Source organism: Glycine max, chromosome 9, assembly GCF_000004515.6.
Source record: "Glycine max cultivar Williams 82 chromosome 9, Glycine_max_v4.0, whole genome shotgun sequence".
NCBI classification, from domain to species: Eukaryota; Viridiplantae; Streptophyta; class Magnoliopsida; order Fabales; family Fabaceae; genus Glycine; species Glycine max.
Genome location: NC_038245.2, coordinates 6,891,463 through 6,956,625, shown reverse-complemented (window position 1 = coordinate 6,956,625; position 65,163 = coordinate 6,891,463). Strand labels below are relative to the sequence as shown.

Below are 65,163 nucleotides of genomic sequence, written 5' to 3'. Positions count from 1 at the left end.
AAAATTAACTGAAATATCTTATCTAACATAATATTTATTTGCATGATGAATAAGATTAAGGTCATTTAATAAATAATTAAACAAATATTGCGACTTTGGTTTATCCATATTTGATGCAAATAGCATCTTCGAATAAGAAAGGCCTCTTATGGGCCATCGCCTTAGGTTAATTAATTACGTGATAATAATATTATCGTTTAATTAATTATTTGATTGATAAGTATTGACAATAGGAGTTGTCTTAAAAAAGAAAAGACAGTAGAAATATTCATTTGCAAGCATTTCTTCTATAGTTCCATGTCAAATCTTCTCATATGGGAGATTATTAAATCACATGTTTTCTTCAGCTGAAACACGGATTGTGAAAGTCTTCTATAAACACAATCCTTAAGCATCATATTTATACACACCCAATAAAATAAGGACACATTATTAAAATGAAAAAAGAAAAAGTTCTTTCAACTGATCCCTTCTTTCTCGTTCTCTCACTTGACCATTATCTCTTTTGACCTCCTTGAACACTGAACCCACCATGAATGGATCGCAACTTCGCATGGGAAAGAGGGTGAGAAAGAATAGATCAATGAGTTGGGCTGTTGGAACCAGAAACAATTCTCATTATTTTTTTATATCTATATCAATAGAGAAGTGAGATATCTCTTTTGATAATCACCTTTTGGTTTTCATTTTTATAAAAATTATTTTCATTCTTCAAAACTTATATTTTTGTTTTGTTCATGTAATCACCCATATTATATAAATGGTTCATGGTAGTAGCACTTACTTTATATAAATTTTTACTTTCTTCAAAACACAATAATTATATATATTTTCATTTTTTTAATAAACGAAGTCAGAACAAATACTCTACATTATAATTTGGAGCAAGTTTGGACGCAATGTAGTGGAATGACGACGACAAAGGAAGACGGTGGTGCAAAGATGGACAACGCAAAGTCCTATTAGAGGAGCACCGATGAGGACCACGAAGAAAAGTGTATAAATATTGTTTTTACAGTTTTTGATGGTTTTCAAGCAAAAAAATTTTGTGCTAATGCTATTAAGCAAAAGTAATTAGTAGAATAAAGGGGAATAGATTGGATTCTTTCCACTTCTTTTTCACTCTTTACTTAAATGGTAAGACAAATAGTTTTTAATTTGTATTAATATTATTTTTATATAATTATTTTCTTCCTTTTTCTTATTTTCTTTATACTTTTCTTTTGATAATGTACAAAGATCTCTCTACATCAATATACACAACCATCTCTATTAAATCAAATATAAATCTATCTATTTTTTTTTATTTTAAAATTTATTTTCATTTTGTTATTTCTTGATTTTAAAACTCATTTTGATTTTAAAATTGATTATTTTTTAATGTATTCATGAACAATCATGGTAACATATTTGTCAATTTTAAAACTTCTACTAAATCAAATTTGCAAATAACTAATTCTTCTTAATCTCTAACTTCATTTTAATTTTTTTAAACCTACCAACTAATAATAAATACTTGTCATTTTTTAATTTAAAACTCATTTTATAGATATATTTGTGAATTTTAAAATTATCCATTTTTTTTTGTTTTGTGTTTTTGTATAGAACTCTTCCTTGTTAAACTGCTAAGTTAACAAAATTAACAATTAATTTAAATTTAGATATTTGTTAGTTTTAAAATAGGTTTTGATGTTATATCTATCTACCTAAAAAAATTTCATATTAGTGTTTGATTACTAACATTTATTAGGGATTATTTTAATTTTTTTGTTGGTTTACATAGTTTGTAGTTTTTTTTAAGGTAGTTTGTCATTTTTTAATAAGTTGGTTTCCTTTTGTAGATCAAAGAAAAATAAAAAGAAGATCATGGATGTGTGTGTCATGTCATATAGATTTTGATAATGCTAGAATGAAGACCAAGACCCATTATATTATAAATGTGAAAATAATTGATGCAAACGTTTTGCAATTAGTAAGAAAATAAATATAGAAGATTAATAGGATAAAAGAATTGGTTGTTGATTTTAATTACTTATCTTATTTAAATTGCTACATTAATACATATTATCTTATTACATTTTAATTTGAATTATTATGTTATCTTTTCAATTTGGAGTAATACATCTAAGCATATAAGAAAAATCATGTCTCTAAATGATAAACAAATATAATATTGATCAATAGTAAATAAATATTTTACAACATATCCAACAAACTTATAAAAAAAATGATCGTTAAAATGTGAATTGAACATGAGAAATTATATAAAGTACCTCACAATCTAATATTCTTCTTAAAAAATATTAATCATGTCTAAATTCATCCAAAAGTTTTATGTGTCCTAAACTAATTTAGTAATTTATGTTATTTTGTTAAAAGTATGTGAAAAAATGAGGTTTTTAAATATAAAAAAGAAAAAGAAGTACCAAAAATTAATAATGAAATAAAGAAAAAAAATTAACAATAGAGAAACAATTTTTGAAAAATAATGTGAGATATTTGTGATAGAATTTATTGAGTTAGAAAAAATATATACACATAATTATATTATTTATTTATAATTTTTATTATAAATGATGATAAATATATAATAGAAACATAAAAATATATTCCTTTTATTCCTATTTATAAAATCCAAGTTCACATTACAATTTAGTAATTAATTTTTAATAATTTATTTTATTAAGTTATACTATTATGTAGTCACAATGTATAATAAGAAAAATCGTTACAATATATTAAATTTAACATAACAAAAATACAATAGCATAATAAAAATGTTTTAAATTAGAAAAAATAATTTACCTTAAACCAATATTCACATCCATTAGAATATGAGATATATTAATTTTAGCATAATAAAAATTACAAAGAATATTAAATTTCAATATTCACATCCATTAGAATATGAGATATATTAATTTTGGCATAATAAAAATTACAAAGAATATTAAATTTCAATATTCACATCCATTAGAATATGAGATATATTAATTTTAGCCTAATAAAAATTACAAAGAATATTAAATTTAGCATAATAGAAATGTGGACATATAAACGTGACATGTGTTTTCGCTAGTTTTAATAATGTGTTCTTATTTTATGGGATGTGCCTAAATATCATGAGTTAGTACAAGACTTTCTTGGTCAAGAAAATAATTCATATTTTTTTAGTTTTATAAATAATTATAAAGATATCTTCTTTCATTTTATTTCTTATTTTAATAGATATATAAAATGGTGAAAATATTTTTATTCTAAGGTTTATAATATTTTTTAAAAGGTGAAAACATTGTTAATTTTATCAAATCAAATTCTTTGAAAATACTTTTTTTTAAAAAAATAGATAATATTTTTTATAGTTATTTATAAACCCCATATACCTCATGAGCAAAGAAAATTATACGTTTTTTTGGAGAATAAGCTGGGGAAACCCCCAAGAAATTATACATTAAGATTAAATAAAAAATTATATTAACTATATCTCTTGAAAGTAACATGTTAAGAATTTATTTTTTAAAAATATGGTACCAGATAAAACAAGAAAAATCGTACAAGATAGAGATACAAGTTATAAAATAATTTTTTATCTTGTATATCGTTTGACGAATAATAAATAATATAAGTAAAATAATATAACATTTACTAAAATACTTAATATTAATTATCTTAATACAATTTTTTTTATCAAATTTTATATGTTTTACCAAAATAAAAAGAGAGATGCTAGAATTAAAAAAAATTGATATTTCCTTCTTAAAATGATTACACTGTTACTATTTTTTCAGTTAAAGAGATAGAAATACGGGTGCATTATTTTAATACTTTGTACCTGAAAAAAAAAATGTCTCATGTTTTTTAATACAAAAATTAGAGATTTTATCAAGTGTTTATCTACTTGATTTGTGTTGTTTTTTAATCTTTTTTAAATCAAGGGCGGAATAAAAATATTTATTCTATCTAGTATTATAATTTTTGACGAATCAAAGGGACCCTAAGTATATTTTATAGAAATTTAGCTGCATGAAATATTTATTATATATATATATATATATATATATATATATATATATATATATATATATTAATTTAAGACAATATTTTTCCATATAATTAAAATTTTTCTATTTTAATTCAATCTTAATTATCTTGCTCAATTGCATAAAACTTCCCTATAATTTTTTTATAACAATGATTTTTTTATAGCATTTTTTTTCAAGAATTTAATATTATTTTATTATAAATAATTTTAATACATAATTATATAAAAAATTATTATAAAATGTGAACTTATTAATCGATTAATAACATAATTATATAATTATATAATTTTGCAAGATTTTTTCCTTCTAATTTTCGGTAATTTAATTCTACTGAATCTTTCTCAAGCTTAATTATATAATAAAAGATTATTCTCTTGAACTTTATTTGTCTATATTTCATTCATCCAACACAAGTTAACAATTTATAAATTTAAAACTAAATAATAAATTCTATCCTTTATTTATTCAGTTTAAATGTATATTAAGTTGAAAAAATAGATGCAAATTTAATCAATATAAGATCATTTATAAAAATAAAAAAAATAAAAATGGTATTCACTCAATCTTAATAATTGTTCGCTGAATCTTATTTCCTTTTAGTCTTTTTATGTTTTTTCTTCTTCAAAATAAATTTTTTTGACAGAATAAAATATATACTATTGTCCCTGCAAATAATAGGCCTTAATTATATATGTATATAAAAAAGAAGCAATAATATTAAGATTCGAGAACGAGAATATGCAAGTGTGAGTGGGACGATGGGGTGAGAAACAGGAGTACGCAACATCCAATCCAACGATCCAAACAAAACTGCAAAACAATATACAATTGAATAGCAGTGGCGTTTCGACGCGCACGAAGCTTCTTCTACTTCTTCCACTGCGCCACATTCATTCATTCAATTTTATTGTTTTTACCCTAATTACTATCGCCAACCCCCTTTTTTTTTTTCTTCTTCTTCCTTTTTTCAATTTCGATTGCATGGACCATTTCCCATTCTAACACCTACAATTTTTCTTTAATATTTTCTCGTCCCTGAGGCAGAGAAAAAAAGAAAAAACTACCGAAGAAGTTGATGAATTAATTTAATCTTAATTCTTAAATATTTTTTCTCTTTCTCTTTCCAACCTCAACCCCACCCTTAAGCCTCTCTCTCTCTCTCTCTCTCTCTCGCTCTCTCTCTCTCTATTCTATTGCTTCCTTTTTTCCGCTATTTTCTGGTAAGTTTTTTTTTTTTTTTTTGTGGGTTTTCCGATTTCAGCTGTGTGTTTGTTCAATTCAACTTCTACCCTTCTCTGTTTTGTTTTCTTTTTTTCATAATTTTTATTTATTTTATTTACGATCGTGTTGCTTGAATTCGATTAAATGTTTTTTTTTAAAAAAAAATTGTTTATTTTAGGTATATTGGTCCACTTGTGCATCGGGTTTTCACCCTGTTTGTGCTTTTCGGTTTGTGGAACAGAGTAGAACATGAAACAGAAGATAGTTATGGTGTAGCTTTGAAGAAGCTATGAGTATGAAATCTGTAGCACGCGTTATTAGTGCTAAAATGGATTTTTTTTATAAATTTTGTAATACTTAAGCTTTTTTGTTGATGACAAGTTATATGTGGAATCTTTTAGGAGTTTATTTTATTTTTTTGATGAAATGATGCGGTTGTAGGTTCATCGTTTGGTTTGCTTTATTGCTATCGATTATAATTTGCTGATGACACTTCTGAAGAGCTCAATATCACATATTTTTAGTTGTGGATTGCCATGTTTAATAAATAAATTTGAAGTTCTACTTGAAAAAGGCTTGTTTTCTAAGCATATGATGTGTATAGTCAGTTTTTGGTGACTTGTTAGTATATTTGTTCATAGCTGTCACTATTTTATGCTGGCTTGCATTATAATCAAGCATTAACATATTTGAGATATATTGTAGCTTTAGTTTGAGTGATACTTTGTTTGAATTGATCTTGCTTCTTAGAGAGTATTACTTATTGAAATCATTGTTATGTTTGTGAAGGAACAAATGGCTGGAGTGACAAAGGAGGAAGAGAGGGGTAGTCCTAGTTGGGGTGCTTCATTTTTTACGCAGACAACAGAGGATGTGGCTAGAGCTGTTGCCACTGCTATGAATTCTCAGAGGCCATCTGTGGTATATTCATTGAAAAATGATCATGGTGGCAGCCAACTTCAAAGGCTGCAGTATCAAGTTACGAAAATGATAAAAGGATTTTCTAGCCCTCCAGAAGTTAAATATACAAATTACAATCCGGAAATCTTGACAACTCAGAAGCGTCAATGGGCTGCAAACTTTCAGTTGCAGTACACGGTAAAACTAAAATCTGCTTATTGAATACATGAGAAGTGAGAAGTAGATGTTTGTTATACACTAAACAATAAAGAAATTTAAGTTGGTTGATACTGTTGGATTTTTGGTCCTTGGATTTTAATGCTTTTTTTTCTTTGTTCTTCCTTTAGCGGTTTGGCCCTAGCATCAGTTACTTGAAAATTCAGTTGTTTCCCCTTTCACCTTAGATCATAGCTACACGTGTTTGTTCTTGTTACATGTCATTATCAGTGTTTTTAGTTTTGTGCCTTTTATTTTGAAAGCACAAAAACTCATACTAATTCCTTGGAATTGGATTCTTCTCGGACACTGATACACTCTCATATTTGATTTCACAGGACCATAAGTCTTGGAAGGAGCCAACAAAGCTGTTTGAAAGCATGGTGGTTGCTGGACTTCATCCTAATTGTGATATTCAGGCACTGCAAAGGCAATGTTTTTTAAGAAAGTCTGAAGGCCCTGGTAAATTGAGAAGTGCACTTGGTTATCAGAATCAGTCCCGTGTGGAAGTGGAACCCAATCTAGAACCTCAGGTTTTGATTGAATTACTATGTACTATAGTGATAATTATTGTTACTGCCTCTCGTCCTAGTACTGTTTTTTTTTTAAAACAGTATTATTGCTATGTCCACTACAACTTTCATTGGTTTCCGTTCTGAATCTTAGTTATGTGTTAACATCTATCGGTTTCATGAAAACTTTACATTTAATTTTTTTTCCAGGTTTTATTTGTTTACCCTCCAGAAAAACAGCTGCCTCTTAAAGGCAAGGATCTTCTCTCTTTCTGCTTCCCTGGAGGCTTGGAGGTTAGGTGTATGCACAATGAACTTCTAATTTTCTCCCTATCCATTTGATGTCATTACTATCTCTATCATCATCACCATCACTATCAATAGTATGCACAATGAACTTCTAATTTGCCCCCATCCATTTGATGTCATTACTATTAATATCATCATCACCATCACCATTAGGGAATTATCTTGACAATTAAAAGGAAAAAGTTGTAGCTTTTTGAGAGATATTTGTCCCCCAATTTTGATATTATGGAAAAGGCACTGGTATTTTCTTTTTGTTTTTATGGACCTCTAGCATTAGCGTATTGTTTTGACAAACAAAAAAGGCCAGGGAAAGTTGTAGCTTTTTGAGAGATATTTCCCCCCTCAAATTGATATTATGTAAAAGAGCTTTTAATTCATATGAAGGTTTCAAACTTTATCTTCCTGGGTGTGTCTGTCTTTTGTGCTATTTTCTTTTGTTATTAAGGAGTTTGAATTTATTGATGTTGTTATTTTGAAATCAAAGAACATAATTAATGCCATCTGAAGAGGCAAGGATGGGGTGGGATAGGATAAATAAGGCTTGACACTTGACTCTCATGAAAGCCTTAAAGACTAAGGGCCGCTTGGATAAACAGCTTAATTAAGGTCTTAATGAATAAGTACTTATTCTGTAAGAAGCATTTATGTATAAGTTGTTTCTATAATCAAAGGGGGAAGTATGGTCAAACTGTTTGGTATAAGTTGTAAGTTGTTGATCATAGCTGTCCTGGAGAGTTCATTGAAAAAATCTGAAAACAGCTTATGAACATATCATAAGCTATTTGCATAAGCTCTCCCAAACTGTTACACAACTACTTGTGTCATAAGCCCAAATGAGCTGTAAATAAGCTCTTCCAAATGGGGCCAAAGAGAACATAATTGTTACCAAATAAACACTTACATTGATTAGGTACTCACAGTAACAGTAAACAAAAAGCATCTTGATGAATCAGAGTGATTAATATTACTTTGAATTAAAAAATTTTCGTTAATTATTTGAATACTCAATATGTACAGTGAGTCGTAGATTTATTTGTTTTCATGCCAATAACTTATGTGGAGCTTACACTTAGGTTTTTCTTTTTCCTGGATCTGACTTTTAGGTTAATGCTGTTGAGAGAACCCCTTCCATGAGTGAGTTGAACGAAATTCTATTTGGGCAGGTATTTATGATATATTTTGCTTCCATTAATATTATGCATTATGCAAATTGTCTTTGTTAATATGAAATTATTTTTCCTTCCCCTTTTAATTACTTGACCATTAGTAACAGACAGTCTTAAATGATATATACCTTTGTTAATCTGGTTACTTTGCATCTACAACTTCATTGTATACAGACCCAGTGTATTAGATTACCAATTTATATGATGAAGTTGGAGGGTGTCAAAAGTTTCTAAACACTGATGCTTAGCTGTGTTTGTATATTGATTTATGCAGGAACACCTTAAACAAAGGGATCCGTCTTTTGTATTTAGGCTACAGGTAACTTAAGTGATTGAATTGTTACATTGATTCAACTTTCTTATATTTTCTTATTAATATTCTCTTTCTTCCTTACTTCTATCTTTTCTTATATTTTCTTATATATTCTAAGGATGAAAATTGGATCACAGGAAACTTTTAGAAATGTATTTTGGAACTATATATTTCATAACAGAAATATACTATTCATCTATCTTTTCATTTTTATTTTCCATTCAACGTATCTTCCTAAATTATTCTTAGCAATTAGCAAATGTTATTTGAAAATTACTGAAAAGGAGTTACTGTTTAGGATTATTTAACCACTCAATTGTATAACAATATTCAGAATTGTTAATGAGTAACCACTTCTGGACTTAATTAACCGCTTTAGTATTAACTTGTTCCTAAGGTGCAAATATTTTAATCAAGAATTCCTTTTTACCATTTGAAGAGGTTTATAGCTGGACCAGCATTAGTTTGGATTCTTTTGCAGATGTTTTTGGAGCTTAATTTAATTCAGTCTACATTTGTAAGTTTTGAGGTTTACCTCTTGTGGTGCATAAAAGGCTTATATACTCTCATTTAAGCTAAGAATCTGCTTCTAGTTGCCTGTGCTAAGCATATATTTATACCATCCTAAAATTAACTTCAAATTTCCCTTTGAGTTCTGAAGGGAAACATTTTTTGTCAGCCTTGTGATTTTCTATATCTCTTCAAACTTGCTTTTCTTTCCAAAATCACCTATGAAGTAAACAGTGTCTTAAGGACCTGTTGACTGGTCATTTGTTTAGTTGATCCTTAAGTTTGAATACTTAATAGCTTCACCTATAACTGTAAGTCTACCTTATTGTTTTAAGTTTTTTATATTGTTCTCATTCCTGTACTCACAATGCTACTTTCTTTTGGGCTTTTTTTAATGCCACAGGGTGCGGATAATTCAACACTTTATGGGTGCTGTCTCTTAGTTGAAGAGTTAGTGCAAAAACCCTCTGGATTTCTCTCCCTGATTTCTGATAAGCAGTTGACTTATTCTCCTTTGAAACGCCAACGGCATATATTAACCACACAGAGATGTTACTGCATTCTCTCAAGGCTCCCATTTTTTGAATTGCACTTTGGTGTATTAAATAGGTAGGTATTCATAACAATCCTGAGTTCCCTCCCCTATGAGGGGTGAGATGTTGATGATATTTGCTATATCTTGTCATTTGTTGTATTAATTTTTGGAAGGATGGTTCTGTTAGTATTAACAAGTGATCTGTTGTGTCTTGTATGCACCAAAAGTGTGTCAAGTAACTGCTACTCATCTGCTGCAGGTTTATAGAATTAATGTGTAGTACTTTCTGAAACATATATGTGCTAGACTGCTAGTATTTTGTATGTTTTGTGAAGTTGACTTGCAAGTGTGATTGCAATATTAAACATTTTTTTAAGTCAGAATCCCACTATATATTTTATTTCCTTTTATAGATAGGATTTAAATCCCATTATTAGGAGATTTGATTAGCTGCATATTTTGTATTTATGACCAGGAATCATTGACCCTTATAGGAATTGACAGTGGGTACAATGATGAGCATTAGTTCAGGAGTTTCCTTTTTTAGATTACCTTGTATTCTATTTAAGAGCACATGCTCTTATATCAATATGAATCAGAAAATTATCCTCTGACAACATGCAATAAGACAACATGCAATAAGCAAAGTTTAATAGCAAGGAATTCATGTACTCGGGCTAAACATCCACACCCCAATGTAGGTTTCTGGAGGATAAAAAGCCAGTTTTATTGATGTCCAAATATTAAGTGAAGCAAATAATATATTGGCTGAAAGTAACTGGAAATGGTTCAATTTTTGCGGGAGCTAAGATGTAGTTTGTTGTAGCATAAATTTGGCTTGTACATAGAGGAGTAAACTTTACTATTGTACATAGGTGAACAAACTTTTATACTTGTCTGTTGTACATAGGAAATATTTAGTGGTTCATTTGTCCCTTGGCTTTAGATTTCAATGCTTGTGATTATTTTTCTTACCTCTTGCAGGGCCTTCTCAAATAAAATTAGTAGTTATATTTGGAAGATAAAGTGAAATATTTTCCACCATTTAGATTCTTAGTGTCATAAAAAAGGATACTTGAAAAAAATTGGTAGAGACCATTAAGAATGCTATTGTTTTTGATAGAGCCCAATGGAATTGATTGATCCATGTAACCAACTCCACCTCATGGGATAAGGCTTGTTTGTTGTTGCTTACATGATGGCATGTTGTTTGTTATCTGGTATTTGGTAAAATTATTTGAATTCTGCATATTATATGCTCGCATTTATTCTTATGTGTGATACTTGGAATGCTAGAATTGTTTGCCATCTAGCCTGACAATGCATTTATTCTTATTGTGCTGATATCATTGTAGCATCTTCATGCAAGAACGGCTAGAGCGGTTGACGGGAAGTGTTGGAGATTTAAATTTAGAATATGTTGAAGGTAGCTGCGAGGAAGAAAATTTGGAGGAAAAATCAGAGTGCATGTTGGTGAATGATAGATTAGAAGATAGACATGATGACAATCCAAGGATTTCTCAATCAAGCCTAAGAAATTCCTCACCTGAAAACATTGAGGATGATAGTAATTATCCTGAGAAACACATTGTTAATGGGGATCTGCATACATTTAAGGAGAGAGTCAATGATGACAATGCCGTGCCTAGTGATCCTGAAACTGATAGAAAAACTGTCAAAGAATCTGGTCCTACAAATGCTGAAGATAGTGATTTGTATGGGGATGCTTTTGTAACAAACAAACAGTCTGAAGATAGGCGTTTACCAAATGCTATTCTACCACTCCTGCGCTATAGCCAGTATGAAAGCTCTGAATCTTCCTGCAGGTACAAGACATTGATTGTCCAGTACATTTAGTCTGCATTTATGCTAACAAACATTATGTAATGGAGCTTCATGTGCTTTCTCATGGATGTGTTTTCTTTTGTGGTCAGATCTGAAAGTACTAATAATAAGAAGTTTTGTATGAGTGTCGTTTGAAGCACTTTAATTCTTTATAGGTTCAAATAAAAGTCCAGTGCATTTATTCCTTGACTTCATTTAACAGCAGATATGTTGGTGGATTTTTATTTACGCAAGGTGGGAGTCATAAAGTTGTATTTATTAGTATTACTTTATGTTCCCTGGTATATTCTTGTTCATGCCACATGAAATAAGTTGATGTGGAATAATGTAGAGACATAGAATGAGTCACAGTAGCGACCCATTGTGTTTCTAACTTCATATCTGCTGTGGTTTCTTTTTCTTTTTGAGGTTGCATTCTGCACATAGAATTCCTATTTTTCTTTCACATTACTTCTTTCTTTCTAATAAATTATCTTTACTTATCCAAACAAATCCAGATGTATTTACACAATTATCTTTTAGAGTGACTGTACTTTATGGTTTATTATATAATATATTATATTTCTGTCCACTTCTTCCAAGTGGTTATATAAAACATATTGTCTGTTTTATGCCGTTTTCAAGGTTAACCCTGTGAAGGATATTTTAGGCATTTTTTATTGTTCATTATTATAAATGACGTATCTTATACAACTGCTTCATGCAGTTTTCAGGGTTCTCCTTGTGATGACAGAAATTTTAGGAGTGATGCTGATGATACTGAGACAGAAGATGCTTCATTCTCTGGCCAAGAGGATTTAAATGACCTAAATGATATTCTTGAATGGGCGAAGGTTTGTAATTTAAATTCACCTTGTACTGTTATTGTCTGGATTGTGTGTTGACATTTACAGCTGATGTTATTTTTATCAATTTCCAGGCAAATAACTGTGGACCATTACAGATTATAAGTGAGTATTATTGCTTAGCTTGCCCTGCAAGGGACTCAGCACTTAGGTTTCATCCTTTGGAACACCTGCATCCCTTGGAATATCACAGACCAGATGAGACAATTCTACATCTTGCCGGTTCAACTGTTGACTTGAAATCTTGCAGTACAGGTCTGGAATTTGCAGAGGTATGTTACATTAATTATAATGATTGGATTAGATTGCTTTTTCTCCCCTTAAGATTTAGGATATGTGTCTTCTGGATTGTATCATGTTTGTTTGTTCCTGTCAGGCACATAATTCTCTTTTGGCTGAGGAGGAGGCAACTGCATTATCTATATGGGCTGTAGCATGCATGTGTGGTACCTTGAGACTTGAAAATGTAATTTCTGTTTTAACTTGTGATTTTCTAGAATCTATGTTCTTATACCTAATATCTCAACATTTGTGGACATTTATCGCTCTATTTGCTTCTAGATTTAATGAGATCTGGTATTAATTGTTTTATTTGGTCACTTCAATTGTAGATAAACTTTTGGGGGGGGGGGGCACTATGAATGTTGGAATGACTTAATGTGTCAACTATTCACAAGAACCATGTAAAGAATATCAGGAAAATCATTTTGGAAGAACTGATTTGTCCTATGTGTCATTTTCATTAAATAGTCAGCAACTTTAAAAAGCAGGGATTATAGATGTTACAGATATTACGACTAATTTGTAGGAAAGGAAATCAATTCCTAACATTGGGATCTATACATGGTAATAAAATAACAGTTGTAAACAGTTAAAGACGTGATTAAATAATAAGTATAACAGCCTAGATGGCATTAACATAATGCTTATCCGTTTGAGCCCTGCATGTTTGTTTGAATGGTTGTATGTCTATTCTGCAGGTGTTAACATTCTTTGCAGGAGCTCTACTGGAGAAGCAGATTGTTTTTGTCTGTTCTAATTTGGTATGTCTTGTGCCTCAAATTATGTTAGTAATGATATTGTGAATATTATTAATTTTCTCTACTCAATTTTTATATTGATGTTAAAATTATTTGAGTCATTGGTTGGACTCTTGTACATGCTTTTTTTCCTTCAGATTTATTGTTATTCCTTCATTACTGTCCCCTGCTCTATTAGGAACAATAGTAATTATATTTGTATTTTAGCATCTTTCCCTTGCTCTATTAGGAATGGCAGTTCTTGAATTTGAATTTTGATGTTCCCATTTTGGCCTTGCTGACGTGCTCATACATATTTAATCAGCCATTTTTCTACTTATTTGTATTTTGTAATGTACAGCACCAGAAGTTGTGTTAATTGTTTTAGATCTTGCGAATGTGCATATTGTCTTTTTACAGATTGATTACATTCATGATGAAATATGGATAGCTTTGCTGTGCTTTTGACCTGATCATTGATTTGCTGATTTGGAGAGTTTATTTGTATTTTGTAATGTACAGCACCAGAAGTTGTGTTAATTGTTTTAGATCTTGCGAATGTGCATATTGTCTTTTTACAGATTGATTACATTCATGATGAAATATGGATAGCTTTGCTGTGCTTTTGACCTGATCATTGATTTGCTGATTTGGAGAGTTTAATTGTCATAAATTAGCATCTCACTTGTATTGTTGATATTTAATCATAGTCCTTAATGGAAACATTTTGCTTCTTTCATGATCAGGGAATCCTATCTGCTTCAGTTTTATCAGTTATTCCACTAATCCGGCCCTACCAATGGCAAAGCTTGCTTATGCCAGTTTGGTTTCTCTCTTTTCAGATTAAAAATCAATATTAATTTTCTTAATTTTTAACATCACTTCTCCACCTTAGTATTTGATAAGAGCATACTCTTCCAGGTTTTACCAAATGGCATGCTCGAGTTTCTGGATGCACCTGTCCCCTACATAGTGAGTATTCTAGTCCTGCTTTACTATCAAGAGTAATATCTGCTTTATGTCAGAAAATGATTATTTATTTGTTTGGAATTTGAATTTACCTGTTCTTTTAAATCCATGTTCAGGGCTTGCTCTTGTACACGCCCCATTATTATTACTTATAATGATATTGAATATAGTGTGTTGGAGCTTGTAAAGCCCATTTAATATTATCTTTCACAAATTGGAACATTAATATTAGAGTGGTCACTGTAGTGTTTAGTTCTAAATTTGGTTTCTACTGTTTTTTATCTTAGCCTTTTCTACTGAGTATATGATCTATGAGACCTGACTTGCTACAAAATTGATACTCTAGGTTGGTATCAAGAACAAGACCAATGAAGTTCAGTCAAAGTTAACTAATAATGTTATCCTGATTGACGTCAGCAGAAACCAGGTGTGTGTTTTTTTTCCTTTTCTTTTTCTGTTCTCCAATGCCATAAATCGTAGTCTCCACCCCCCCTTCCCCAACAGTATTTTATTCATTGAGGAATAGGTTGCATGACTACGTGTCTCCTCTTATCTTACAAAATTCATGGTTTTTTTTTTTGGTCAGCAAAATTAATATATATTGATATATGAGGGAGTACCAGAGGTACCATAGATACAAGAGTATGTAAGTAAGGCTGGTAAATCCTCATATCAGGATGAATACAGACTGATAGGAGCTTACTAGCCTACTACAAAGTGGCAAAAATTACAAAACCACAGCTGGTGTCACCCTAGTTTACAGAAAACCAGCTGGTAGATTGCTAGACCAATAGTTGAAATGCATTGTAAAGTTTTCCTCCATTGTTCTGAACCATGTCCATGCCAAAAACAGTGCATCTTCCAGCAACTTACTGCCATTGAATGGAGCATTCATGAAAATAACCTTATTTCTATGCTGCCAAATGGACCAATTTAGAGCTACCCACCAAAATAACCTTTTACAAAATTCATGGTTGAAAAGGAAGGAAACATTACTACACTTTGTTGACTTCATACTGCTTGATTATTATCATTTGCTTGCAACATACATTCACGGTTTCATATTCCGTGTTCCTTAAAAATTATCTGTTATCAAATTGGCAGCTATTTCTTTATATGGTAAGAAAGTGCTCAAATTGCTCATATATAATTAAGGTTTATAACTTGCTGAATTTTGTGAATATTAATGTGGACTAGCAGCTTATTGTCTTTTAGTTGTGTGGTAGATTGATGTGATTTGGCCTTGGGAACTTCAATTTTACTAATTTGATACCTAAACTTGTTGGAATTGTGATTGTTGCTTTTCCTATGATTGAGATGTATTAACAGATGCATATTTTAACTTTGGCAATGTATTTTGGCATCAATCTCTAATATGTTTCTTGTCATTGGTCATGTGATTGTTTCTTTCCTATTTTAACATATTGGAATTGTGTTTGTTCCGTATCTACTGATTTTTAACATTTAAAGGCCTAATATAACCACCGCCAGATTTAAATTTTACTAATTTACACCTGAAATTTGGACATCAATGCAATTAATTTAAAGCATTTCAGCAGCTTACTAAACTTGCAAATCTTATGATCCCATTAAAGCTTCTTCAGTTCAAGTCTTTTTGAAGTCAGTCCCCATACCAAATCAGGAACTTAGATTTTTTTATCTTCGAGTTTATGATTTTTTTGCTCTTGCACTCGATATGACCACAGTTCAACAAATTGTTTTATCTGACTAGATATTGTTTCTTAAGTTAAAAAGATAAAAGTAGTATCTATGGATGATATATTGTGGGTTTATGTGAGTGCAGACTTCCTTCAATATTGCCCTGAAAATGATTGGGGCTTAGCTTCTCAATTTTTGCTTTTTATAGTCATATTCTAAGTTCTAACTTCTATTATAATTTATTTTCAAGTTACAGAGATACACATGAACTCTTATCAAAATACTTTTTTTCCACAATAGGTGAAGTCATCAACAGTACCTCAACTGCCAAGGCAGAAAGAGTTAATCTCTTCTTTACGTCCTTATCATGAAACTCTTGTGGGAGAAAGTTACTTGGGTAGGAGAAGGCCAGTGTATGAATGCACGGAAGTGCAGGTGCGCTGCCCTTATGCATCATTTCATCATTATACATTACTCTCCCCTATGCATCTCTCCTTTTGCCTAATAGCTCATCATCATATTGTGGTTTAAAAAAATTCAAGTAGTTTGTGATAGGTTTGTAGAATATTTCCATGTCATATTGTCAACAACCATGTCACCATAATGTTATATCCTCATCATGTGTTGTTTTTCTCACAGACAGAAGCTGCTAAGGGGTTCCTATCGGAGTTAAGGTCTTATTTGGATTCTCTTTGCTATAACATTCGTTCTCATACAATAACCAATGTACAATCCAATGATGATAAGGTCTGTGTTTTTGTCATAACAGGAAACTGCATTACATTTTCATTTGTTATCTATTACATTTTTTCCATTTATCGCAAATGTATTTAATTGTAATTGATTCTCAACATAAAGAATCTACTACTTGGACTTCATTGAAAAGGAAAATATTGTAGTTAATCCCTTTATGTAGTGGTTAGTATTTAATTGATTCTCAACTTTTAACACTGTTTTCTTCGTCTCTATGCAAATTCTTATGCATTGAAATGAAGATGGTCATATTCTTAAGTTCAATAAGCAGAATTGTAATAATAATTGAACCAAGATTATGTAATTGAATCATTGTAATTCTTATGCATATTGTTGTTTGCAAAATATTCTAGTTAATAATTTAAATGTTATTGCATGTACCTTCAGGTATCCTTGCTTTTGAAGGAGAGTTTCATTGACTCGTTTCCTTATCGTGATCAGCCTTTCATGAAGGTTTGGCTCGTAAACTTTACTTCATGATTTATGCTAATTATGTTATTTACTTTCTGGTTTTAAATGACTGAACTGATTTACAAATGTATCTGATTTCCAAGTAGTCAAGTCCAATTCCAAAATCTATATCTATGTGAATATAATTCGAACTTAGTCATTGCCATCTTGGGATCACAACTAGGGCACTGTGTAAGCAGTTTCTTGCTGCAGTTTTTCTAGCTAAATTGACAAGACGAAGATAACTTGTAAAAATTGTGTTAAGGTGGTTTACACAAATGTACAACTAGCTAAGTCAACTTATTGGTTGCTGGTCTTGCAGATGCATGACTGCTTGAGAATCGTTGTCTTGTTTGTTATCTGAGACATGACCAATTTATTTTCAACTATTGAACCTGTTTGTGGGATATATATATATATATATATATATATATATATATATATATATATATATATATAACCAGTGACAAGCTTCCATCCATTGGCATCAGGCCAAGCAGGATTAAAATCTTGAGATTCATGTTGAACCTTACCGAGTGTCCTGTACACTTGGAAAATAGAAACGTATGGGTGGGTAGCTACTTGCTCAGCTGGATTTCCATGTAGTTCTTGCTTGGGTAATTGACTTTTTCTAACGTGTAAACGGATGTGATTGTTGATTTCTCTACTGCATATCTGTGTAGGAAACCAAATGAATTTGTATAATTAGCAGTAGTTTATACCTATACTCGGATTAAATGTAGTACAGTACTTATTTGTCAGCGTGATTAAATAATTTAGGCATGCTTATCTGTGTAATTTATTGACACATTTCTATCTTTGCATTGCCTTCATGTTCTTAGGTATTTATTCTCATATTACTAATGCGGATTTCTCCTTTGTTGTCTTGTGCTAAACAGCTTTTCGTGGATACACAGCTCTTCTCTGTTCATACAGATATTGTTCTCTCTTTCTTCCAAAAGGAATAACGCTATTTGGGAATATTACTGCCTTGCAAAGCTTGAACGCAAGTTCAGTGCTGTATTCTTAAATTATGTATGAGCTAAAATTTTCTCCCTACACGTGACGCCTAATGTTACCAGCTTAGGCTTGCCGCAACACCTGTATATAATTAGTTAGATAGTATATTTAATCTTAATAAGTGCTGTTAAGGTTTCATTCTATGTAAATGACATTTTTTCATACACCAAAGGTAAAAGTTATGCTTTATGCTCACAAGATACTGTGAACGCTAACACCTGAACCCTCCGTTACGTATCACTTGATTTCGATATGACCTAGTATGTTTAAATGGTCTTTAAATATGATGCAGAACTTGCTAGCAGAAAAGCCAAGTACGTTTTGTAAATCCTCGTAAACATATGGAAGGAATCATGGATATTCATTCATTATGAAGACCAACTGTACGCTTGAATATTTGTAATAATGTTCCTCCAATTACAAGCATTTCTCCTCCTTCCTCTAATTACAAGCATTTCAATTAAATTTCATATTGAGGTCTAGCTCAACTGGTTTGAATAGAATGTGAGTTATTGAAAAAAATTTGGTATTGGTTTTTATTTGTATGGATAAAAAAATAAAAAATAAAAACAAATTTCATGTCGACTGTTTCTGTTGGGTTAGCAGTAACCTTATTGTACTTTGGAGCACTTACTAAACATTCATTACTTTAAACATTTTACTAATACTTATTATTCTTAATACTTCATATCACTAATATTTATGTTTTTTTAGATTTGAATATGTTTTTTTATGATATTTCTTTTTAAATTTACTATTTTTTTTTGTTTTACTAATATTCAAATTTTTATTTTTATATTTATCGTTAGTCTGAATCCATTAAGTGATGATGTGATAAATTAATACTATCACGTTATTAATTAAGTGATGATGTGACAGACTAACAGAATAAGACGTCATCATTTAATAGACTTAGGATAACATCAGACAAGTAAAGTTTAAAAATATCAAGTAGTAAAAAAAAGAAATTAGGTAGTAAATTAAAAAGGAACTATATTAGGTATATGTTAAATATATTCAAAGTATTTTTTATATTAAAAGTATTCATAAAGGTTGAGGGTCAGCCAAATACAGTAAGACTTGATTGAGTGCAACTTAAAAACTCTCCTGATTCAAAAGGCAGTAGTAAAAGCAAAGGTTTCGTGTTTGGTGATCCATGGCCACTAACAAATGGGTGGTAGCTAGCAGACATGGACCTCTGGGTCCCTAGTCCTTACTACAGAGAAGGAAACAAACATTTCGGGTGCTTCATTCATGGTGTCTCTCATGGGGATCAAGCTTTATTAGATTTAACTACCTCATCGCTGTTTAGGTACTTTGCTCAGTTAACTGATATGACTTGACTGTTTCCTAACGAAAAAACAAACATTGTTGTATGCACTCTCCACTAGAGATCTCTGACCTTGTCGTATTCATACATAGATTGTGAGGATGTGAAACCCCGTTTGCTGTATCATATGATATCTCTCAAGTTGTTCTTTGACGCGAAAAAGATTAAATATGAAGCTAAGTACTTAAATGCTGCTGGCAATAGCATTGTTGAAAATACACGTAAAGGCAAGTCCACATGGTAATGCCAACCTCTCTTCATAAGATTTTCTTTTCCTCATTATTATTATATTTTTGAATTATCATGTTATCAGTAAAGAATATTCACTAATTTTATTGATGATTAATTTTTGTTAAAAAACCTGACATCTTTGATAGAGTCTTGAAGTCTTTCTTCCGATCACATTTTTTTCATCCAAAAGGTTGATTATTATATTTTAGAAACAAATATATAAGGAACAATAAAGGGATTATTCGTTTCCAAATCTTTAAAGTGGGTCATATTCGATCTCATATCAGCCTTTTTCAATACTTCGATCAGCTTATATTTTATGTAACAAAATTCTTCATTGAGAAAATGGTCATGTAGGGGGGGTCATTTATATTTGTTGACATCGTCAAGTTTTCAACGTAGTAGAGTGGTGGAGTCTTAATGATCTTCAATTTTCAATTGCAAATATCGTCCCACTTGAGGAAAATTGATGGTCCACTTGGCATTGCTATTCCAAGTTGGGGAAATGATTTCTATTCAACAAGCGTGAGCTGAGTGTACGACTGTGTGGTCCAAGTCCAAGATCTGACACTCTCTGCTCCATGATTCAAATCCAGAATGATGTGAGAAATTAATATTGTGTATCAAAAAAGTAGTAGATGAAGCAACCAAATTGTAAATTTATAAATATGTGAATAAGAGGAAAGAATGTGAACAAAAACTGAATTACGTCACACTTTTCTTATGAATAATATGCATGCTTGTAAGTTACTTATATAATTCTAAACCTCATGACAAATAAATTCTAAATGCCTTGTTTGTTGAAAAGATAAAGTTACAACAGATATTAAAAATATTTAGAATTATTTGCTTAACGGATAACCCTCCACAGGCGACGGGATGAGTACATAGCGGCTAATGGGTGACTACTACTCATATCCACTTCACCTCGCCGTCATCCTATACATGAAACATGAATCTAAAAATAAATAAAAGAAACCTTAAAAATTTAAATTACCTGTGAACTATTAGGAATGAAAGAAATGAACGATAATTTTTGAATTCATTCAATTCATTCATTCATTAAAGTATTACAAAATTGATGTATTTATACAAAGATAGAAAATAACTAACTTGAGTAACCAACATTAACTTACTCAAATAACTTCTAGTAACTATAACTTGAGTAACCAACTAATTTACACAAATAACTTATAATAATTAACTAAAACAATTTTATGCCTAATACCCCCCACAAGCTGGAATGTGTTGAAAACACTTCTAGCTTGGAGAATACAATACATCAACATTAAAGAAGAAAGAGAAAAGAAAAAAAATATGAAAACATGAAATATAGCGAAACATGTCGGAAATACTTCGGTCAAAACAAAAACTTTGAGAAATCTTCGACCAACTTCGATTACTTCTAAGAGGCCAAAGCAAGCATCAAAGCTTGTTGGCAAAAACTTTGATGACGAAGGACAAGAAATTGTAACCAACACGCTCGAAGAAGTACCACAATGCGGTGGCATAAACGAGCACCGCAACCGCTCCACGCCAATTCATCCACAACACCACATCAACAACTAAGCCTTTGCCGAGAACACGATGAAAGGATGAGAAACTAAGGCAATGCCAAGATTGTCAGAAGAATGAAGAATGAAGGGGTTAGAATCATCAATGACAGCCATGGCCATGAGAGAAAAAAAAAAAGAGCCAACCAGACATCCGAAAAGTCCCCATAAAAAATGATTCATAAGGGGATGACTTATCCAGTTATATAAGAACTTAATCATCAATGATATCCATGGCCATGAGAGAAAAAAAAGAATCAACCAGGCATCCGAAAGGTCCCCTTTAAAAAAAAAAATGATTCGTAAGGGGGTGGCTTACCCAGTTATATAAGAATTTAATCATCAATGACATCCATGGCCATGAGAGAAAAAAAAAGAACCAACCAGGCATCCGAAAGGTTTCCTTAAAAAAACGATGCATAAGGGGGTGACCTACCCAGTTATATAAGAACTTAATCATCAATGACATCCATGACCATGAGAGAAAAAAAAAAAAAAGAATCAACCAGGCATCCGAAAGGTCCCCTTAAAAAACAATTTATAAGGGGGTGGTCTACCCAGTTATATAAGAACTGAATCATTCTCGTGAACCATCCGATGTGGGACTCGCAACACGTCCCCTCGAGTCAGGGCTCAACGCCGCAAAACGAGGGCTTGCAGCACTATCCACACCACCGTGCAGAACCATAAATAGCTTCAATATGAAGCAAGAGACACGGAAGCAAAAACTTCTGATATCATATTAGGAATGAAAGAAATGAACGATAATTTTTGAATTCATTCAATTCATTCATTCATTAAAGTATTACAAAATTGATGTATTTATACAAAGATAGAAAATAACTAACTTGAGTAACCAACACTAACTTACTCAAATAACTTCTAGTAACTATAACTTGAGTAACCAACTAATTTACACAAATTTTACACAACTTCTAATAACTAACTAAAAAAATTTTATGCCTAATATGAACACTTATTTTTTCAAAAGGGAAAACCCAAATTTGCCATTTTCCAACAAATGCTAAAGCAAAGATACCAGCATTTACACTTCTGGGTGTTACAATAATGGAAACATTTGGTGTGTCCCTTATTGCATGAGACCTTTTATTTCTTAAATATGCCAGTGTTTAAAATAACACGATAGTGTTTTGGAGCTTTGTGAATTGATAAGCATTTGAGATGACATACATAGAGACCATAGGTGCTGATGTGCTTTGATAAAGTGAAACAAATAATTGAAGGAGTACTGATATATATACCCCTCTATCTATATAAATGCTCTTAACATGTTTGAAATCGGAAATTGTTGTCTCAGTCACTTCTTTTTATTTGATGTAGGAGTAAAACTAGACAGAAACAAGAGATACTTCGGATGTACACACCATACTCGAATGATTTGTTAAAGTAACACGTAATGTCACACTAATATAATCATATGTAAATACTTTGTTTGTTTGGGATGTTGATACTTTTTTTCTTTATATTCTTGATGTTTAAAAATCATATTTTAGTTTTTATATATTTTTATTCATAATATTTAAATTTGTTATTTTACTTTAAAATAATTGATAATGTACTCTAATAAAATAACTGTTTTGCAATCAGATTTATAGAGTTAGACGTATTCTCGTATTAGTTATTTGTAACATTTTTTATTTTTGACTTTTCAAAGACTCTTATATTATTACACTTCACGCGGTGACACTTCACTCCGGTTAGAACCCTCTATAGGTAATTATTTTCAAGACCTTGACAATCTATTTCGGCTGCCGGACTAATGATTGTTTCCACAAACCAACATAAAATTTTTCAAAGTGCTTTGTTTTGGCTCACAAGCTTTATGGAAAACTTTTCCAAAGGTCATCTATCTATAACTATTCCAAATCAAGTACGCTTAAATATGAAGTTTTTAAGTGATGGATGACTGAAAAATACATCTTATTTATATTGATAATACTAATTAATTCTTTTAGGTCATCCTTAGATGTACATACCATGCCCAAACAACATCTAAATCTCTTTCATTTTGGTGTGATTTGATTGAGTATTACATTGTTGTTGATATCTACTTAATTCTTATTTTCATTTATCTAAAATTAAAGATTAGGTTTTTGAAGCAATGCAATATTTGTGTTTGATATTTTTTTATATTCTAAGATGATATATTTTCGGTAGCAATTATACACATATTTTTGCTTTTACTTCATTTTAGTTTAAAGTAATTTGCAAAATAAATAATAAAAATATTTTTTTGTTACTTTCTTAGTAAACTTTAAAATATAAAAATTAGGATTTTTTTTTTGTAATTGTCACAAAAATATATCAACTGAAAATTAAGACAAAAAAATGCATCCTAATTTTTTACCTTTACTTTTTTTTAATCAACAAATTGACCTACGTGATATGATTCACTAGGTTTCCGCAAAGAGAAAAAAAAAATTCACTTGAACAGGGCATGATGAGTTTACTTTGTAGAAATACATTGTTTATGAATCAAATCTTAGTTAGACTTCAGTTTATCTTGTTTTTATATACATTTTGACATAAAGAAAATGAAAGTGTTTAAAGCAAAAATGGATTACAACTTACGGTTACAGGAATAAATCGTATCAGCTAAATGAACCTTTTCTGAATATCGAAAAAAAAAATGAAACTTTTCTTTCCGATATGATTGAATCCTCTAGCTTCGTTATCTATTTCCACTTAAAGCCTTAATTTTTTCATTTTAATCTTTTAGACTTAAATATATTTTTAGTCTCACCTTTATTCTTAAATTTAAACTTTATTTTCTCATTTATTTAATTTTTAAAATAAATATTCTTTTAAAAAAATATTTTTTAAATCCTCTTCTATCACAAAAATCATCACAAATTATACATTCAAATGATATTTAAATGGTTAAAAGAACATCAAAAGGACTAAAAAAATATTTATTTAACTTGAGAGGAGTGACCAAATAAACAAACTTAAAATTAGGGGAAAAAAAATAACAATAACTCAAATTTGAGGAATTATATATACATATTTAAGTTTTTTTTAGCATAGCACCTATTATATAACATTTTTTTCTTTCTCTTTTTGCCTTTTCTATCTTTCTTCTCTACGAGGTGTATACACACTTGAAGTTGTAAAAAAGATTATTTACTAAACTTTGTCTTACAAATACTCTAGCAAACGAAAGTTTAGAGCATTTCTAAAATATCCTCGTAATAGTCCTTCTATTGTTATATAAAATAAAAATTAATTAAACAAATATCTTAAAAATACTTGATATTTTTTCTAATAATTAAAAAAAATATTTTGAAAGGATCTAAAATCATTCACTACTCTACAATATCACAAATTCCGTGCATGATGTCAGTAAAGGTTTGAGAAATGGACAAAAAAGAAAGTTAGAAGACTGAAAGAAAATAAGAGTTGAAAGGGTTGAAGTTACATGAAGATGTGGGGGAGTAAGAAAAAAAGTAATAAATAAAAGACAGATAGAAAGCATAGGGGTGTTGTGTTTTTTGTTTGAAATGAGGTGGTATGGTGGTGTACGGAGAGGGTAGATGGTGTTTGGACCAATTGGACCAGCCAGGGGTTGGGGGGTATCTGCTGAAGAACACACACTACACTTGTATAGTACTGTACGTTTCTGCAGAACTTACACTGCAAGAATAGCTCGGAGAATTTAATACAACCAAACAATATAAATATCATACCAACTATTCTTCTCATTTTTTACTTATATGCCCTCTTCCCTTTTGACTACAATTTGCTTGTTTATTTAGTAGTACACAAGTACCTTAATTGCTTTTCTGTATTGTCATTATCATTATTTACTAAATTTGATTCTAGTATTTTAATTGTATAGATTTTGTCTATTTATTAATTTAACATATAGTATGCAGTAAATTTTTTGACATGACAATATAGTAGAATATCACTTACATGACAGTATAATAGAATGCTTCATAAGTATTTTCGTTACATATTAAATTTAAGTTATTGAATTGGCCAAAATTGTATAATTACAAATAATAAGGATCAAATTTGAAAGAAGAAAAAATCATATTCTCGAAAAAAATTAAAAGTGTACCAATAATTTTCCCTATAATGATAGATAACTGAGTTTTTTAAAGCATCTTAAAAAATAAAGTCATCAAAACAAGTTAGAATTCACAGGCCAATTCAACTTTACCACGAGTTTAGGCTGGATTGGATTAGTAAAATTTAGTCCATTTCAATTATTCATAAAATATGTTCCGATCTGCTTATGACACCTAAAATAAAAAAAAAAAATCAAATTATGTTTGGTGTGCTTTTGTCATGTTTCATAAAAGCCTCACTTCTTTGCTCAGAATTCCAAATCAAATGGAATAAAGAGGTATTCTTTATTTTATTTTTTTATGGCATATATACTTTTCAATATTAATGTTTTAAAAAAAATGTTTACTGTATTTACAAGTTAACTTTACGTGTTTTGTCCCAATACGATTTTGTCTATTAAAAAAAAGACTTGTTGCAAATAAAAAACATTGGAACATTTTTTTCCAAAAAATAAAGTTGATTTAAAATTTTTATTTTAGATGCATCAAATCGTTTAACCCATCAACTCCTGATAGGTTGGGTTAGACTCACCAAAAGATGACTCAGTTGGGATTCACCCATCTTTTGAATTTGATTCATCGAATTTACAAGTTTAATTAAATCTATTGTCACTCAAAACCATCTAATAATAATTATAGGTGCTTAGCTTAGAGTAGATGTGCCAAATAGATAGCATGTGCATTCAACAATTGATTGTATTAATGAATTTAAAATGGTGCTGAAACGCAAACAATCCTCCGTTCTGCCATGTTCTTATTGTTTTAGTGAAGAGGAAAAAGAAAAAGATGGTAAGCATGTGAGGACTGTCTCATGTTAAATACAGTAATATTACTCTTCAATGTCTAAGGTAAACAGAGTATCAAGATCTATATCCGAGTCATCTGAGCAACAAACAATTCCTACATGCTTCCAACAGTTCTACATTGTTTTTTGAAGTCAAATATACTTGATTATTTTCTTTAACGTTTCTTGTACCTCCTTGTTGGTGCATGTTATGGAATATAACTATAATTAGTTTGGCATTACTTAATACAAATGTTGAGAAATGTTAATGATATTTTTTTAATTAAAATTTATTAAAAATCATCAATTTTTTTTAGGTCATGTATTTCATTTGAATGTAAGAACAACAAAAATTAATAATTTTGAACAATTTCAACAAATCACAAAATAGTGTTAGAAAAAATCTCATTAACACTTATAACAAATAATCTTTTAATAAATAAATTATATTGTGATTAAAAATTATAAAAATAAATATTTTAATATAAATTTATAATAAATAATTTAGATTGTAAACTAAGATATTTTTAATAATTTATTATTTTTTTAGAAAATGATTGAAATATAATTTAGAAATCAATATAAAAGATTATAAACTAAAAGAGATAAACAATTAAAAAGATTAAATATACGAATAAAAATGAAGAATAGGTTAGGATAATTGAGAGAAAAAATTGTAGTTGCATGAAAAATGTGAATGGACATTCAAATGAAAAGATAATAGAATATTAAAAATGTATGTTTAGAGTGTTAGAAATAATTCGCGACAGAGAGAAAGAAAGTAAAATAATGATCACACAAATTTAATATAGAAACAAAACGAGAAAAAAAAAACCACAGGAAGAGGAGAAACAACTCATTATATTGAGTATTAGTATTCTTCTAAAATATATATTGAATATTAGTACAAGAGAGATACAAAGAGAGTGGATATATATAACACTATTATCTATTATATTTGTGCATAAAAGCAACCTTAGACCTTAGACCTGACCTACCCCTAATGGATTATAAAAAATTCAAAAATACTTTTTCACCAGATTGGTCAGATTTGAGAGACATTAAAAAAAAAAAAATCTTATATACACACAAATGTAACACACGTGAGGTTTTACACATAGTCTCATAAATTAACAACTCAGTGAAATTAAAAATAAAAAACAATATATGAAATATAAAATTAAAAGCAACTGCAAACTTTTTCTCTCTCATACTTTACCAAATTTTTTAGAATTTTTTACCATCTTTATTTCTTTCAAAAACGTCGTTGAAACCTTTTACTAGAATCTACGTTGCTCATCCTCCAACAGCCGCAAGCGCTATGTCACCTTCTATTGGAGAGATTCTATTAAATGATTCTATCTCTTCACACTGCCTCCTTTAAATCCACCTATGCTTAGACTCTTGTGTTCAACGAACTCTTGATGTAGGAGGTGGCTTGGTGATTCTTTATGTTTCTAAATACCATGACATTGAAACAATTGTTAACTTCATTCTTTGATATTAACTTCTGGGTGTTCCTCAAACAAGTTCATTTTCAATCTATGGTCGTTGTGACACTGTTTCATAAATGCCTAAGAGGAACACCATTTGTGTAATATCATGATAAATGCCGTCTTAAAATGAGCAATCTTGAGAGTGCCAAGAACCTATTTGATGAAATTCATGCCAAGGAGAAATGTTTCTATTTGGAAAGCAATGGTCATAGGCAACAACTTGTCACATTTCTGTCAACTACAAAAGATCATGGTTCCTAAATAGTAGGCTCTAAATCACATTTTTGTCAACACTTGTTTCATTGTTATTAATTTTAAATTACAAATATATTTAGATTCAATGTAATATTTTCTCACTTAAGCAAGGTGCTCTAAAGGTGCTCTAAACTTCTCTAATGAATGAAAGTTGAGTTCATTTTTCACCACACAAAGTTCTCTAACATCTTAACTTGGACCATAAACATGGCCCCTCCACTGCTTCATAGTGGGTAGCAAATAGAAACATGGTGTTAGAAACTCAAAGAGCATTAACATCACTGGAAAATATTATTAAGATCATCAGAAAATGCATAGCTTTGAAAGTACTATCGTGTGGTGACAAAAGAGAAAGACGAAGGAGGGGCATGGTGACTCGGTATGACGTTCTTTGATTTTTTACTCTTTGACCGTTCTCATACTAGGCATTTCATTCACATCTTTGTTTATTAGAATCCTCCACTGGTTAAAATCTTTCTTTATGCAGGTAATTCTTCTCGAGACCTCGAAAATCAGTTTTATTTGTTTCTAGGATTAATGATTAACCCTACAATCTAACACAAGACTTTTTAGCGTATTTTGTCTTCATTCACACACTTTTTAGAAAACTTCTTACCTATCCCATTACTATCCTAAGCCAAACACAATCAATTATAAAATTCTTAATAATAAACTACTGAAAAATAAATGTATATTATTAATATAAATAATACTAATTAATTTTTTTAAATTATCTTCAATTGTACACTTCCATAACTAAATAATCTCTAGATCTTTTTTAGTCTGATGTAATTTGTTCGGATATTACACTCGGTGTGTGAGAGGCAAGCCAACTTCGACATTCGAACTAGAGAAAAAAAGAGATACAAAGTCTCATGTGGCTTTGATTGTAAATTTCATATATTATATTTTTCATCTTTTGTTTTAGTGAGCTGTCAAATTTTGAATCGCTATATGTAAATCTAACGTGTTACATTTGTGTGTATATAAGAATTGTTCCTAATTTATTACATGGTAAATTATATTTTCAGTCTTTAAATTTTTAAAATTTTTTGTACGCGGTCCTTAAATTTTTTACTTTTTTAGTTTCTTAACTTTTTTGAATTTGATTTTAGAATTAGATTTATAATATAGAATTAAATTTATAATTTAATTTTTTTATCATTCTTACTTTTAGACATTTAACTTTTTTATCCGTATTTTTAATCTTTTTAAGGACTAAAAGTCAGAACAAACAAAAATAAAAAAAATAAAAACAAATAAAGAAAATTCAAACTAAAAACAAAATATTTAAAGAAACTAAAAAGATAATACATTCTTTGTAATATAGTATTAAATTTATAATTTGATTTTTTAAAGTTTAGTGACTATACATGATAAGGTGTTATTACAATTATTAGTTAAAAAGTTATTAGTGAATTTTTTACAATCATATATTATAAAAAATATCTATTACAATTATTTTTTAAAGTTTAGTGACTATACATGATTTATTAGTGAATTTTTTTTATCATATACAGTAATCTTATCATCTCAAATATGATTGACTCTCCTAAAAGATATTATATTCTAAAAAACAAGTTATTTAAGCATAATTGATTAATTAACTTATATCTCTCTTTCTCCCAACAGAAAGAGGGAGAAAAAAAATTAACGTGAGGGTGAGACACAAAGGGCAAAAGGCAAAAAAAAGAAAGCCTAAAACCATTTAAAGACAATTTAGTATATATATATATATATCAACATGGTGTAACAATATTGTTAGATAAATATTTGGTCATAAATTTGATTTTTTAACTTATATTTATAAAAAATATCTATTAAAAAAGAAAAAAATTAATCTCTTAAATGAATTTCAAAAATTTTAAAAAAAGTAAAAAAATTATATTGTATAAAATAAAATAGAAAGCAGCCCAGAACAAGAGGGTTGAAGGCTGCAGCTGCAGCTGCATGTCTCGTTTTCTACGTTTCCGAAATGAAAAAAAAAGGTGAAAATGTAAGTGGGGGGGTTCTGAGGTAAAGGAACAGAAAAAGTAAAAGAGTTTAGTAGCAGTAAAAGCTCGAACCGTACAAGGCTTCTCAGATAGGCATTGGCTTCAGACATGAGACACTACACCAGCTCTTTTAAAAACAAGTATTTCCTCTTTTGTTTTTCTATTAGGACCCTTTCTTTTACTTTGTGTCTCCCTTTAGTTTATGGATTTCCGTAGAAGGTGTCAGAGACAAGAGGTGGCAGAGAGACAGCTTAGCTGCAGAGAGTGGCAGAGTGTGGCAGAGAGTAGAGAGAGAAAGAATGCATCAGTAGTCATCAGATCAGAGCATGCTGCAGACTGAGCCTCTGCAGCACTGTAATCAGAACCATTAGTTTTATCCATGTACAGAAGATTCTGTAACGCAATGGTCCCTCAAATAAATATACCTACTCTACTATCCATCCCCTATTCTATTATTAATACTATTAGCCCACAAACACCCCACTCTCTCTTCTACTGTTACATATACAATACAAATATTTTTTTTTTTCTGAATTCTTGACACTTTGTTGATATTTCTTTCAGTAAAGAGTTTTTCATCATTATTTAATTACAAATTATTTTATACCATCAGTTTATTGATATTGGTAAGAGTCATGTTATGAGGTGCCCCCAGGATAATCAAGTTAAAGAATTAAAAAAATATTTTTTATTGTAAAAGTATAGGAAAACACAAGAAAAATCAGACACTTGAAAGAAATTACAAACTGTATAATTTACACATTTCAATAAAAAAAATTCTCTCGTTTCTTAGTAAGTTGTCTAAGAACATAGATTAACATTTTCCTTTTTATAAAATTTATTTTCATATTAATAATAAATATTTTTTATTAATGGTATATTTCTTTTACTTTGATAAGATATAATCATTAAATTTTATTTCCTCTTGGTATATGAAATGTTTGTTTTTAAATAAATTGTAAAGTTATTATAAATTTTCTATGACATTATTTTAAATACTCACAGATTACAAATACTCGATTAATATTTCCTTTTTTTTTTCTTTATGTGTAAGAATTAAAACAATGTTATAAAAAATTTATAATAACTTACATAATTTATTTAATCAACTAAGTTATAATCCTTTAGTTTCATTTTTCTCTTTTAATACCTTTCATTATTTATCATATTAATCACTTTTTTTTTCTTCAATTTTTCTACCTCTCTCACAATGTAAACACTGGAGGGGTGTCTACAAACAATTTCCTTTATATATAATATATCCTTGGTCTTTGGTTTGCACTTCTGCTACTACTCTACTAGTTGCTTTGATGATGAATGGAAGAAACAGGTTTCCCTTTACCCCATCACAGTGGCAAGAGCTTGAACACCAAGCTCTCATCTACAAGTACATGGCTTCAGGCATTTCCATTCCCCCTGATCTTCTCTTCACCATAAAAAGGAGCTATTTTGATTCCCCTCTCTCCTCAAGGCTTTTGCCTAACCAGCCACAACACTGTAAGTTTCTTCCTCCTTCTTTTTTTCTCTTTTTCTGTGTCACTGTGTGAGAAGTGAGAGTGCAAGCAAATCTTTTGACAAAAGGATTTTGTTTGTTTTTCTGTGACTTGTATTCAGTTGGATGGAACTACCTTCAGATGGGTTTGGGAAGAAAAATAGACCCTGAGCCAGGTAGGTGTAGAAGAACTGATGGCAAGAAATGGAGATGCTCAAAAGAAGCATACCCAGATTCTAAGTACTGTGAGAGGCACATGCACAGAGGGAAGAATCGTTCAAGAAAGCCTGTGGAAGTTTTGAAAACAACAACACCATCATCAACAATGACAACAACAAACACAAACTCAAATGCTTCTTCAACACAACAAGCAATCTCATCAATCACCAAAATTAATACTCTTTCACCTCTTGCTTCATCTGAGACTCACCAACACCACCCTCAACACTATGGCTCCTTTCTCTATCATCATCACCCTCCTTCAAGGTCCTCTGGCATTGGCTTGTCCTTTGAAGATAATAGGGCTCCCTTGTTTCTTGACACTGGCTCTTGCTCTCAGTCCAACACAGACTGCAGGTTTGTCTTGTGTTCACACTTCTTAAAACTTGTAACACTTTCTTCAAGCATTTTTTTATCATCTGTGCCAAATATTTATCAGTTTTGTTGATATTAATTTCTTCCAAGTGTTTGATAGTTGTAAATTGTAATTGTTTGATTTTTTTTCTAATAAATTTTTTGTTATTATCAGTGCTGCGAAGTATTTACTGATATCCAAATTCTTTCAAATTTCAAAGTGTTTGTGAGTTGTAATTGATTTTTTTTTCTAATAATTTTTTGATATCATATTATCTTATCAGTGCCAAGTATTTATCGATTAGTGCAAAGTATTTACCATTTTGCTGATGATTAATTTCTTTGTAAGTGTTTGTGGGTAGTAATTGATCTTTTTTTTTCTAATGAAAAGGAGTAGGTATGTTTATGGAGAGAAAGAGGAGGTGGATGAGCATGCTTTCTTCACAGAACCTTGTGGTGTTATGAAAAGCTTCTCTGCTTCCTCTATGGATGACTCATGGCAACTCACACCATTGACTATGAGTTCCTCATCTTCTTCTTCCAAACAGAGGAGTTCCTTTGGCTTGTCCAGTGATTACTCTTGCTTGCAACTTCAGAGCCACTCAAAGCAGCAGCAACAAGAGCATCATCAAGATCAGGGTTGCTACATGTTTGGTGGTGGTCAAGTTGTGAAAGAAGAACCTCAGAAAACGGTTCATCGCTTCTTTGATGAATGGCCCCACAAAGGAAGAGAAGGGTCTTGGCTTGATTTGGATGACAAATCTTCCACAACCCAACTTTCAATTTCCATCCCCACATGTTCTCATGATTTTCCAACTTTCAGTTCTAGAAACCACCACGGTAAATTACTAATTTAACTTCCACATTCATGTTAATTAATTTGATTGTTCTGTTCCTTTCTTATTACATGCTTTTTAATTATCTACTTAGGGATAAGCATAAACTTCATATAACTACTTATAGATAAGTAATTAATAAAAGAAATATGAATTGAACTTGTCTAAGAAGATGATAAATTATGTACTTGAACTTTTTTTGTAACTCTTTCATCTAATTTTGAAATTGGAAGTATATAAGTTAATTGTTAATTGTCACTCCTGAAATAAATTAATTTATTTAATCCTTTTTATTAGTCTTTTAAGTGATCAGTGAGAAATTTATTTAAGCAAGTCCTTGGCATGACAATAATAACTTGGCATCTTTCTGGTTCGTTCTGTTTTGCAGATGGTTGAGTTTAGGTTTTTCAATAATGGGTCCTCTGTACGGAATCAAAGGCCTAAAATGTACCTAGAAGGTGGGGTTTAAGATGCTTTGGGGTCTTATTTCAACCACATCCTCTTCTTTTTCCTTCTGCCATAAAGGCACTTGAAAGGGATTTCTGTCTCCATGGAGAGATCTAATGTGTAATGCTATATGATGCTAATGCTTTCTTAGTTATAAAGTGCTTCCTTCCAAACATAGTATAAAAAATTCTCTGTGACAAAGCCTAAGCTGTTTAATATTTTTGAGCTAACATTCAATTGCACATCTTTGAATTTTTGGTTCATCATTTTTTGTTTTCATCATGTTTGGAAATCAGGTGAAAAAGTATGGCTGAGGCAAAAAATACTTTTGCTAAAGAATCAGCACTTTGTTTTGGTTTTCATTTTATTTTTATATGTTGAATTACATTGGAACGCCCTTCGCAGTTATTCCAGCCAAAAATCAAACATGAAATTGGGTGCTTTATGGCCCACAGAATTTGCTTGTCTGTCACTTGTGTCCATTTCAAGTATTGCCTCTTCGTAATCACCAGTGATTAAAAGTTTAAACCAAAGGAAACTTATTGATTTCTTTTCCTTTTTTTGTCACAAAGAGAAACTTATTGATTCCTAATTAATAAGGAAAAGTGCATATATAATATATTTACGTAATTTGGGGAAACACCGTTGGCCATGAAAGAAACAAGGTGTGCCCAAAGTGTTTTCTTATCACTATTTTGCATTTTCTATGGCATAGCCTAAGTTTGTTTTTTCCGTTACGTAAAATTCTTGTTGTCTCGGACTCTGACTACTATAAATTTGCACAATTCGAAAACGTTGACTACTATGCCACTATTACCAGCAGCATATGCCTGATCAGATATATGTGGATCGGTCCTGTGACCATCATCTTAATGCAATTAGATACGTGGAAAAACAGAAAATCCGTTCTTAAAATATGGTGGTAGGTAGATATATAGTTAATATTTTGGATTGTAAATTTTTATCTTCATTTGTTTACAAATGTCGATTCTATTAATTAACGTTTTTTTAGAACTAATTGTGTTCAGTGTTGTTGTTTTTTAAAAACAAAAATATAAGCGACACTTATAAATTTTAAGGATCATGTTTCTACCTCTAAATTTCTTAATGACCAAGTGAGGGATTTATCCGGAATAAGAATTTTTTTTTAAGTTTAATTCTTTATGTATCACAATTGTATATGATTTTTCTTCTTTCACATTTTAATTAAGGTTTTCTCCTATTTATAATTAAGTCCTTGTATCCTAATTTTGTTTAATATTTAGCTCATAGTTTTTCCCTAGATGGAAAGATATTTCATGCTACTCATTGATGTCATAAATATTATTTATCCACAAATATTAGCAACATGACAAACAACTTAATACAGACAAAACACTATTTTAGGTCATTGTAGTTTTAATATTTTGTTTTTTTAGGCAGTACAACATATTTACTCATTGTCCTGTTATGTTCAATTTGTTTGCAGTGTGCCATTGTCCATTAATTTTATTAAATATTAAATGAAATCAAGATGAGGAGACTTGATTGTAAATAGAAAAAAAAAATTAAAGAACTTGATTAATGCAATATTTTTTATGCTTAATTAACCCAATATTTGAAACCTAGAAATCAAACTCACATAGTCACAATAATTGAGAGGATAAAAATACTATTTAGCCAAAGTTTTGAGAGTAGACTATTGGATAACGCGGACCAAAACAACCGGGAGGAAAATTTATCTATCATAGGATCCATGGGAAAGAACATAAAGCTATGGTTAGAATTTACCTCTTGGAGCATGATACTGCGCTGAATCACTTAGTCCAGAAAACACGAGCGGAATATCATAACAACTAGGGTTTATTTCTCGCACATTTGCATGCAACTTAATGCCTTAGGCGCTTCTTTTATATAGAAACTCCTTAGCGTGCCCTTAGATTAAGAGTATGACCTATGAGAAACTAATATTTTCCTCATTATTACGACTTTGCTTTAACCGGGCCTCAAACATTATGAACACAATCTGTAAGAAACATTACAGTTATACTTAATGTTCTTTCCCCTCCAATCTACTCTATGCATATGAGCCTATAGGTTCTCATAATAATGGACCTCAATATTAAATATCTAATGCATAAACTAACATAGACATTTCAACGCTTATTTATTTATTTAATATGTTAAAAACAAAATTTCTCCACTATTTGTTAGCTTTTATTTTTAGTCCATGTCGTCATTCGTTGTTAAAAACGTTAATTTGCTGACATTATCAATCAGTAAAAGATGACATCTGATGATATCATCATGCACCATATCAACATAGTATCATGTTATCAATGCCATGTTATGTCAGTGAAAGCCGCCACATCATTATTTCAGTTTAGAGACTAAGTAAAAAAAATGTTAGTATTAGAAACATTCTCTTTGACACATTTTTCCCCCTTCTAAAACACATTCTTTTATTGATTCAAATTTATTGAAAACTACAAAATCAAAAGAAATAATCATTAAATAAAACATTGGACTCACAAATTTTGTGATTACAAGTAAATTCCAACCAATATGAAAGAGTATGTTCTTAGCATTTATTAAAATATTTATAAACTCTTTTGAAACCATGTAAAAACAAACAAATGAATAAGTTTTCAAATCAAAATAACTTTATAAAATGAAATGAAGTTATTGTCTTATGGATAATGTGTACAAATTTTATAAATCTTGTTCAAAACTAAAAATGTTTCCTCATTCAACTCTCTTTATGTTAGTACAAATGAAAGAGATAAGGGAAAAAAGAAAAAAAAAAACCCAAGTTTTTGTGTTTGTGCATTTCACAACCTCATACTATGTCTAGTCCTTAAAAAAAATTAAAGATTTCTATTAAAAATGTATTTATAGGAACCTTGTTCCACATTTTACTAGTATTCTTTTAAGTTTAAACTTGTCTCTTTAAGCTTAAGTATTTTTTCACATGTCTCTCCAAACACCACAATAAAGTATTTTTTTAACTTGAGACAACCAAACTTCACTAAGTGTGAAGGTAACCATGTAACCCTAAAATTTCATCTGTTAAGTTCAAATACAATAAATGGATAGAGTTAATTATTGTTTAGTCCCTCATTTTAGGCAAATTTTCCATTTACTCCGTCAAAAAAATGGCCGGTCATGGTTGCCCATAATAAATTTATTCGGCTCGAACATTTGTAGTTATTTTGTTAACTTCAATTCATACGCAACCCCCTCTTTGTTCTTTCTTATTCTAGTTTCATAAAAAAAAAGTAAGTTTACCTCTTTTTTCTTTCTCTTCTTATCCTAGTTTCATAAAAAAGTAAGTTTACCCGTCCTGTAAATTCGATCATACTTACCACTTTACTCAAAGAGGAAGGATAAACTTTATTAGATTAGTGTCCATCAATTTCAAACAATCGAAATTCAACATACTATCCCAATTTAACGAACTTATTAATATGATTGGACCTACAGTTAATTTCTTTTGGACTCAGATTTATCACATCACAATCTTTATATCAAATAAACGGAATTAAAGAGGTGTAACTTAGTTGAAGCATGATGCATGTATTTTTATAAATTTTTTGACACACGTTTTTAATTCATACAGATAAAAAAAATATAAATATATTATTCATATGACAATATATTATCTAATGCTATCATTGGTTTAAACAAATAAATAAATTGCAGTTTGAATCCAAAATAGACATGGTTGGTTTATCCGGCTTTTATTTTATATTTTTTTAGATGATATAAAATGGTACTTTTATTTTATATAGTTATGCATTAAAAAACAATATATTGCATTGCATTTTTCAAAAATAAAAAATAATAGATTAAGATATAAAAAAAAAAGTTCTGAAAATCGTATTATAAAAATGTTTTTGAAAAACTTGAACAAATAGATCTTCCGTGATGTTTAAATAAGGTTACGAGTTATTTTAAAAAACAGTGAAACTATTAAGGGATAAAATGTAATTCATCCTAAAACAGTAGTCTCATTTCTGATGACTTGTATACATGTACTTCGTATTATTAAATCAAATAATTTTGTTAAAATTCCTTAGTGTACTTATGGAAATCCATTTGATTAAAGGTTATATACTAATGAATGAGCTACAAACGACGCCTTACATTTGACATAACAAAGCTTCTTTTTTTTTTTTTGCCACGAACAAAAAAGTTGGCTTTTTCTAAATAAAACCTTTTTAACTTTTCAAGTATATATACATAAAATTTAAATGTTATCACTCGTACAAAATCACTTGGCTGATAATAAGACTAACCTGTAGGGTCCAAAATCTAATATTGTTTCTCCTCTTCACTGCCATCATCTCCATTTGTCTTATCCCCATCCCTGATTTCTCCATCACTCAACTGCATATCAGCAGAGTTTTCTCTTGCTGGACTTGACTGCCTTTGTATTAATGGTTCGTCATCATCAGATTCTGATAATGCTTGCCTTCGCCGGGCTATGCTTGAGGAAGGTGCAGGCTAAACAAGAAAAATAAGCACGGAAATATTTCATCTAGCCGAAAGGTAACCAATAAAATTGAAGTTTCAGAGATTGAATGTAAATCAAATTGAATTATTGGATGAAACAAAGAGGAAGATGAAAATAAAATTAGTAAACGATATTATAATGAATCTTATATAACTTAAACATTAACACAAGTGGAAATGATTTTGCATTGTTATTGGATTCTACTGTCATGAGCTTAGGATAAATTGGTTTAACCAACAACCAACTCACTTGATGATGATGCTATTAGACATTTATCACAAGACATAAATCCAAAGAGATGTTCTATTACCAATTAGTCCATTGTAAGGCTAAGATAGAGAAAAATAATTTCCAATCAGACAATAGTGTGAGGAAAACAAAATAAGTTTTCAAAAGTCTTAATTCCAATTAAATAATAACTTACCGCTTCCTCATCTGCATCGGAATCTTCAAGCCCAGCTGCTGCAAGAAGACCCTGAGCATTTTCCTCAGCATCATCATTCATCTGAGTTTGGGGCTCCTCTCTGTAGTTTATGTCAGCTTCTTCATCCTCCATTTCCTGTTCATCCATCATATCATTTTCGGGTTCCTCTGTGTCATAGCGCGATTTTGAGTGCTTATCCTTCTTTCTCCGCTTTCCACCTTTTTTTCTCTTCTTCTCACCAGTCCCTCCTCCCTCTTCATCATCTGATCTTTCTCTCCGTTTTGAATGACTGCTGCTCTTCCATTGCTCCTAGAAATGCAAATTGGAAGTTTAGGGGGCATGACGTGTAGAACATTTTTTTTATTTGAAAACAATATTTCCCAAGAATCATGTTTCTAAATGGAATTCAGGCTATTGTTTACAGCCAAGAGTAAGGTTACTAAATTGCAATTCAAATCACGAATCCTTATGTTGATTTTTGAATGATGAATTGAAAATTGTATTGAATTATAAGATTTAGGGACACAATGAAAAATAACTTAAAGTGATGTATGGTACTCAATGTCGCAACAAAATCAAGTGTCAAGAATGAGTGTGAAACCTCTATTTCAGAAGTATGAAAACAACAGAAAGGAACAACTAAATAGAGTGCATAGAATGAGTGAGTGACAATGTGAAACCCCTGTTTCAGAATAATGAAATCAGATAGAGGTATAATCATATAGGATGGCATTCGATAGAGCTTCTTGGGTTCCTTCTTATTTAATGATTTAAACTTATTTGACTTTTCAATTTCTAACCAAACAGGCAAATGTTCCTTACCTTAACACGCCTAAAATGTTCCTCCTGTTGTTGCACTCGCTTTAGTTCATCCTCTTGTTTTCTCCTTTCCATCTATTTCAAATTAAAATGAAAGTAAAGTAATTTATATAGAGAAAACATGTACATCTCAACCAACAGGCATGTAGTAGATACTGAGCAATTAAAAACAGTGCACCTGAAATTTCCTTTGCTCTTCAGCCTTTCGACGGGCTTCCTCAGCAAATGCAACCTGACGAGCAAGTTCTTGTCTCTGCCGTACTTGCTGCTCTTCACGTTCAGCTGCTTCAAGATGAACTTTTGCAGCTGAAAGTAAGTGGTTGCAGTATCCAACATGAGTGTCAATTTTCTTCTCATCAAACCCGTGAATATGTAGGTTGGAAGCAGCAGACAACTGACTAAATACACGAACAGCATTTTGAAGCTCTGCAACAGTTGCTCTCACCTAACATTAAGAAACCAATATCAATCACAATGTACAGCATCAAACCAGATCCTGCTTTAGTGTGTTCATCTATCAAGAATAAAAGGTTAGTAAGGGAATCACTTGAATAAAATATTTAAAAAGGAGAACCATTCAGCAGAAAACAAACCCCAATTATTTGACAGCTTAAGCTACCCTTGCACAAAAGCTAGACCTCTCTTAAAAGTTAGACCCTGATAAACTCAAATTATTACCTTGATCCATAAACTAATATGATTGTTTAAAGGACAATGTTAACAAAAGTAAAAGGTGTCAAGTGGAAAGAGAAACTTTTATCACATTGAAAACACATAATGTTTCTTCACTAGGTATTCTTATGGCACTCGATAGCATCCCTTACTAAGAGAACATGTCCTAGTATCCAAACGTTATCTATTAAGATATCAATAACAAATATTCAACATTCCAACTCCATAGCAAAGCAAATTAAAGTAATAAAGTGAAGACATCGCTCAATACTTGACCCAATTATATATACTAAGCATCTAAAACTAGCAATAACAGATATTTAGTAGTTTACCAAAACAGAACAAAATAATAGTGAAAACAGAATTATCTACACATACTCTAATTATAAATATAATAATAAAAAAGGTTCATAAACCCAATATATATTGTTGAATGTTGAACATAGGCAATCCAACCGAAGTACCAAACAAAAGTCAGCTAAAATTTTACCTTGAGGCAAAATTCAGGTTAAATCAAGACTTATAAATTCTGTAATAAAATCTAGAGTATACTTAAAATGACACAGGTACCATACGACATAGATAAGTGAAATTCGAAAAAATTCAAGGCACAATACAATCATGTTAACATGGCTTTAAAAAGAAAACATAATTTACGACCTGGATATTTAAGAGACATTGATCATACATCATTAATTCACAACTACATCAGAGGATAATAATATCAATTTATTAAAAGAAAAAAATGTAGATCATAACAAAAAACCATTTATGAACATATTAAAAGAACCCTGCTATAGTTGAAGGTGAAAATTGACATCCTACTTCCATTTATGAACATCTTTAATAATAAATCTCAACGAATCAAAAAGAAACCTCATCTGCAGTCCTCTTTGCCTTTTGTAGTGTTGATGCTGAAAACTTTTGCATTGCAACCCCTGCATCAAACCTTAAGGTATAGTTTGAGGGCGCCAAATGTATGGCTCTCAGTAGAGTTTTTATACAGTCTTGCCACTGTTCAGCCTCGTAATGTGTACGAGCTAAATATAGAAGTATTTGAGAGTCTGTGTTGTGATAAAACTTCCGCAAGCAATTTTGATACTGCATAATAAGAAAAGGTCATCAGATGATTGTGGTAATAAAGACTTGAGTAGGAACTCGATAGCAAATAAGGGATACAACGTAAAAATAGGATAAGATCACCATTTTCACAGCCAAAGTAAAATTCCCCTGAGCAAAATAAACATGCGCCAGATTTATCCAAACATCAGGCATCTGGACAAAAACACTACCACTGGCAGCTTCTTGAACCTACCAAAATTAATAAAAGTGAGTAATTCCAATGGATAAAAGTTTAAGCCCACTGCATTCCAAAGTTAAGCTGACATGTGATAGTAACCTGGGTAAAGATATCCTTTGACACATCAAAATGGCCCTTTTCAGCTAAGACTACCGCAGCACCATTGGCAGCATATAAATTAGAAGAATGCTGAATCAGAACCTACAAATGTTTGAAAATAAAAGAGATACATATCAAATAATACAATTCCATTATTAGGACAATATTTTAATTATACAAATAATAGGCAAAAGCACAGACAATGCACAACTCTGCAGCTGAAATTTAGTTACAATTATGAAGAATGGAGGCAGCATGGATCAAACTCCTGACCACTTATTCATAGAAGCTATAATACCATATCAAGGACCAAGTCAACCTGGTAATTAAGCTGTTCCCAAATGACTTTAGTTGATTTTCTTTCTAATTTTCTATGCATATCAAGTGAATGAAATGATTAGTGGAGATATTGTAAGCAGATATATAACTACAGACCAAAAGTTGAGAAGTAACAACAAAAATGCAAAAATAGCTCTCATTCTCATAGACAGTAAGAAAGATAAAAAGACCTACTCTGGTATAAAGTTCTTTGGCCTTTTCCAAATGAGTAGCTTCTAGCTTCGGATTTCTCTTCTCATTGCGAACTGCTGCAAAGTAGTTCCAGTTTCCCTATTCAATTCACAGCCAGGGTATCAAATGAATTATCAAAGTAACACTTAAGAGATCAATATCAATATGAAGTTACAGATGAGATGGATAATAGTAGAATAGCCACATGGCCACACATTCTTTCCGTTGATATTATAACAATTGCTGCAGGAACAGGATTACAGGTGTTGGGGATGCAAAAATAATGAAGTGAATTGTGCACCGAAGAGCAGCCATACCAGAGAAAGAGAGGCATATGAGTCCTTGCCTTCAGTTGCATCACTAGCCGCGCGGAGAGTTTCTTTTGCCTTCACCCAATCATCATTTTTCAACTCCAACTCACCAAGCATAGATAATGCATTGGGACACTTGTTATTCACCTTCAAGGCATCATTAACCTACAGAAAGGAGTGTCAAATAGTAAATTTATATAATATATAATTTATTTATAAATAAGAAAAGCAAGAAGACCATAGGGATAATAGTAACCAGTTCAATGCTTAACAGAATGTTGTTCCGAGCTTTTGCAATTGCAGCTAGCCTCAGATACGCATCAATATAGTCAGGATACTGGAGACAAAAGATAATAAAATTGAATGAAATATATAAGCCAAATGTTAATCATGTCCCATGTAATAAAATAGTCATCAAATATAGTTATCCAGGTGAACTTTTGCACAATATAGGCACTCTGTAATTGAACTATACATGATAATCATATTGTACTGCAACAATAAAGGCATTAACAGATTTTTTCAGTGTGAGCAGGAAATAACAAACATTATTTATTCAAAAGGAAAATTTCAATTCAAGTCTGCATGGAAGCAAAAGCAAAGAAGCTAGCTGCAAATCTGATTGAGGATGATGGAGGGAAATATATATAAAATTAATATTTGTTGATGGTTGACCAAAAAATAAAAAAACAATTTTTTGAGACAAATAAAATTTTTGTCAAACAATTTAAGATTTCTGTTCAATCCCAAAATAAAATTAAGTGAAAAGTACCATAAGCACTATGCACATGGGGAGGTCACTGAATGGTTTCAAACACCCTTATTACCATGTTTCAATTGTTAAATGACATTAGATCGCTTCATTACACATTCAACACTTTTAACTTAAATTTTCAAACATTGGTCAAAATTGGTGTTGTGAAGTTATCAATATATCATAACCAAGACTGTGGAGGCACATTGGTTAATCTTATGAGTCTATTCATTCATACGTAGTTACATATGCATCTTGATGCACAAGATGCTACACTCATACACATACCTTGAACAAGACAAGGCGATACAATATGCTTGCAGTTCCAGAATCATTTAACTGCTCAAGTAACCTAGCCAAGTTAAAGAGTACAGTGACTTTATCCCAAGGAACTTCCACATGGTGACCATTGCTTTCAAGGTCATGAAATAATTTCATGTCCTTGAATTGAAGAGTAGAAGTAGCAGCATCAATGGAAGACTTCTTTTCCTCGTTGATGAAAGATAGCCAAACACCATCACCTAGTGCCTCCTTAAATGTTTGTTGAGCAAGCTGAAAATTTGAAGAAAATAGAGCTTAACAATGGTAACTGTGCAGAGGAAGGAGCCATAACATGAGCTTTGCTTCATTTTAAACAAAAGTACAAACCTCAAATTCCCCCCTTTCAAACTGAAGCACACCAATATTATTGAGTAATTCAATTGGTACTTCTTGACCTCCCTTCTTAAATAGAGTACGAGCCTGTACCAGAATTACAATATCTAGGTTATAACAGATTATGGAACTTCAAAAATGAAGTATTTCATTAAATTTCATAAAGATAGCATTTCCAAACCACAAAAGAACAGCATAAGATAAGCTCTTAGTCCCTTACAGTTTTGAATGCATCCAGTGCAGCTCCCGTGTCAGAAAGAATTAACAATTCTCCCAGCTCAAGAAACGCCTGTAATACAGCAAAAAAAATTTATAAGAACAAACCAAAAGCTAGATCAAGAATGTTGGTCAAATCATAAACTTCATTTTAGCAACACATGCAATCAATTCAGAGAATCTAATGAATTTAATTAATGACTAATATTATATACTAAGAAATGCAGAATCACGCCAACAAAAGAAAGGGCACATGACAACATTAATGCAAAAAAAGAAAAAAAATCTTCACCGAAAACGAAGGAACATGGAGTTTGAAGTACCCATTTAAAAGGCATAACATCATTTTGAATGAAACCAGTATGCTTTAATTTCCAGATCATGGACCCACAACTTTCAATTTGGCCTCTTTAGGAGTAGTTTAGCATAACACAAAGAAAATAGTATTTGGTTAATTAGGCAACTGTTCTGAAACATTAATATGATCATAGATTGCAAAAACTGCAGTATTATCATAAGAGTTTAATTTATGCAATCAGACATGTCATCCCTCATAAACTAAACCCTAAAGGATAATAATTATGAGCTACTTTTCCCAATTATTGATAAATAAAGAATTGCTCTTTCACTGAGAGAGAAAAAATGTGGATAAGGAAAAGGGGACTCCCCAATGTGTCACTTTTGGAAACTGTTTAATTGTTCCCTACGCCGTATGATGCCCATATTTTGAAGAAACAATACTATTCCACATATATGCTTCGCAAATATACTAGTAGATTAAAGGATAATGGTCAGTGCCTGGACTAGTGAAGCAAGAGGGGGATAACTAATTTTGAGGACTGCTACCACTAAATATTAAATCTTAAAAACTTCAAATCTTGTATAAAAGGTTCAGTAAATTCAGTTTTTATTCTAAGTTCTAAATAATAAATCTTCCTAAAATTCCTAACAAATCATCCTAAGAATCCTAACAATTAATCCCTAGCAAACTTCGGCAAAAATATATCTATTCTCATAAAGAAAAATTAAATATTAAAACCCACTGACTCAAATGATGGCATAAATACCAGCTTGAAACCAATAACAGTTTTCATTGTAAAACAAGGATTTAATAAGTAATCAACCAAGTGTTGCAAGACATGATACAACACATGGAATACTATCAATAATCCAAAATATATCTTTGCAAAGGGTGTTGTTCAATAAATTATTAAAATAAAAAGTACCAGAAGCTTTCACCTGGGCATCACGGGGATCAATTTTTGTAGCTTTCCTAATAAAGTCCTGGCCCTTGTCAGTTTGACCAAGTTGAACATATATATGCCCAAGCGCCTATAAGGAAAGAATATATCAATACAACAATAGAGGAGAAGGAAGAAATAATATCTAGTGATAGATACATTTTGTACTAACAGTTTTTGCTTCATACACAAACTTAATCATCAATTTCTTTTTCTAAGACATCTGTACTCAAATCTATAATATTTTGTACATTGATTACCCAAATTTTTGGTATTTTTCAATAATTTTCAGTGAAATTTGGGGAAATTATAAAAACAAATTTCTGTTAAAAAAATGTTTCAATTAAGGAATAATCAACAACCTAACTGGTTAATGATGTTCAAAATATGATTAATCCTGGTCCTGGTGTAAGAATGTTAAGTATTCACAGTAAAAACCCATCACTCCTCCTCAACTAATAACCATGAATTCCTTTTTAGAAATTTTCCCAAACAAATTTGAAGGAAATGATTAGTGTTGGGCCTGTTAGCTCACATAAATATATAGATGATCATGAAATTTGTAGTGATTGAAGTTGAACAATGCATGATTTGAAAGATTGTTATATATGTTATGGAATCTAAATCAATTTCTCCAAACAGAAAGGCATGTTCTCAACTGATATTTTCCAATCTTGCACCTTACATTATGGCCTACTTAGGTAGTTAAATGACTCTTTCATTGCCACAAAAAGCATTCAAGCCCTAAAAAGAGAATTGATGTAAAAAAGGGGGGACAATAAAGATTCTTACGATTTTAAGCACTTACTTTCAATGTCTCACAATTATCTGGGTACACTTCCAAGACCTTTTCAAAGTTTGAGAGTGCACTTTTAAAATCTCCCAACTTTATCTGCACTTGTCCCAAACCTGGAAACATTAAAAATTGAAACAGTGAATTAGGTGAGCAAAAATGTCTTTGGGTGTGTTTCAAGCAATGTTGTCAAAATCAAGATTTCACACAGGATTGGGAAGGGAAGTGGGTGAAAGATAGTAAATTGTAGGATTGTAACACAAATCTTAAGATTCCACTAAAAATGCAAAATTATACATATACAAATTCATAGAAAATAACACAGATAATGAAAATAACCTCTAAATCACATCATTAAACAAAAGTGGAAAAATCATAAGCATGACGTCCAATACTACTCATAAGTCATAATTATCAGTTCTTCAAAAGTCATAACACAACTAAAACACAAGAAAATAGTCCAAGGGAATCAAGAATAATATATTTATTCACATGCTACATTTTCATATTACTGAAACATGGCCATAGACCTATTCATATCACAAAACCAATAACCAAAACATGATTGTATGTTTAAAGAACACAATAAACATCAGCTATTACTGTGTCAACATAGGCAGGTAGCCAGGTAGCCAGGTACAGCATCTGCTAACCATAGAAGCAACGAAGATTTTTACAGCAATGGTTTCATAGCTAATAAAACACTAATCCTTTTGCATTTATATATCAAAGTTGCAGAAATGGTAAAGAGTTTCAAATATTATGGAGCAACTGACCATAATAAGGAAACACAAATTCATGGGGCTTGTTGACTTCCTTGACGGATGCCATGTAATACACCCCAGCTTTGTCATAGTCTCCCTATGATGAGGATAAAAAAATAGTGCCATCAGCAATATTACCGCTTGAAATTTGAAATTGGAACGTAAAAAAATCAACCTAACTAGTCATGCTATGGATCAATAGTCTTATGAATGAAACCTACAGATGTAATTAGTAAATAATCAAGTACTGATACAATGCTAGAATATGTAGAATGGAAGAAGGTTTAAATTCGTAATATTAATGAATTAAAAGATAACCAAAGAAATTACAATTTCTCCTACACTACCAGAGCCAAGGCTACCCTTAGAAAGCACTCAGTCAAATAGCCATAATACTCCTCAACAAGATTCTCACCTAGACCCTACTCCCCCCCTATGATCGACCTAACTAACTCAGCTACATCAGCAAATCCACATGATAGAAAGCATTCCCTCACTGCCTAGTACCCCTTCTAGAATATACCTTCCATATATGGATTGGCTTACTTGGACCTGAGCCTAAAAGTTGGTCCCAAACTAAACCCTTTACATCATCCAGCCTAAGGCTTATATCACATGGTGCATTAGGAATCTCCGAAACAGAATTGTTTTCTCAAATGAGGAGTTTAATGGACAGAAATTGATGGAGGATGCAATTTTCTTCTGCTGGACGTGGCTTAGATATTTAGATAATGATTTTGAGCTGCCATTCCACTTTTTGGCCAGTAATATTAAATCTGGATTCTTGTACAGGGGAGGGACTAGGCCATAGATACTTTTTGTAATGGGTATTCCAGTGTGCCCAGGGATGGGGATTATGGTATTCTAATATCCATAGCATATTTCCATACCATAATCTTACATTGATAACGTGCACACTGGGATGTACAGATTTTAGTACTACTTGTACTGATTTATGTATATATAATACATACATACTTTTTCTGATAAAAAAAAAAAGTACAGATCAATAGTGTTATGAGTGAAAATATAGATGCACATAGAACTGATAGAAGACTAGAGCATCATTTCATCTTGGAACTCAAACACTCTTTCAACCTCTGACAGAGTTCAACCAACCACATATACCCAGTAAAGTTTCAGAACAATGTTGTCAATGGAAATGTAAAAACAAGCTTCCAACCTTGCTATGATATGAACGTGCTAAATTGTAGTAAGAGTGAGACTTTGTTGGGCCATGGTTGGTAACAGCCAATGCAGTTTCAGTCAGTTGTTCTACTAAAAAATGCTGTCCAGTGAAGAAGAAATGATTTGCAAGATAATTCAGAGCCATTGCACAGTATGGGTATATCTCAAATGCCCTCTGCATTTTTACCATTCCCGTCCTGATTCCAGTAGCTTAAAGATATTATACAGTATCAGAATTAGTCCATTAGATGAGAAGCTAACAGTAATTAATATGTATCAAGTGCATAAAAAATAGTAAAGAAAGAAAAAGTGAACCTTCATTAGTACGCAAATCCATTATAGCAAGGGCAACAAGAGCCTCAACATTTTCTGGATCTAGCTGAAAAAATAAAATCAAGAAGCATCAGACATCAGAGCCAACAAATTATCTCAATGGTTGAACCAGTAGTTATTAAGAGATTCACTTGCCTGTAAAACACGTTCAAATGCCTGTTGAGCTTTCTCAAATTGACCTAATTTGTAGCGACATAGACCTATGCCAAGTCTCACAGCTGCTGGGCAATCAGGATACACTAGCAACGCTCTCTTCAGGTTTGCAAATCAAAGACAAAGGTGGTATTAAGATGTGTTCAAGGCACAGAAGAACTGTCATAATTCAAGTAATGAGCCAGGCATAATAACAATATTGGGTTTCTATAGCCTTTATTGCATTCACAAATTCTATATTTTTTTACATAGCTTGAAGAATAAGTTGCGAAAATAAAATATTTACCCACAGAATTTAATATCATCCATATAGTCTGTTGACATTATATCTTAAATGCAATAAGTTGAAACAACCACAAGACTAACCCCCAATCCATTTGAATTTGGGCATGAATGTCATTCAAATTATATGTTGAGAGAATGATTTCAGGGAAATTAAATCCTATCAAAGCGTGTGCAACACTGATCTAGTTTCAAATGGTTATCATTTGAACTTTGTAAAAAAGGATAAAACCTGAGGGATATTTGTGTGAGAACCGTGTGTTTTACTACACACCGGATGCTCCTTTATATAGATTAATTACAATTAAGGTTTAGTTACCCATTTAGTCTCTATAGTTTCCAAACTTATCCCTTTTAGTCTCTATAGTTAATAAGTGGATTTTTTAATCCCTGAAGTTTACATTTTAATTCCCAAAAGGTCTCTGCCGTTAAAATTCTTTAACTAACGGAGTTAAAAAATTTAACGGCAGAGAACTTTTGGAAATTAAAATGTAAACTTCAGGGAGTAAAAAATCCACTTATTAAACTTCAGGGACTAAAAACTCCACTTATTAACCAAGGGACTAAAAGGGATAAGTTTGAAAACTATAGGGACTAAATGGGTAATTAAACCTACAATTAATTATAGGAGATGTTGTTCCTTTAATTCTGATATGATAATAAAGAGAGAATATGAAATTGATCCTATTTTGATTCTCAACAAACTTGAATAAATACAAAAGGAGTTTTGAATATATTTTTCTGAATAACAATTGTACAAAGGAAGTTACATTGTATTGACATAAACTAAGAATTATAACTATTTGCACATAATAGGGCTAAAATAAAAGGAATAATCTGCCCCAAAATAGTACAATCTATAGTAATAGTCTAGCATTTTTATGTAAATCCTCAATGACAATACGGATATGGGATGTGAATGCATATAGATAAATTTGGACATATGTAAACTGTCAATCATCCATCACCAGCAAAGAATATAGCTATACTACGAACCTTATACAACTCAAGTGAATCAGAATATCGTCCGCGGTTGAACTCAACACATGCCTGTAAATATTCAGTGAAGATATTATAAGAAATGCAGTACATATATGATGAAAATGAAACTAAATGACACCTCAAATTGGCTCCAGATTTTCGTATTCACATTCTGGAAACAAACAGAATAACAGTAGATGAAAATAAGTGATTTTCAAATTGAGTAAAAATGCAGCAGATGTAGATTCCTAGCATATAGTGACCAATAAATATAGATATTTACTCAATAGTTTGCAGCACTGTAATAAGAATATGAAAATGCATTGAGATTTGACACAACCCAGCACAATTGACCCTGAAATTAGAATTATTGGAAAATATATTTCCTGTTCATTCATGAGTAAACATTTTACACTCTTCCAAGATTCCTGCTTTTTGTAATTTTACCAAAAACAATTGCTACCCTGATGAATTGCAATTATGTCGAAGGAAAAAGAAAAGACAGAACTACAAGAAATTCAAAATTGCATCAGCTCAAAGAACCCCCTAGAGAAATCGTGGAAAGCCATAAAGAAAGACAAATCTCATAACCACTACATATGATAAAAACGGAAGAATAAAAAGTTCTACCAAGATGAAGACTAGGATGAAAATTCGAAAATTAACTATGGAAAAAGGAAAAACAATTAGGTTCAAAGATCTTTACAACCCCACTCTGTATGTTCATCAAAAAATCTCTCAGAAACTTAAACCTGTAAGGGTGTGTTTGGGACAGCTGAAAAAAATAGATTATTTCAATAATCCTAACCAATTGTTTTCTGTGACAATCAAAACACAGTCTCCTTATCTCATAATCCTGTCCTTCATGCCCGTACCAAACATATGGCATTTGGTCTTTTCTTTGGGCGGATTCCTAACCAAGCCTCTTTCTCCTGCCAGATTTATCCAGCTCAGAGACAAGCTCAATGTGGATATGCTTCCTAATGTCATTCATGACTCACCCAACTTGGGCTTTGGGGGAGGGGGGCATGAGAACATTCTGCTTTAGTTTCAGTTGCTTATGGACACATGTATTTCCTCTCTATCACTTTCAGTTAGTTGGGAGTTGGTTTAGTTAGTTTTGACTCTCTTGGGTTAGATCTAACTATAAATATCCCCAACACCATAATTGTTATACCATTCATTGAATAATAGAAAATCACTCAATTAATTTCTCACAAAATCTCTAACCTGAATAACTCCTTATTCTAACAAATGCCTCCTAACATTGATAAGTGCAAAGAATGTTCAATGCATCAAATCAAAATCTACTAGTCCCAAAAACATTAAAAAAGAAAAAAATTCAAGTCTACCGGGCTACATCACAACCGATGGATGTTCTATGATTACTTCAACAATAAAAGTAATCTATCCTTCTAAACATGGTTAATGAAAAAAGAATGAACACTCCTCAAGCAATCAACTCATGGCAATTGAGAATAATAGTTTAATGTCAATTTCTAATGGGCAAGTTCCACAGATGTCATTGGCACTTGGCAGAGATTAAACAAAGGAATCAAAAAGAACATCCTTTGGCATTTGATTTCTTTTCAACTCAAATTGACCCACTCCTGATGTATATAAAGGGATTATAACATGTATTCAATGTTGAATCTGTTTAATCAAAGAACTTTTTTGTTCAAATAAAAAATAGTTGATTGAAGAGAAACCAACTTGTAACCATCTCACAACTCTTGAAATTATGTGTTTCAATCACAAAAGCTGAAATCTTTTACGAGAAAACACAAACTTAATATATCTACTATTTTACCTGGCCCAAAAGAGCAGGAACATTATCACGGTCTCCATCTAACACAATCTTAAATGCAGCAGATGCCTGTTCTACTTCACCCTTTGCTAGCAAAAGCTGACCTGTCAGAAGTAACCACACATTAATTTTTTTTTAGTATCTTCAGTGAATGATGCATTCATCTGATGACATACGACAAACATGAGGTTTTAGAAATATAGTTAATAGTAACTTGTAAGATATTATCAAGATATAAGGTAATAACTATACCATCAGGCACAAATATAACAAAATAATCCCTGAATTTATTTCAAACACCAAACATGTTTCAGCAGCAAAGCCAAAATATAGATGTTTCTAAATAGTCAATATGCCGAAATGGGAACAGGTTCATCTTCGAAGTTTTTTTCCCTTCCAATATTTTTATATTGGAGCTTCTCTGATTCCTTTTATTGATTTACAAGACCATATGATGAGATATAAAACATAATCAAATGAACTCCTTTCAAAATATCAAGAAGAAAGTCCAAATTCTAAAAAGTTGAGTTTTATGAATCAACCACAAAAGGGATATTGGATATTTTGCTAGGATGTCTATAGGCTACCTAAAGCCATAGCTAATTAGCTATAACCCAATCCAAGATAACTCTAATAGGTAATCAGGTATCATTTTCATTGTTGTGAAATTACTGACCACAATCTATTTTTAATAAGACATACTTCACAAAAACATAAGCAAAAGTCACCTTTCCCAACCCAAGTGGAGGGCTCGTGCATGTCAATCCTAGATGCTTTATTGTAATACTGTGTTGCCAAAATGAAATGCTCCTCCTTTTCTCTTTGTTTCGTCTCTATTTTTCCAAGGTAGCTGTAGTAAGCTCCAAGGGCATTTAAGATAGCAATCCTCTCATATCTGACATCAGCATAATAGTCATCAATTTCTGCAAAATGCATTGAAAACAATCAGGCGCAGTTAAATTTACAAAACTTAATAATCAATATCAATCAATAAGGTTAATAGACCAAACCCATACACAACTGAATAGAATATGTACCAAAATCTATGAAGAAAGTATACCTGGACTGGACCCTTCCTCCAAAATCTGGCGAAATTGATCAATTTTTCCCTGCTTGAAGTACTCCCTCTGCACACATACATGATATTAGAAGTTCAGTTGAGTTCAATTATTATCAAAGCAAAGAAAACAAAAACAGATAATATGCAATCTGTGCATTTAAATAGGGAATACAATATGTCTGTATAAAAATACACTATTACTCAATCATAAATGAGTAACAGTGTGTTTGGGTTACCATTTTCCCAAACTTAACCAGCATTTTTTTTAAAAACATGTGTGTTGGTGTCATGGAACACGTGTAACGGATGGTGAAACAGTTATACAAACACGCACTAAATAGTATATGACCTAACGGTGTAAAGGGTTTTTACATTGTCAATCAATCAGAAATCATCATGTGTGCAAGTTTGTTTACTTTCACAATAACTACTTTCAAAAAGTCATACCTAGCATGATTTTTAATCGGTTAACAATGTAATTTTTTTTTTTTACAGTCGGTGCGTAGAAATTAAACTCATCATTGACTTGCCATATAATTATAAATTATTTCTACAGGCCTTACAAACACCCATCAGAAATTAAACGTTGTCACGTGTTACAACACGCACAGAGAGAGCATAAGCAAAACCGCAGAATCACACGCAATTTTTCCATAGGAATCGAACACAGGTACCACGGAATATACAACAACTAACGCACCCCTGGGAGATATAAGTTTGATTGGCTGGCTTAAGAAAGAAGGAAAGGTCAAGGGTTGTATCCTCCTGCTAACAAAAACTAACAACCTAACGATTAACATTTGCCAATCAAAAAAAAAAAAAAAAAACTAACGCACCATACTCAATCAACTGAGCTAGACCATCTCATTCACTAGAATCATCACACGCAGTTGCAACTAGGAAATCAAAACTCGAGCATGTTCATTTATTATTCATGAAACTAGTAAATTGAAAGCGCGAAACGAACCGCAATGACGAGCCAGAGATCGAGAGGGGCTTGTTCCGCCTTGAGGATGTCGAGGATGTCGGAGGCGTCCCTCGGAAGCTGGTCGAGAGCAACCCTAACCTCCTCCTCCGAATTCTGCACCGGTATGTACACGGACGCCATTGATTTCGCAACAACGATTCGAATCAATTGTGGAGTGTGGAACCCTAACGGTCTTAGATTTCTTGGGATGGTGATAGAGAGAACACCATCACACGCGAGAAGAGAACGCGGAAGAGACCCCTCTTTGCCTCTGAACTCTCAGAAGTAACTTGTATTTCTTTTAGAGAAGTGACGAGAGCTCGATTCGAACAGAGATATTCAAATTGAGGATTTTCTTTTCCTTTTTTTTTCAGGAAAAATTATTGTATACTTTGACAGCATGGAGATAACGACCACTCATCAATGTATCCCACTTTAACACTACGTTGGGTAAGATATTTTAATTAATTTTTGTTATTAACTGAAAATTTGATTTTTAAAATGTTATTTGAAGTACTGTTTTTTAAAATATTAATTTTTTATTATAATTGACAAGTCAATTAAGTTAATTTTAAATTTTTTTTCCAGCTAAAAAAAGTTTTGTTTGATAAAAAAGTTTTTTTTAAAGTAGTTTCTATCTTTTTTTAGTGGATTCTAGCGTTTTTTTTAAACACTATTCCTAATTTTTTACATCTTATTCCATTTTTATCTTTAAAATAGTTATTGAATTTCTTTATTATCCTTTTTAATATGTCATTTTATATTTTTCAGGTACTTCAATATCTAAACAATTTAACAAGTTAATTTTTAAACTATTAAATAATTTTTTTCAACTTTCAACTCTTTTTAGTTTCCAGCTAATTTTTTAATTAATTTTGTCAAACATCACCTAACTCACAACTAGGAAACCTCTTATTTCACTAACTAGCAAACTTTACTATTATAAATAAAGGGATACACTACCAATAAAGGGATCCTTCTAACTTTATTTATACTCTGATTATTCACTCACTGAGTGTTGAACACTCAATGCCTTTAGGAATTTGACATATTGATTAGAAGTCAAGGGAAAAGAAAATATTAATTTGAGAGTGTATGGTTATTGGAGATCAATCTTGAGTCTTGATAGCATCTTAGCAAGAACAAGAAAATAACAATTTATTCCCTCCATCCTTAAATATAAAAAAATTTTCTCAAATTTATTTGTTCATTTTTATAAGACTCTTTTTAAGTTGTATTTTATATTAATTATTTTTTTTACCAAAATACCCTTAATTACTTTACAATAAATACTATAAATTAAAAAGATAAATGCATTTTCTCTTTTATAAGGATTGAAGAATAACACTAACATACAATCATTAATTAGGTAGAGAGTAATTAAGTTGAAAGAGAAAGATAAATCCCAATAATTTTAAGGATAATTCTAAAAAATAATAAAAGTTACTAATAAATTCAATACTGCTAATAAAATTAATCATTTTTCTAAAATGATATAAATTAATTAAAAAAATCTTAGGAAAATATGATTGAACGCATGACACAAATAAGTAGCACAAATTACACCTCCATCATTTCCAATATATGAAGAAAGTCATGAGTTGACGATCATTTCTAGGCATCCCTTCATTGGTGGTGTGAATGACTTTCCCGGCTTACAAATGTTTAATAAGAAAAAGAAACCAATCCATTCTATAGGATATTCGTGGGTTCTTTCAACACTTTATCGTGACACGTACGTTTATTGTTGATCTTGTCTTTCCTTTTTGTTCTATGGTTAGGATTTCGACTTGATCTGTCATGATTTCCATATAGACTATGGATTGCTTGTTTGGTGTGATTTGTTCCGTCGTCCATAACATGGTTTCATTATTTGATGTGATTAGTATTCAGCTGATATACCTTACTGCTTGGATTAGAAGTGAAGTACATGAAAGAAATAAAAAAGATAGAAATAGCGTAAAATGTGTTATTTGAGTGAATAAAATTAGGAAGAAAAAAATAATCTCCACCTGTTTAGATGAGTAACAAGGTGAGTTAAAGAATAAATACATTATATAAAAGTATTTTTATACTCGTTAAAAAATGTAATCTTTTACTGAATTTTTTCTTAACACAATTATTTATTTTTAAAATATTTTTATATTATAAAAATTACTTAATGTTTTAATATATTGTTTTCTAAGAAAAAGAGAGACGCACCAGAAATCATCACTAATAATGGCAAACGGAGAAAGATTTCTCAAATGATAGAATCCACAAAATTTGGCAACTTCTTCCTATCTCTTCAGACCAAACAACTGAAAGTCACACAACTTCTCTCCCTCCTAAATCACCCAATCCAAACACTGTAATTTTTTGTAGCATGGTTTGCTTGTTCTTATACTTACCCAGCACCATAATCTCATCATTCTTGCTGACCCGGCTTCCCCTACCGACCCCCAAGGTACCATTGTTGGCCAGAGCATGAAGCATCAACTTCTAATTATATTAGTGTTCTTGAGTATATACTAATCCATAGTCTTCATTCATAAGGGTTACAAGATCTGGTGCAATGATACCCTTGTTCCGAAACTGAATCCATTGGCGTGAATTTTTTTTTTTTTTCTCAAGTTGTCTTTCATTTGATTTTGACCAATTCCTCTCCTCTTCATTCTAGTAATAGCAAAAGCACTCTGCAGTCTGCACTACCATATATTTGACATGATCAAATAGCTTATCAGTGCTTCTAGAAAGAAGCTAGAAGCATGTAAGTTAGATATACTGCTTAAATGCTGACTGCATTTTGTCTGTTAAAAATCCTAAAGCCAACTTGGATCATTTTTCCGAAGCTGGAGAGGAAGCTATGCTGCCACACATGTAGATTCTAAGGCTGAGTTTGTTCTCATGTTCAACCACATTGAACACCAAAGCTCTCTCTCACAAATTACGTTCAACATGCCTCATAATGTGTGATTAGGGTAAAACAAACACACTAAATCTATAGCATGCTAGCAAACATGAAAAAAAAAAATGAGAATTGAGAATATATACCAAGCACAAATGAAGCCTGCTGCACGAATATGTTATCAGGTACTAAGAACATAAATATCCCAATGCAGGACAAATGTTAGAGACGTTCAGAATCAGAAACCATCAAATATTAAATAATTCTATCCACATTAAGAAGTTGACAAGACCAAACTAGTGAATACCTACGATGCACCAACATGGCACAATACAGAATGCCTAAGCCACTAACTAGTTAGCAGTCCAGCATGATTTACAGGGCCGTGATAACTAACCCCACATCCCTATGATATCAAGGCCTTGGTCTCTTATTGCTGCATGAGGGGCACTTGTAGTGTTTGATGTGCTCAGCCCGGGCAGGAGTGATCTTCACACACTTGCCATGAAACCACTTCTCACATATGTCGCAACAAATCCAGAACTCATCAGATGCATAGTTCTCCCCACATGCTCCACACAAGGTCTCCCCATGCTCGTCATCGTCTTCTTCGTCCAATCCCTCCTCCTCATCCTTCACTTGCTTTGAATACTTTGGGGGTTCAGATCCTCGCTATTTTTATTTTGTTCCATAGAGCAGACAATTATGTAAAAATGACATTTCATGAAGGAAATAAATTAACAAGTAAACAGCATGTCAACCCTATTTAGCATATTATGATAATAAGACATTTCCCACTTCTACTCAGACCAAATATATGGACCTTCAATAGTGACAAGAGCATGAGCAATAAATAGTACAATTATGATATTAAAAATGATTTTAAAAAAACCCAGAAAAATACAAGGATGTGCAGATGTAACAAGATGTTTTTCTTACCCCTTTTGAACTGGACTTTGATTTGTTGCCATTGTTCTCTGATGACTTCTCCTTTGTCTGTTTCTTTGCAGATCCAGTTACAACCTCAAATATTGTAGGCAAATCATTAATCATAGTGAACAGGCGCTTTCTGCACAAAGAATTCCATGTTGTCACTGATCAGGATATCACAAGTATATTTGCTTTGAATGAACATTTTTTTTCATCATGCTAATTTTTACATGCATCATCACATACAATTCTGTATTCCAACACACATACATATATTTCACTGCTAACTAGTCATGAGGGGCATGTATACGGAATTTTTACTGTCAGCAGCTTGTTGTAGACCAATGTAAACAATGCAAAGTGCCAAACCCCCTTTTTCCATAAAGAGAAAAGCTTGGAATCTTAAATGTAAATTCTTAAGGAGATATCATTCTTTCCTGATGAGTACACGTGACAGACAAGTATGCAAAAAACATTGAATTGTTGATGAAATAGATCAATTGCAAAAACCATTTTGATCCAGTATAAGCAAAGGAAAGATAATGAATGACACAGGGCATAAGAAAAGCGACTTGCTTATGCTTTTTTCAGTTGTGCTTTTCCTTTAGCAATTGGTAAAATTGCATAAATAAAGCAAAGCTCTAACCTACAAGTGGTAGACATCTCATGATGGTTTGTGTTGACTGAAACTTTTTCCATATAAAATACTCTCTCTGTTCCTATTTATAAGACTCAATTACCAAATTCATCAAGATTAAGAAAAGTGGTTAAATTAGTTGATAGTAATAAATTTGTCTTAGTTTATAATTTTTTCCAAAATTATCCTTGTCATTATTATTTCTCTCTTCTTTTAATTAGGGGTATTTCTAGTCTATAAATAATTAATGTAGTGAACATTATAGATTGAGTCTTATAAAAAGGAACAAACATCATTTCAAACTTCGATCTTATAATTAGGAACGGAGGGAGTATATGCTTATTTAGGCACCATAATTTAAGTCAAAAAAACAATCAGAAGACATACTCCATTGATACAAATGAAGAGTCCATGTTAAAATATTTTTCCATTAACTAAATCTCTACGGAAAACACTATGCAGACACATAAATCAATACTGCCACATAAAAAACATGAGTTCAGAAGAAAAAGGCAATGGCATGCATTCAAAACATGTTCTCATTGAACACCTGAAACAATTCCAGAGAGTATAAGATAATAAAGGATTGGAGAAAAGAACTATTATACCTGTCAGCTTTATCAAAACCAAATCTTGCCCCAAAGTAGAAAGCCACTGATTGTAGCCATGCATCACTGTGTACAGCAACTAAAGATAGCCAGTCCTTTTCTTGCATCCCATCCCTAGCAAAATTTATGCCCAGTGCTGGCTCGGGAAGTTCTGGGGGAACTTCTTCAGCAGGCAAATTTACTTCCCATTGTTCAGTGGGGAATCCATACAGACATAAATTCTCCTTTTCTGATGTACAACAGGTAAACAAATAAAGCATCAATAAATTTTACAATGTAAACTTGTTTAATATACCACAAATTGCAAATTAGATTTTTGAGATACATGCAAAAATACTAAATACTATAATGAAAAGAAAAGAAAAGAAATTCAACATCTAATTTTAACTTGAATATTACCAAGACAACGATGCTGCTAACTAAGTAAGAAAGAAAACAACAAAGAATATAATTAGCTGTAGGCTCTAGCTATTAAAACAAATAATACAACACATGTTAAGGAATTAGTCTCACTTATTGAAAGCAAACAAGAGAAATACAAAATCCAGTTCTTCAAAACTTTCAAAATCCCAAACCAAAATCTTCATTCACCACATATGGTTGATTCAAAATCTGTAAAATATCATAGAATGGGGAACTTCTAGACAAACCCATGTATACTACCAAAAAGAATATGTATTGTAAGTGACAAAAGTCATAAAACAAGGATGTCACTCAAACTAAGAAGTAAGATCCCATCTATGGTTGGAAAAAGGAGCAGCAACAACAACAAAAGTTAACCGGAAATTAGTTTGATGAACCTGGAAAATTAAATTCTGGAATTTCTATAGATTCCAAAAATTGTCCCAGGAAGAGGATTTTTGTCAGAAAAAATTACAAAAACGCGAAAGGGGTTGCTAAGAGAAAAAAGAAAAAAAAAAAAAAGAGGTTGTAATCAGACTCCCCAAAAAAGCCCAAATAATCTAGACCCCTTGGTAATCAAAATAGTTTAATACAATCAGAATTCAGAACACAAAATATATCTAAGACCATAGATCAGAAGAAGCAAACCATTTATTCAAAATCACAAGAACCTCATCCATAAAGACCAAAGAAAAATGCATAACAAGTCCACCCAACAAAGCTACAACGCACCATCCCCAACAGCAAGGTTAATCAAAATCACAAAAGCGCTAAAAAAATTTCTTCAACGGCTCAATTTGCTATTTCACGCTTCATGGTCATTAAAATTTAAAAAAAAAAAGAAAAAGAAAGGGCCAATTTTCATGACTCACACACAATGCAGTAAAATGAGTAAGCAACTGTCACAGAAGAAATCACAGACACCGAACACTTGAAACAAACAAAACAAAAAAACAACGATAAAACAGAATCACAATTGGAGAGTCAAAACACAAAAAAAAAAAAAAGAAGAAAGGGCCAAACCCTAACCAGGATCACACTGCTGGTAAAATTCCTCAACATCTGCAAAAAAAAAAAATTATAAATAAATAAACTTTAGTGAGTAGAATTTAAAAAAAAAAGAAAAAGAAAGAAGAAAATTTAGAGAGAAAGAGAGAGTAACCAGTGGTGAGGGCTTTGATCATGCCAGCCCGGCGGCCCTTGAAGTCCCGGAAAACCTCTTCGACGGTGCGGGGGTTGTAGTGTCCTCCACTGTCCATTGCCCTTGAAGAAGAAAAAAGGGAGTGAAGAAATAAACAGAGATAGTTTAAGGGGGTGTGCTTTTAGGATTTCCAGTAGCACAAATAAAGATTTTTACTGCCGGATGCCTTTCAATAATTATACTCCGTAATCCGTAATACCCCTCTTTCTAAATTATGTACCCAAATACCCCCTTTTATTTTAAGGTGTGAATTGGGTTGGAGGAACCCAAATTCACACTAGTTTTTTTGTACTGCTTTAAAAAATAGTGAAAAATTCGGTTTGTAAAAAATTAAATTCTTAAAGTGTTTTTTTTAAAAAAAATATTTTAAAAAATTAAATAGAAAAATATTTTTTAACAATTTTTTTGTCGTATACATTTGAAAACATTCATTTTGAATTTTTAATTGTGAAATTTGACTTAGTAAAATAATTTTAAAATTTTAGTTTAAATGTTGTTCGGGATAACTTTTTGCGCTTTTTTTAATGTTGATGATGTTTTATGGTTTGAAAAATAGTTAGGTTTGATAGTTTTTATGTAAATGAATCTAATGGTATAAGTTTCACATCTTGACTCGATTTAAAAAGACTTGAAAAAAAATGTATGAAAATGCAAAAAATTATGTTTTATCCTTTAATAGTTTTTTGATGGTTTTTTATTGTATATTTTTGCATATCAATATGAGTTTATTTCGTACGAACAATGCATCATTTGCATTGTTTTCATGTTGATGAATGCAACATTATAACTTTCTTAACTAATCAATTTAGAAAAGCTTTAAAATTGTGTTAGGAAATTGTAAAAATTAACTTTTAGATTTAGTAAAATCCTTTTCTAATATAATTAGTTAATTATGAGTTAATATATCATATTAAATAATAAAAATTAATGTAAATTAGAATTACTACTATTAATAAAAAAAAGACATTACGGTTGAACTTAAAAGATAATTCGTAAAATAAAAGAAAGGAAAAACATACAATACAACAATAAAAGCATAAAATACAATAACACAAGAGAATTTATTGTGGTTGACTTTAAGCTCCTTCTGATCTGTTAGGACACTTGTTTTTAGAATGGTCAATGGTTCAACTTATACTACATCTTTTTGGCTGACCCCTTTTTCTCATATCCATCTCGGTGCGTATGCGGCTTGTTTTGGACAACTACAAGGATTTCTCCAATTGTCTGGATCATGACAACATTCATCTCCAAGATTTTATGACCACAATGATTCGTCGGGAAGTATCTCGAATGAATGGTTGTACACATTGAAAACATTTTGCAACCTGTATATGGGAGACATGTATGACCTGTGATCTACGCGAACATATGCACAAGCAGCAATGACATGATGGCAATGCAAGTAAAATGTCTAAAATTACACTTTTGCGTTTCTAAGTAGACCCTGAATCTCCCAGGAGGTCGGCCAAACTCGCTTGGGTTTATTGTTTCAGTCATAGTAAAAAATTTATTTTAGTGATCATAGGACATGATGAGTGACAGATTTTGCCACAACGTCAATGAGAGACTTGTTGACAAGTTCTCGAAATTCTTGGTCAGATGTTATTATTGGATGTGCTTCCATCCCCCTCTTTGCGAAAAGTATAGCAACTTTCCTGCATGTTTCTTTGATGATCGCGGTTATTGGTAAATAGTGTGTACCCTTCAGCATTGAATTGATAGACTCAGTAAGGTTGGTTGTCATGTGTTCCCATCATCGACTTTCATCAAATGCTTGAGTCCATTTTTTCTTTGGGATGCGTTTAAACCAATATGCAGCCTCCACATTATTTGACTTGAGATCATTATAATGGTGAATGAACATCGTCTCCGTAAATACGTATGTTGAGGATAGTGTAAGAATTGTTAGCATTGTTACATATATGATATAGATAAATGTAATTGACATGAATGTGTTACTTACCCATTTTAACAACTTTCTTGCACATCCAACATTCTTATACTTTTGCATGAATTTTGTCCAATGTGTCTAATGCAATACACATGAACTTTTTGTTGTCTCCTACCCATGTCCTCTCGATTGTAGGCACTCTTGATAGTTTTGTGTCTGTTTGAAATCAAACAAAGTTCTGGTTAGGGTGTGATGTGTGCTCTCAAATTTTTAAGAAAGAAGAACCAATCCTATGTTGTCTCACCCTCAACAATGAAAATGGTAATTGAAAAGATGTGTTTGTTCCCGTCTTGTGCCATAGTGATCAATAAAGTCCCAGTGTATTTTTTGTACAACCAAGTTCCATCAACTTGTACAATTGGCTTACAATATCAAACCCTCTTATGCATGGTTCAAAAACCCAAAAGACTCTTTGGAATGTTGTCTTACCTGGAACCAGACAGCCTCTTTCAATGGTTGGTCAGGTCTAAAAATCTATGATTGTTCTAGGAAGAGAATCATTCATGGCTAGGAGACATTTGGATAACTGTTTGTATGATTCCTCCCAATTTCCATACACTTGCTCAATTTCCCTTTGTTTTGTCATCCATGCTTTTATGTAAGTGGTTCTGTAGGTGTAGACTTTTTTTATTTCTTCAATCAACACTGGTACTGAAAATGTTGAATCTTTTCTTATCAATGGCAAGATTTGTTTTGCAATCTTCTTGTAGCCTAACTTGGAATGATCTTGAGAAATCATGTGTGTCACACATTGATGAAAACCTTCCAGTATTTTTATCTCCCACATCTTAGCCCTATTTGAAAATGTGATCTACAATACCAATCACATCCATTGGGACAATACACAGTTAATCATGATTGGTCAGACTTTTCTGTCTTGTATTCAACATTTTCCTTTATGGCAAACTCTTGGATTGCAAATTTACATTCATCTTTTGTCATGAATTGCATCCCAACCCATAGTATTCCTTTAGGCTCAATTGGCAAACTCTTGGATCATTGTCATCATCATTCTCAGCTTGGATAGAAAGGATGTCATCTTCATGTTCACTAAAAGACCCTATGAATTCTTAATGTATTGCAATCATTGGATCTTCTTGTTATTGCATTAATGAGATTATTTATATTGGTTTGAGTGTCTCGCATTGAGAATGATTGGGCTAAGGCAACATAAAATCATGGAAATCAAATGATGATGAGCCCAACATTTGGGTAAAGGGTGTGTGTAAGTTTACTGAGTCGAAGGATTGAGGTTGTGTCTAGGTGAACGTATGGTTAGAAGAACAATTAGGTTGAAAGGAATAATATCCTTTTAAAGAATGGTTGGGTTGATATTGTGGTTCCTCAGGAATATCCTCCAACTGTGTGTAAATTTCAATTGAACGAAGAGAATGATAATTAGATACAACTGTGAATATATTATGGACATCTTCATCGTCATAAAGGGGTGACAATCCATAGTATGTGTAATCATCTCCAATGGATAAAGGGTGGCGAAAATATATAGTAACAACCCTTTGATGTAGGGTAATGTGGATTCATTACTTGTATCTTTTCTTTCAAGACATATAAGGATATGTTTCTCTTAACGAAAAATGTCGCTAGGCAAAGAAATCTTTACAATGCCCCACAACTTTCTTGTAAGAGCATTTCTCTGTTGTAATAGACGAATAAATGTTATTTACTTGAACTAGAACTAGCCATGATTTTAGAAGAAGTTTTAGGTGAAGAAGGATTTTAGGTTGAGTTTAGCTATATAGAACGGTGACAGTGAGGTTGTGTTGTGTTTGGATTGTAAACACACTACTTGTATTTATACACGGTAAAAAAAAACACATGCTTAATAATGTTATGGGAGAAGGCATACTTAGTCATTGTTTGTCTTGGCACCCTTCCAAATCTACAAAATATAGGGCACACATGCATACTTATGTATGGGAATTGTTAGCTTCTTAGATTCCTGATGGTGGAACAACATGCATTGAGTGATTCATGACGAAAGAATAGTAGCATTCAATAATGTCACGCTAAAGTGTCATGTCTCTGACACACCATGCTTACAGTGTTAGCATTGGTTGATTCCTGACGGGAGAATAGTAACATTCAATAAATGACACGCTGAAGTGTGATGTCTCTAGCACACCATGCTTGCAATGTTAGCATTGGTTGATTCCTGATGGGGGAATAATAGCATTCAATAAATGAAATGATGAAGTGTCAAGTCTCTAGCACATCATGTTTGCAGTGTTAGCATTGGTTGATTCCTAATGAGAGAATAGTAGCATTCAATAAATGTCATGTTGAAGTGTCATGTCTTTGGTATACCATGCTTGTAGTATTGGCGTTAAGTGATTCCCAACAAGGGAATAGTAAGATTCAATATTTGTCACACTAAAATGTCATATCTCTAGTACAACATGCTTGTAGTGTTAGCATTGGTTGATTCCTGATAGGAGAATAATAACATTCAATAAATGTCACGCTGAAGTGTCATGTCTCTAGCGCACCATGTTTGCAGTGCATTGAGTGATTCTCAATGAGAAAATAGTAGCATTCAATAAATGCCACACTAAAGTGTCATATCTCTAGCGCACCATGCTTGCAGTGTTAGCATTGTTTGATTCCTGATAGGGGAATACTAGCATTCAATAAATGACACATTGAAGTGTCATGTCTCTGGCACACCGTGCTAAAATGTTAGCATTGATTGATTCCAAACGAGATTTGTAGAGTTGTATTATGGTTGGCATAGTATACCCCTAATAATATCATTATGTAAATTTTTTTTGGACGAGGCGTAACCCCACACCCCGCAAGGGGCGACCTCTCCTTGACCTCCGCCTGCCCCGTGCTACTCTGCGCAATATTTTTGTTGGTGTAATGACAACCGTTGTTTGGCTTTGCACACTTCTTGATTCTTCATGGGGGAACAATAAAACTCATAATTGCACGCTCAATAGTGATATTTCTTTTCAAGACACAATTGACAATGTACAAAAGACAATCACGATTAAACATATGTAGACACACAATGCTTACCCATGTGCAAGTGGAGACATTCATGATGAAGTTCTAGTGTATCGATATGACATAAATAATGGGCAGATATTGTTCATGTGTGATGCATTTTCATAGTGAATTTCCATTTGCGCAAGGAAAAAGTAATGACTAACATGACACTAATTCAAATGTCCGAGACTAGTATAAATACATATCAGTCATTGCACCTCATTACATACACAAGCATTTCATCAATAAAATAATAACCCCTTCCAATTATCATTATTTCCTAACTTATGAATACAATTATGCAAACTTCAACCTTGTTATGAAAGCAACATGAACACAGAT

At 31.6% G+C, this 65,163-nt stretch overlaps 4 protein-coding genes and 1 non-coding gene across 6 annotated transcripts; 2 read left to right on the top strand and 3 right to left on the bottom strand.

Moving 5' to 3' along the window:
- The first annotated feature begins 4,773 nt into the window (after positions 1 to 4,773).
- Positions 4,774 to 18,480, top strand: LOC100814801 (uncharacterized). 2 transcript variants are annotated; one of them, XM_006586977.4, is made up of 19 exons: positions 4,774 to 5,263; positions 6,054 to 6,362; positions 6,719 to 6,913; positions 7,103 to 7,186; positions 8,305 to 8,364; positions 8,642 to 8,686; positions 9,594 to 9,799; positions 11,081 to 11,551; positions 12,277 to 12,403; positions 12,490 to 12,687; positions 12,792 to 12,881; positions 13,396 to 13,458; positions 14,181 to 14,255; positions 14,356 to 14,406; positions 14,750 to 14,830; positions 16,363 to 16,497; positions 16,702 to 16,809; positions 17,203 to 17,268; positions 18,165 to 18,480. In XM_006586977.4, the coding sequence occupies exons 2-19, from the start codon at positions 6,060 to 6,062 to the stop codon at positions 18,231 to 18,233; spliced, it is 2,427 nt and encodes an 808-aa protein (XP_006587040.1). In that variant the 5' UTR covers positions 4,774 to 5,263; positions 6,054 to 6,059; the 3' UTR covers positions 18,234 to 18,480. The 2 variants fall into 2 exon arrangements, with proteins under 2 accessions (XP_006587040.1, XP_003534946.1); XM_003534898.4 differs by lacking the exon at positions 4,774 to 5,263 and adding an exon at positions 5,296 to 5,557.
- A 12,737-nt stretch (positions 18,481 to 31,217) lies between these two features.
- GRF7 (growth-regulating factor) lies at positions 31,218 to 33,524 on the top strand. Its single transcript, XM_003534897.4, has 4 exons — positions 31,218 to 31,519; positions 31,637 to 32,090; positions 32,479 to 32,927; positions 33,312 to 33,524. Exons 1-4 carry the CDS (start codon positions 31,333 to 31,335, stop codon positions 33,317 to 33,319), a joined length of 1,098 nt encoding a protein of 365 aa, XP_003534945.2. The 5' UTR covers positions 31,218 to 31,332; the 3' UTR covers positions 33,320 to 33,524.
- A 4,025-nt stretch (positions 33,525 to 37,549) lies between these two features.
- Positions 37,550 to 53,562, bottom strand: LOC100794371 (protein CTR9 homolog). The gene is made up of 24 exons (XM_006586976.4): positions 53,194 to 53,562; positions 52,227 to 52,293; positions 51,895 to 52,089; positions 51,170 to 51,270; positions 49,375 to 49,428; positions 48,079 to 48,195; positions 47,926 to 47,989; positions 47,606 to 47,820; positions 46,435 to 46,519; positions 45,674 to 45,774; positions 44,864 to 44,956; positions 43,629 to 43,697; positions 43,403 to 43,495; positions 43,043 to 43,306; positions 42,257 to 42,337; positions 42,007 to 42,165; positions 41,693 to 41,788; positions 41,180 to 41,281; positions 40,984 to 41,091; positions 40,657 to 40,881; positions 39,287 to 39,553; positions 39,112 to 39,183; positions 38,290 to 38,598; positions 37,550 to 37,855 (listed from the first exon to the last, which is right to left on the bottom strand). Exons 1-24 carry the CDS (start codon positions 53,332 to 53,334, stop codon positions 37,664 to 37,666), a joined length of 3,270 nt encoding a protein of 1,089 aa, XP_006587039.1. The 5' UTR covers positions 53,335 to 53,562; the 3' UTR covers positions 37,550 to 37,663.
- On the bottom strand, positions 48,762 to 48,887 carry MIR10186F (microRNA MIR10186f). Its single transcript, NR_161700.1, has one exon. It is a non-coding gene; the product is annotated as a microRNA MIR10186f (primary transcript).
- A 2,674-nt stretch (positions 53,563 to 56,236) lies between the features above and the next one.
- Positions 56,237 to 60,045, bottom strand: PHD6 (PHD finger protein GmPHD6). The gene is made up of 5 exons (NM_001250975.2): positions 59,820 to 60,045; positions 59,687 to 59,719; positions 58,256 to 58,484; positions 57,020 to 57,149; positions 56,237 to 56,752 (listed from the first exon to the last, which is right to left on the bottom strand). The coding sequence occupies exons 1-5, from the start codon at positions 59,914 to 59,916 to the stop codon at positions 56,495 to 56,497; spliced, it is 747 nt and encodes a 248-aa protein (NP_001237904.2). The 5' UTR covers positions 59,917 to 60,045; the 3' UTR covers positions 56,237 to 56,494.
- Positions 60,046 to 65,163: the final 5,118 nt, after the last annotated feature.

Bases quoted from the DNA above. Each gene is read 5' to 3' on its own strand.
- LOC100794371 (XM_006586976.4), bottom strand. From the start codon at position 53,334: ATGGCGTCCGTGTACATACCGGTGCAGAATTCGGAGGAGGAGGTTAGG. The intron at 47,821-47,925 runs GTTCACTTTTTC...AATATCTTTAAG, and splicing joins GGATTTGCGTACTAATGAAG to CTACTGGAATCAGGACGGGA. The intron at 42,338-43,042 runs GTATGTGTATGA...TTTTGTCTCCAG, and splicing joins ATCGCCTTGTCTTGTTCAAG to TATCCTGACTATATTGATGC.
- PHD6 (NM_001250975.2), bottom strand. From the start codon at position 59,916: ATGGACAGTGGAGGACACTACAACCCCCGCACCGTCGAAGAGGTTTTC. The intron at 59,720-59,819 runs GTTACTCTCTCT...TTTTTTTTGCAG, and splicing joins GATCAAAGCCCTCACCACTG to ATGTTGAGGAATTTTACCAG. The intron at 57,150-58,255 runs GTATAATAGTTC...TTCTTTGTGCAG, and splicing joins GGTTTTGATAAAGCTGACAG to AAAGCGCCTGTTCACTATGA.
- LOC100814801 (XM_006586977.4), top strand. From the start codon at position 6,060: ATGGCTGGAGTGACAAAGGAGGAAGAGAGGGGTAGTCCTAGTTGGGGT. The intron at 12,882-13,395 runs GTAATTTCTGTT...TCTATTCTGCAG, and splicing joins GTACCTTGAGACTTGAAAAT to GTGTTAACATTCTTTGCAGG. The intron at 14,831-16,362 runs GTGTGTGTTTTT...TTTCCACAATAG, and splicing joins TTGACGTCAGCAGAAACCAG to GTGAAGTCATCAACAGTACC.
- GRF7 (XM_003534897.4), top strand. From the start codon at position 31,333: ATGATGAATGGAAGAAACAGGTTTCCCTTTACCCCATCACAGTGGCAA. The intron at 31,520-31,636 runs GTAAGTTTCTTC...ACTTGTATTCAG, and splicing joins GCCTAACCAGCCACAACACT to TTGGATGGAACTACCTTCAG. The intron at 32,091-32,478 runs GTTTGTCTTGTG...TCTAATGAAAAG, and splicing joins CAGTCCAACACAGACTGCAG to GAGTAGGTATGTTTATGGAG.